Here is a 51,305-nt window from a genome sequence, read left to right as displayed (position 1 = left end):
TAACAAATGAGAACGAATATATGCTTATTCTCTAAATCGGCACAATAGAGAAATTGCGGCAAATTGGAAAAGCATTTTTTTAAAATAGATAACAATTCTCAAAGAAGTTTGAAATTCCAAAAAGAACTTCGATTGTGTATATCTGGCTATCGCGACGTTTACAAACAGCTGACCAAACGACCGTCGTCTCAAAAACTTATCACCGACTACATGTTAACAAAAAATAAATCAACTGTAGTATCTTCAAGTGACGAAAGCGATTACGAACCAGTTCATCGCAAAAATATGCGCGTTTTGAACTACGATGAGTAGTATTGAATTATGTACATTTTGAAAATTTCTCCTTGTTTAAAATTAGAAATTAAAATTTTTTTAAATGTTTCATTGTGTAATTTAATTATTTATTTTGTTTGGAAAGCACTTTCTTGCTATTTTGTGAAGCTTTGGCATATTTTCTAAGTGAGACTTTTTTTATGCGGTCCCTCTCTACCGCATAAAAAAAATTTGCTTGAATATGCTGTGAAAAATTATTTCTTATAGCTATTTATGAAGTTTTTGAATATTTTTTTTTTGTGCGGTTTTTTTTCTGCGGTCCCTATCGACCGCACAAAAACAGGTTTGCCTGTATTTGTTGATGGCTTGATACACTGATGGCCAAACAAAAGGTGAAGATATTAGTTTTTATGTAGCCCGCATCCCAGGAATTGACAAACCATGAAGCAACCTGAAAGTGGGTTTTCCAAAGTTTGGCTAAATTTTGAAATGTTTTGATTATAATTTATGCAAGTGAGTCGTTTCTGGATTGTATTTTGATCATTATTCATGCAAGTGTGGCGTTTGTAAAATATGTTGTATCAAGTGTGAATGAATGCACAAAGCCTTTTTAAGCTAAATTGAATAGCAACCTCGACACTTTTCCGTACGTAGTTGTAGCAGACGATGAAAAAATTGATCTTGCAAAATATGGTGATAATGCATAACGAGAGCCAATTCGTGTTGTTGTTGGCCATATACTTGGTGTGGCCAGAAGACACTTGTTGAGTTTATACGTAATCTTTTACATCTAATTTTTTTCTTTTCTATTGAAACTTTGCCTTCTCCTGCTCCCCTTTAATTGTTCATTATCATTATTTGCGAATTTCTGCTAAAAGTGAAATTATTACCTTCAGCAACCTTATTGTTTGCTTTTTACAATAGAGATTATGGCGTATGTAGATGAAAATTTAACCCTTACAATAAACAAAATATGAAAACGGAACAATATATTTTATAAGAAAAGTTGCAAAGTTATATCGTTTTTTAAATTTTATTAATAAAATAAATAAATATGCATTCATTCACATATTAATCTAAGTTTCTAGTAAAAAATTTCAAACAGCAGGATGAAACACCATAAAAATATAAACAAAATAAAAATGTTGCGGGTAGATTTTTTCTGAGCTGTTGTTTATTTTTATAGAAAGGTATATGGATTTTGCTTATATTGAGAAAAAGACATGTAGATTTTGTTTATTTTCATTCATTTCACATTAACATCATAATTTTCACATTTATTAAACACAACTCTTTGCTGTCTCCATTCTGAACATATGGTAAGCGCTAAAACGAGTATTTCCAATTAAAAAATTACCAAAAAAAGCAATATACTATTAATTAAAAAAATACATATAAAAAAAGAAAAATTAAATTGTATAAATATTCTTTAAGTAGTGTAAGAAAGTCTGCAAAAAAATAAAGCAATAAAAACTTTTGCTGTTTTAAATAAAGAAGTTGTAAGAAATTAGCAGTAAATTCATGCATATATTTTTATATTTTAACATGCAGACTGTGGACTCCAGTGGACCTTCGGTAACTAAAACCACTGGTGAAGAGTTGTTGTGTATGGGAGTGGCGGGACCATTGGGTAAAAAGAGGTATGCGGCCGAAAGCTCCCCTTTAAAACGATTACCGCACCTAAAAAATTGTACTCTTGCGGGTGTACGTAATTCGCTTTCTTCAAGTTGTATGGATTTAATCATTCCCTCACTAGTAAAAGCGACAGTGATACCAGAAGATCTTGATCTTAGAGATATTTCACGATGATCCGAAAACGTAACTTTTTTAGGATATTCAACCAGCTGCGTAACAAAGCGAGTGGATGCATAAAAAAAATTATTTACAAGTATTGCTTTAAAAGTGTCCTTAATGTATAGTTTTGCATTTTTTTTCTTCCTTGCAAACGCTACGAAAACTTTACGATCCATTAGATTTATCAAGATTGCGATAAATGAGAGATATTGACTCAATCGTTCGTACGCTAACATTTTGGACTTGTCCTCTGTCGCAAACCGTTTTAAACGTTTCAAGATGTTACTCTGTTAGGGCGTAATTTGGTTAAAACCTTGGAATCTTCTAAAAGATTTGTTGCCTTCTAACGATAACTCAGGGCATCAAGTCTTAAATGTTTTTTGTCAACGCAGCACATATTTCTACATTCGTCTTCACTTTGTTACATGTTCTTTTTTATTATGCAATGAGCATAACGCCTGTGACTTAAATAAATACATCAAAGCACTGTATTGCGCTCCGGCCAATGGAAATGTAATATATAATCTTTATTATATAAATGTATCAAAAATATAAATTCATCTCCCCTTGTACGTCTCCTGAATAGTTTTGTACAATTTTTATAGGCGTGGCATTCGATTTTACCCTATTTTCAAAAAAAAAATGATAACTCTCTTTCCATATATATTGAAAGAAATGGTTTGGTTGAAATGTAATATATAATCTTTATTATATAAATGTATCAAAAATATAAATTCATCTCCCCTTGTACGTCTCCTGAATAGTTTTGTACAATTTTTATAGGCGTGGCATTCGATTTTACCATTGTAGTAGATTACGAAACACTTTGTATTCTTCTCTCTTCTTATATGTACACCCTGCACAGTCAAAGTTTTCTGAACAAACTAGTAGTCGGTATATATGTATATATGCATATGTATGTATATACAAGCAAACGATGTGAACAATAACTAAAGCTCGGTTTGTTGACTTTGTTGTAAAACTTGAGCAAAAGCCGGTGGCGATTTAAAACTTAGACCTTCTGTGAAGACCAATTCTTTTCATTTTTCAAACGGCAAATCCATGTCTTCGCAACTTTGAAGAGTAGTGAAATCTGTTCATCACTGGAATCATGATATTTTTCTTTGCAAGATTCATGGAGCATTCAATTATTAATATACTAATCCCTATGCACACATGCTGATTATATGTTTGTTTGATTGTGTTATAGCACTCAATTCTGCTCTACCTCTATAGTTACAATAAAAAATACGAATTTGAGAGAAGGAAGGAATATGCTACAATTTGGTGAAAACAATATAAAAGGCCATATGACGTCAAAATATAAGAGAACGTAACGTAATCATAAAAATGAAGACCATACATAAGTGTTTAGCTACGATATATCGGAGGTAGATACTATACTAACGTAAATATACATTTGGAAACTTTTTGAAAACTGTTTGAATGTAGAAATAAATTGTAAAAATCAATTTAAGAAAAACAAGATACCAAACGACGCGTCTCATCAATCAATGACTGCTTAGCACACAATCCTTACTAAGGAAATTTAAGAAAAACCGCGCAGAACCACCCCAACAAGCCGTTTGGCCTTGACTGGCCCGAAAAAATCTCCATAAATGCTTAAACGTACTGATCTCCTCGTACCAGCCGTATCACTTTTATCAAACAGTTTTTTACGAAATCGTACTTACATATATTATCTGCCATTGAGATTGTTACGTTTAATTTGTACGTCCGTAGACTGCTTTTATTATACCGTTCAATTTAGAACCATTTTCTGCATCGATTCTGATGGCTGCGTATGATTCCTACGCTCAACTTAAAGCCCGCGTAAACCAAAACGCAAGCACGTGTTTAATTGAGGTAAAATACTCGCAATTAATTTTATTTTCACAGTTCATGCAGCACGAAAAACGCATAAGTCAATCGTTCTATGCAGGAGGGTAGATCACCTGGTTTTTTTTTTGGAGACAATTGATTACCGCCAAGAGGCTAATCACGATTATTGAAAGCTTCTGCACGCAAGTTGGTATTGTAAAAGGTCCAAATTACTCAAAACATACGTCTATAGTAAAGCGTAAAGTAAATGCCACTGTGTTTCTTTAAGCAAAAATTTGTGGATTTTTGCTCATTGCTCCTAAAACGTGGAAGATGATGGCTGAAATTTTTTACATTTACTTTACGGAAATCTCCACTGTTTAAAATCTTACCATATTTTGCATGACTTTAGTTTATTTTCTTAATTGAAACATCGTCAATAATGATCTTCGTTGCTCGTGCCACATCAACTCGAATAATAATGTTTTCCTTTTCCTGAAATTTTAAAGGCGAAAACCCTAACGGATGCTATGATATATAATAACCAACTTTAATATTTGATAATTTTATTCGACCAAAAAATGCATAAAATAAAAAATTTAATAAAATATCACAAAAAATGTTTGAAATTCTGTGCGAAAAATGAACAATAGTCAAACCGACCCTTTACTTTTCGAAGCAACCGAACGATAAATTAATGAATTTTCACATTAATGTTACCAAATTCACTTGAACTTGCGGAGTTACTGTATTTATAAGCGAGCATTGCCTGCCAGACCTGTCACTCTTACATGAAGAGAGACTACATAAAATTCAACAGGTTCCTCGTGCGCATTGGGCAAAGAGTTTGAAAAACTAAATATATTAAGGGCAACTCTTTGGCCAAAATTATAGTAATGCGAGTATCGTCTGGACCAGGCCAACGTGAATCATCGAAGTAGAAATAATTAAATTTCAGATCGGGATTACATATAAAAACACAAATTCTTGTCAATGTTCATTTTACTAAAATAAACAATGACACTAATCGTTGATTTGGTAAGTAAGCGATATACCGATTGTTGCATAACAAAACGACAATCATTGACTGCTTTTAACATTCGTTTGGCGTAATCTTCTACCACATAATGTTTTGCTGTTCCCGTTACGCCATCATGATGTTGAAACAGTGAATGCTGATGTCGTGCTTTTTGCAACATCTCATCAAATAGGACATTTTCAGACCACGGAGCCCAAGCATGTAATGCATTAAAACTCGATCCATACGTTGATGATAGGGCCGTGAAGTATGGTAACCAATACGTAAAAAATTGAGTGGGCCTAATTATAGTAGCAATCTATTTAACGACCACATCATTTCCTACCCGCTCCAATAGTTATCAGCTCGATCAGCATACGTGAAGAAATCTCCGCTTTCGAACGTTCTCGTTGCTCCTGATGAACGGCATCAAAATATTCCTCTAATGTGCCAAAACGAGCCTCAACAAAATAATTAGATTCACCATTGATGTGTGCAAATAAAGCCTCACAATTAACCCGTTGTGCTTCCCATTCCATATTTTGGCTGTAGCGAAAATCGTCGCCTAAGGGAAATGGCACAACATTGGTATTGTACAGCTCAGCTTTCTTTTTCCACTAGTCAACTAATAACCCTGCTCTAAAATATGAATATAAGCAATGACACTTTGCTTAATTAACATTGCCAAGCTAACCTTTCAGCTACGTTGTTGCCTCGAATTTTTTTAGGCAATATTCGCCAGGCACAACTAAGACCAAAACCTGCAATGCGCTTAAAATCAAATTGGCAACAGACTTTAGGATCGGGGCAAAAGAATGCGACATCATATGTGTGAATATATCTGTGATACCCGTATCATCTACAAGAGGTTAATACTTTCCAAGCGGAGTTTTCGGTATGTGAATCCGTTAAGCAAAAGTGTAGAAAGTGCTTTCCACCCTCATGGTGTATTAGAAACATCTATTTATTCTTGCGACCAAAGCATTATTGAATAGTTTATGGCCCGTAAATACTAGTTTAACCGTCGGCTCATTTCTACTTATGTCAAAACGTTTACCTTGTATTAAAGGGTATGAATATTATGAATTTGATCATCGGCCCGGGGCACAACGCGATCCCAAACAGCATCTTTACTATAAAGATTTAAATTGGTGGGATCGTTTCATCGTATTTTAAAAGAAGGTAAAAAATCACTGGACTTGAATGGTTATACTGTTATTGTTCTGTAACGAGTCTTCTTGGGCAGGGTATACTCAGCCAGTCCTTTCGAAGAAAATTTATAGTATAAAAATAACTTGGACCTTTGTTTTACCGCTACTCGGCATGACTCTGCACAACGCTAATCCTAGTACCGAATCGTATGATTTGGTAACCGTTAGGTGTGTGAATGCTAGTCTCGCTATGACTTTTACAGTTTGTCAGGACCGTTCTGTGCTCACAATATGTTTCCTTAGGCAAAAAAAATTATGTTTATCTATGTTCTACTATATATACATTTATAGGTTTTTACATTTGTGTGCATTTTATACAGTTTATACCTTTGTATACGTTTCGTACATGTGCACATTTTATAAAGCTTATACATTCGTACATGTGTATACATTTTATCGAGTTTATACATTTGTATACATTTTACACATTTGTATACATTTCTTACATTTGTGTACCTTTCCTAGCTGGGTACCTTTCCTTCTCTCTCTCTTTTTTTTTTCTTGCTGATTATCAAAAGGACATGTAAGGGACAAACCAGACTGACAGTTTGCGGTCTACGGGTAGACATTTGTGCGAAATGATTTGTTATCAGTAAGGAAGCAAAACGCTTCCTTACAGTTCCTAGCATATTTGGCAGTGCGGATCAGCTGGCGTGTGATTTTTTGATATCCTCAAAGCAATTAAAAAAAATCTGTAATACACAACATGCAACTTTAATACCTATTTGTGGACCATATCAATGCCCGGAATGCGGAATATTTTGTAGAAATCGGGGAGCTCTAACCAATAATCAGATGTTAAAAGCATACTTTGGTATTTCAGATACAGCTGCAAGGTGTTGATGCAAGCTGTCAAATGGATTGTAAGGCTTAGTCTTTTATTTATAATAAAAATAATGGAATCTTAAATATTCGAAATTATTCGATTTCTTTTTGATACATGCAAAAAAGGCCCTTAGATATTATTGATCTATTGATTATTCTAGAAATAAGGGACAACTTTTTAGGAAATTGTTGGTCGACTTTGTTTAAATTATAAATCATACGCATTGATATCTATATATGAAAAGTCAAGCTAGATTTTTTGAGGTCAAAAAAGCGCTGCCGTCTTAATTTTTAAGTCGATTTTTTCAAATTTCATTCTTTAAATTTTTGCTTTGGTTTGTGGGGGTGTGCTTTCTGAATTTCGCTATTTTTTCAAAGTGTTTAGAGGTGTTTAAGACTGTTTAAGACTGTTTAAGACTGTTTAATAAGATTTTATATGCTTTCGATGTTGAATTTCTGATGTGCACAAGTTTCCCTGGTTGTTAGAGTAAGTTAGGGTAAGAGAGTTAGGGATTATGTAAAGAGAAATCAAGTAAAGAGAAGTTAAGTAGGGAGAAATTAGAATAGTTAACTTTAGCCGATGCTAAGTTAGTTTAGGGAAGTTAGAGAAAAGTAAGTGAGGAGAGTCGGTCGCGAGGTAAGTGAAGGAATGGATGTGCGGTTACAACGACGGTAGTGCTAGGCCTTTGGATTAAGAGATATAGAAAAGAAAAATTGTTAAGGTCAACAAAGAAATGCCTGGAATATATTTTTCAACGGAAACAGTATTTTATAGAAGAATAAAAATCTTAGGGGAATTCAACTTGAGAAAACCCATTTAATCGGTGTAAAAAAGTTATATCAAAAACTAAAGAAATATCTTGTGAGCAAAAAACCTGGAATCGCTGAGTTACCCTAGCACCAGGTTTTGGGCAAGAATAGCCCTTACAATATATATACATGTATCCTTAGTTGGTAGCAGAGCGAATTCTTTTTTCTTTTTAAGGATATTAAATTTACAATAGTTTTGCCGTTCTATGATAATATACACCGGTGTTGCTTTACCATATGTAGTGATATTTTCTTGTCTTAGTTGGTCTAAATCAATATGTTGTTGATGCCAGTATTTCATCAACGTTATACTTGTTGATACTTATGTGTGTACACGTACGCCATAGCACTTAGAGCTGATAACGGCAGTTGAGATTGCTGTGTCTTTGAAAGCAGGTACTCAGATCACACTGAATCAAGCTCTCAGACACCATCACCATTACTATCATCGGCATCATTGCCGTCATTGCCATCATCAGTATCATCATCGTCATCATCATTATCATCATCATTATCGTCGTCATTAACAATGTTGCGTTCTTTGTGAACATATCAGCCATAGAAACTGATGGATACCGAGTAGAATTGTCTCCAAGTGTACATATTGACGTAGGCAACAATGCAATTACGTTCACATAAGCGAATACATATCACGTGTAATGCATTGTGTATAACTGCTTTGATATAACGTTTGCAACACATAGAGGTACAATCTAATCTAATTAGATTTCTAATCTAATGAAACTGCTTTTAATTTATTGACTGATAATTAAGATGAAGAGGCAGACGCAAAGATAATACGATAAAGTTCGATATAAATTAAAAGGTAATAGCGAAATAGGTTAATTAAGAAGAGGAATGTATAAATATAATTACCATTTAATTTTATATAAATGCTATACAAATGCGGCAGAAGAAATTTTTCTTTTAAATAATGGGAGATCTCTACTTGCGATTTTAATTTAAGAAGAGAAAAAGAATTTTGAGCTTCAAAGGAAAAGTAAAAAAATCCCTTTGAGCTGAGCGTGTTTAAAAACGCGGAGCTAATTCGCACATCTAAATATTTAAATTTGATATTATTTTCATGAACGACTTACTTATTACTAAAACTTTTATATTACAAATATTTAAAAGATTCTGGAAATTTTAGTACGGCCAAGAATGGTCCAAGCAACCTATACCAAAAAGGAAGAAAAACAAGCAACCTATACCAAAAAAGAAGGAGAACAAGCAACCTTTTATGGCACTCAAGTTCAAAAATATTTACTGCAGCGCAACTTCCAGTAAGAAATCATCCAGTACTAGTCGTGTCAGCTACTGTTCCTAAAAGTGAAAAAGCTAATATGTTAAAAGGTGTAACTTTTGTAGAAGCTTCAAAAACATCGTCATTTCAGTTTAATGATTCTTGGGGGAAAAGTCTCCCACAATTTTAATGTCAAGTGTTGACGCGAAAAGTGTGGAGATTGACGTCCTTACGACATATTTCAAAATTCGATCTTTAAAAGAGTTTCCTGAAATTCTTGATGACCATTTTTGTGTTCATTACAATATGAAAACACTTTTAAATATGTATACTCACTCCTTTTCTAAGGGCTCTAGTTTTCTACAACCACGGATATCGATTTCCATTAAACGATCCATATTAAATATCGGTTTACTATTCAAATGCGGAAATCGTGGCGAAAAATTGATGTTTGAATTAAAATTAGCAATCATACGCTGACCATCCACCGGTCGTCAAAGAACCCAAATGCATTCTTCGTTTCATCTTTGCACCAAATTTGGTATCCGGAAACAGTAGTCACAATAAAACGGGGCTTTACCAATATTGTTATAAAACAAATTCGTTAAGTAACGAAAACCATGAAATAATAAAATGGTCATGAGTTGTGACGTCTGTGTGATGTTGCTCATAATGCGATTATAAGATGCTAAGCACTTTTCCAAGACTCGAAATCTAAAATATGTTCGTACCATACACTCAATAAATCTAACGTGAATACCGTAGCGCTTATACCGTAGGAGTTGCCGAAGTCATCGAAAACATTGCATACTATTAGTTATCAATGTAGTAATTGGTCGGATATAAGAGAGGAACAAAGCTTTATGAAATGATTTTTATCGATAAAAATGATTTGTAGTGCTCCCGCGCAAATAGAACCTCACTAAAGCATACAATGAAGAAAATAATGCAACAGCGTAAATGATGACGCCGACAATTTTCCTTGCAGCAAAGTGCAAGGATTATATATATACGCGAATCGTTCTGAGTGGCCGAGTAGCCAAAAGTCTCGACCAGCAACTTCAGTGGTTGTGGACTCGAATCTCAAGTGCGGGAGAGTTTTTAATAAAAGCCGATAACTTTAGATTCTAATGTTTTAAGAGTTTAGTCTTAGAATTTATTTCTCTGGCGAAATTAATAATAATAATAATATTATAAATAAAAAAGGAAAATACCAAATAAAACTTTATATACTATACTGGTATAACTGCATATACTAGAAAATTTACAAAATCAATTATATGCAGAACAGTAAACAAACAGTTCGTATTATAGTATAAATACCACATGCATGCACATAAGTGCTACGTTAATTTTCTAAGAAATGAAATTGTAAAGAAAAAGTAAAACCAAATACACATTAATGGCGCGTTACTCCTGCGTTATGCATCTGTCGATTGGCGAAAAGATTAAGAACATTTGTCAGAAATTTGACGGGAATACGGATTAAATATGTCGCAATGACTTTATCTAATGGTAATTTGCCTATAAAAGTGTACATAAGCACAATATTTGCGGAAAGTAGTCACAGGGAAGTTAGTCGAGTCAAGAATTACATTATTCAAATGGACAAAATCAGAGGGACATTCAAAGCACTACAAATACAAGTTCTTGTAAATAATTTGTAAATGGATTCATTTGGTAAACAAGGTCTATACAATCCTAGAAATCACAATTGAACGGCACAAACCTAATTTCAAAGGGCGATGGATAAATGCTTTTTATATTGTATCATGTATATATAATATATTATATAAATAAAAGCACACTCTCTTATTCGCCTCTATAGGGAGGACTCTAGCGAAATGTTGACAGAGTCGCCAAAATAAGATGCGTTGATCTAGAAACTCAAAAGTTTACTTCTGTTCAAAAGCAATTCTTGCTGTTTGCCTTTAGGAATTTGGGTTGGGACCCGATTTCCCCTCTTCCACCCTATGAAAATAGGTTGCTTCTGTTATCCTTACCGTCACTGGAGAAACGTAGATTTGTTCTTGGGGTTTCCTTCGTAATCAAATTAATAAATGGTACGATTGACTCGCCCGCATTACTTCGTGAGATAGGTCCCTAACCGCTTCTCTAGGCACTTTATCTTGATAAAGCTTAGTCAATGTAAATATAATTACGAACTGTTTAATCCGCTCAGAATTGTTTGCAAGAACCTAAATGACGTCTATCACTTATTCTCGTTGACGGACTCTTTAAAGTCCATTAAAGCAACATTGCTTAATACGCGCGAAAATAAATAAGTCACTTTTTGACGAGAACACAAAGAGCTGAGCGCAAAAACCAAAACGATATCAACACAAAAACTTCAATATGTAACAATAAATGTCAACACTTGTAGTATCTGCTGGGCTTTAAATCCGTACAAAGCAATGAAATAAAAAAACAAACAAACTGTTTACAACTAAATAATAAGAATAAGAAGTGCGCTCGCAGAGCTGCCAAACTTTTTTGCTATTAGGTGTTGACCCGGCGCACTTTGTCAATGATAGTGACAGTTGTGAGGGCATAACTAGCCCGTTCTCTGTGGCTGGATAGCTCAGTGGCCCAGGAATTTAGTCACAAAAAATTTATTTTGTTAGTTTGCTTTATTTCTTATACTTTACTTCCAACTTCATAAGACAACCCGTATTTACAGTGAGCGCGACGTCTCCCTCAGAAGCTATGCGCGACTCTCCCAACTCACTTACCAAGTTCAACTTCCCAATTAATCGATCTTAGCCTACTCTTATCCTACTCTTAATTCTACTCTTATCCTGTTTAATCTCTATCTTATTCTCTAACTTACTCTCTATCTTATGCGAGCACTCTCCTCTCCACCAGAGACGGAGAAACTGTGAGACCGAAACGGGCTCCTCACACAGTATATGATGTAAGGAAATGTTGATGATACACAATTGATTACAAGCTTTGGCGAATTAAGGATATTAATTAACCTATTGGAGTAAAAAGCAAAAATATGGAACTTATTTACGTACCTTTCACAATTTAGATTTTTCGTTTTGGTTCAATTGTTTGTAAGTAAACAATTTTGTGCGCAATTATTTTACTCTCAATTTACAAGTGCTTTCTCTTATGAATACAACTCAAAACCACCAGTACTAACGCAAAGCGTCAGCAATTTTGCTTACGCCGGCGTTGACAATCTGAAAGAGCGCTTCTTGAACTTTATGTACATGTATAAAGCTGGAAAGTTCGAAACTGAAAAATGAAGTCTTGTTAACACCACACATAATTAGTGCCTAGATTTTGTCTGCACAAACATTAACGAAGCGATTAATTTGTTAGAACAGTGTTTTTTTGATGCAAAATACAATGAATAAAGGAAAACACTATTTTCCACATATAAAAGTGAGTAGCAACGTGCTCCACTTAATGTAAAAATTTATTTCCTATCTTTCAATATGATTTGCGCAACACGCAAGTTAAGTTTCCCGAACTTCGCTGCTTGGCTGCGTTGTAGATTTATGAATAAGAAATAATGTGAAAGAATTTGTTATTGTAAAATGCTAATTTTATCAAGTGTTTCCTTTATTATTTACGCGTTTTTTTATATAGTAAAATAAAGTATTAAAAAGTGCTTTGACATCAAATGTAACTTGAGCTATATCTGTAAATAAATGCTTATATTAAAGTAAAAATGCTTACGCTAATGTTGTTTGAAAATATAATACAAAATTAATGCGTGAGGGTAGATAGCAAATTAGGATGGAGGGATAACGCCACACTACGTTAATTTCTTTTTATTGCAAGTCACGATGTTAAAGCCATAGCGAAAAGTTAACCATATGATCTTTTTTTGCTTTCATAAACCTTTCACTCTCACTCTCTGATTTGTTTGTAAATTCAAATGCATGAACGAAATTAAAAATCTGACAAAAATTAGCATTGCTGCAATCATGCACTGCAAGCTATACGCCCAACTATAGGTAAACATGTCATGTTTTAACAGTTGGTCCACAATGCGATCGTTGTGTTCTTCTTGTTCGGTTAGTCAGAAAATCGACAATAGATGGTTCTCTGAGTTCAGTAAATCACTGTGTTCAACGCTTTATTTGGAATTTTTCATACTGGAAATCTTTAGTTGAAATATTCATTCATCTTATATTTTCGTTTTTCGGCTGATTTGGGATCGCGTAGGTCCACTTATTGTTCAACATAAGGTAGCGCGGCTGCCCATTGTATTCACTTTTTGGGAGTTTTCACCGCGAAAACGAAAATGGCGCCGCATTGTGTCAGACAAATGAATATATGTGACAAATATTGAATATGAATGGCAAATATTTAAAATCAAAAATCTCTCGTGCGCCATGTTTATTACGAAATAAGATATAAAATCATAGCTAATGCTTCAAATCAGATTAATTTTACTTAAGTTAATTTACCAGTGGATCAATAAATAACAAATTTGTTTCTAAAGTACATTAGTAACAGCCGTTGTAAACATGTCTGTAGTCATCTTATTTGTGCGTAGGTATTTCAAAACAATTTCTCTTACATCGATTTTGCTTTAGTATTGTAGAGAAGATTTCAAAAAACTTTGTAAATTTTTGTTTTTTTTGTTTTAGAAAACGTCGAAAAATGCTGAAAGAAAACTATTAATAATAAAGAAATCGCAATCATTCTGCCTGTTAGAGCACGGGCTTTGTATAAAATCGCTATTCTTCGCAAGTCTACACGATTGTCATGAAATGCAACAAATACTTCTAAAATATGTCAACCTAGGAATTTGGAGGAATGTTCCGATTCTAGAGAAAAGAAGCAGAAATGAAGAAAAATTGGTTGGAAAAGAATCATCCGAATGAGATAGAAATTTTCGTGGACGAATAGAAGTCGATCGGTTGTAACGCGAAAGAGACCAACGAGGCGTTTCCAGTCTATCTATCGAAATAAATACCTCCAAAGCACATTAAATGGAAAAGGAATCTGACAATAATTAAAATAAAATATCTGGATAAAAACTAGGCGATGTTATAGGTATGCTATTTAACATATTTTATTTTTTTTATTTTTGCTGATTTAAAATGGTTATATTATTATACCTAGCGTTCGAGTGTTCGTCGTCGATGGATTCTATTGCCGATATATGTTGTACGATGAATATATTAATTCGTGGAAGAGAGAGTTAGTCGGGCAAGAACATTTGAGCTGCGAGTATGGCCAAAATAAATTGTAAATAATCCAACATGTAAGAAATATAATTGTAAATCAATACTCCTACTGTTGTGAAAGACAAAGTAATAAAATAAAAGAACTTTGAAGTGTATTTCTCTTGAATAAAATATCCGCGATCCAGTGACATGGACTGTGTGTTACAAAAGCGAATTTTATAACAATAATTTAGTCATCTATCTAAACAATTTAGCAGTTTTGTTTAATTAATAAACCTTCCCCTTTTCAATAACTAATTACAATATCTAAAATTTATTACATATTGAAATTAATTTAGTTACTTAAAATTTGCGTAGTCAATTTTTTACTCGTCTGTCAAAGAAATGAATGTTTCCTGATTAGATATTGTATTTTCTTCGGATCCTGACGGATGAAGTAGTTTAGGTATAGCCACACATAAATTTTTTCTTTCTCTTATTATAAAAAATCTATAAACTCATTATATTACCCCACTCCATTTTTTAACGAGCAAGCCAAAAGCCACTTTAAAAGAGTCATTGATATCATACGGTATCCACGTGTTTCTTTCTTGACGAATAATTGTTACAGAAAGTATCTTGTAAACTGCTCTTGATACGTTTATTACTTTTGTGTGTTTATATTCGGCGCCTTATACGCAAGTGGACACGACTCGCTCTCGCCGATTTCAATGCACGGTGGAGACCACTCATCAGAAACATCGTGGTAGTTTTCATTTGATTCGCCTTCATCTTGGCTAGAGTTCAAATTTGATTCAATCGATTCAATTTCAGGTAGTGATTCATTCTCAGAACTGCTCCCCTCCGTCATGGCTTTGTAGCAATTCTGGGTAATAAAATTCATTACTACCATTTAGGTTCATTTTGCTGACATCACGACTTATTATTATATCATTATCTTCATTATATTAAGCAAAGTGTGAGCTTTCACATCACATCAAGACGCAATCAGTAAATTTTATATCCATCTTACGATGTTTTTCTTGAAGTACGTACACATAGTAGGGGTCCAAAAACTTCAGAAATTTTAAATCAGAACCGTGGCTGGAGCGTGCTCCTAACACGTTATATCAAGGCTCGATTTATTCTGTTCGCTATACCGTTTTATTCTTGAAAACATGGACATATTTTGAATCACTCCGCGACAAAGTATTTTTTAAGCGGCCTGTTAAACAAGATTTATTGTAAAATACTATACAAATAAATTTTGATTTGTAGTTGCAATATCCAATAATCGCATTTTGCTAAGTTTGTAAAATATAACAATTTAAAATTATGTCATTTGAAAAAGCAACGTAAACAAACAAAAGAAAATAAACAAAAGATGGCACACTTTGAATGGATTGAACTGGAAGAAGCATTTGTTGACTATGGTCAGTAATCAAAAGAACTGCATAAAAGAACAAACAGACAAACATTACATTTAGTTGGAATAAAACAAAACATATGAAATCACATTCGGCGCATTGATTATGTATGGTCTTAACTAGGTTTCATTTTCGAGTTTCGGTTTTTAGCTCTATGTATGCGAGAAACTTTCTCTCAAGATTATAAATTGGAAACAAAATAAATTCCAAATAAAATTATTTACTTACAAACACAAAAGCCAAATCAAAGGGCGAAAACAAAATAATTAACAAACCACACCAAAATAATACAGAAAGTTATTGAGCAAACAAATTTGTAAGTACAAAATTGTATAAATACCTGTTCCATATGGAAACCAAATTACCTAATAAGGTAAATCGTGGAACTATTGCAGAAGAAGTGGTAACGGAAAGACCATTTCAACTACTATAAGTAGACTTTCTCCGTAACTACCCCAGGTCAAGAAATGTCATGGTATAAAATTTACATTTTAGTAAATTCATATTTCTAAAATCCATGGAAGAAGCCACAAGCTTCAATGTAATTCAATTCTTACATGAATTAATATATCTACATGTTTATTTACAAAACGATTATCGCGGATGGGCTTTGTATTTGGGGGAAATACAAAACTCCATTCTCAGTCTGTGCGTTATTTGAGTATTACATATTTAGTTAGAGTCAGAAGATGTAAGCAGAAACGGCAATATTGCTTATGAACACAATGCTACACTATATAACAATCGGGCTAGAATTATAAAACTGAGAAAGAAATCTATCATCGAAATTTTTCTTTAGTGATTTCAAAATAGATTTAACGGGAAGTTTTGCAATAAAAACCTAAAAGCCAGAATTTCAAAAAATTGTGGAAATAATCTGTATGCTGTACACCATGCTAGCGATAGCAAAAATTTTAAAACATTCGGAAATGAAAAAGGTGCCCGGCAAGACTCGTGCTCACGGTGTGAGAGTTTCCCACATTTGCGAACATAGCAAAAATTAAAAGGTAAAAAAAAAACTAAAGCCTTCAAATAAAAAAAAAGTAAAAACGGTGTGGAATTTTAAAAATTGTGAATGACAAGAAATTTTTTGATTAGAATCAATCGGGGCAAGAAAATTGTAACAGAAAATCGAAATATATTTGAAACGAGAAAAAAGAAAATTTCGCTCAGGAAGAAGTATCGATTATTTTAAATATTACGCTGAATTGTGATAAATAATCCTCTGAAAGTGTGCAAAGGTGGCACCTTAATAACACATTGATAATGGAAATTTAATCTTCAATACGGAATCATTTTAAAAGCCGAAGCAAACACAAAACAAGTAGCTGTTGTTGCAACGCATCTGGGAGAAGAAGTGCATTATATTCAAAAACAGAAAACAACTATTGAAATATCTAAAAAACGGAAAAGGGACCGCGTTACCCCTACTGCGAAGTTTATCTCATTCAAAGTACTTCACTCCACACTCCGACATCATTCCATATCATAATTTTACTGTTTATTACCTCTAAGTCCACAAAACTTAATCCGCGAAATATGGTCTAATCAAAAGGCCGCACCGTTTCTCTCGAAAGTGGGGCTATTAAAATCCTCAGAGCCAAAGCTTACGTACAGCATATGTGAGCATTGTTTGTTTACCCCATCCAGAAACAATTCTTTGCCAATAATCGAACTTAGCTCAAATTTGTATCATGGTTTTCCCAAATTTGGGAAATTTTTGCGTCCCTAAAAAGAAAATAAAATTGATCACCTCCGATGACGCTACGGCAAATTCTTTCAATTGCGGCCAATGTGTAGGTAACGCGCTGCAATACATTAATCAAAGAATATGCAACAGATCACACCAAGATATATATGAGTTGATTTCATAACATAACTACTCTTGCGGGGAGTATATAATGCTTGCTTAGCTTGCTGCTGTCTTTAGTAAGAAAAGGCATACAAAACAATTTATTGTATTTATTTATTAATTTCTTTTCTTTTTCCAGGCTTTGCGCATAACCATCTATTTTTAATTTTTTTGCTGTAAATTTTTTTGGTGCAAGTTTTTTTGGTGAAAATTTTCTTGGTTTTAGTTTTTTGGTGTAAATTTTTTTGGTTTAAGGGTTTTTGGTGTAAGTTTTTGTGGTGTAAATTTTTTGGGTGAAAATTTTCTTGGTTTTAATTTTTTGGTGTACATTTTTTTGGTGTAAGTTTTTTTGGTATAAATTTTTTTGGTGCAAATTTTTCTGGTGTTTTTGGTGTGTAAGTTTTTTTGGTGTAAATTTTTTTGGTGCGACTTTTTTTGGTAGATAGGGATTGGAATAGAATAAGAATAGGGTCAGGGATAGAATAAGAATAGGTTGAGGCTAGGGTAGAGTAAAATAAATGAGGAATTTAAGGGAGTCGACGCTCGATGTAAAGAGTCTTATTTTAGTCATCGTTGAGTTTAGTTGGAAATCGGATAAGAAGAGCGAAATATAAAACCGAACAATAAAGATCTTTGCAACAAATAAATGTTTGTTGTGTTTTCCTGTGCCGCTGAGCTACCCCAGTCCCAAATTATGAAAAGGCCTCACAATATATAATTGTAAAAGGTATATAGTAAAATATACACGAAACAATCTCAACAAAGAAATTCCACTCATTAAAAACAACTAATAATAAAAGTTTTCATTGTATATTGTAATCTCAATGAAGTATCAGTGTATCCTTTTTCTTTTGTGTTTACAGCTTAAACCTACTTAGCTTGAATTATATTACACGCATGCAAACGAGCTTAAAGTGAAATATATTTATATAGCCTAGCGTTTTATATGTATAAATTATTTATTATGTATTATATTTATTTAATTTAGTACGAAATTTGTAATAAGGTGCTTCCATCAACCCTTGTCAGTAGCTACGAAATGTAATTTTCATTTTTTTCTCAACATTTTTTTTTGGTTATAATATAATATAAACGTGTAACCTACAGCTTCAGCTTATTACATTAATGTAAATTGTGACGTTATAATTATAGATCACATATTATCCACTTTAAACTAATTTACACTTTATAATTGTTTAAAACATTTACATATATGTACACAGGAAGGGAATATTTAATGCAAATACCATAAAGAAACGTGATTTTAAAACAATATATTATTCACAATTAAAATTAAATTTCACAATTTACTTTTAACGTTATTGGTAAACAAATTTAAGGGCCTACAGCGAATAAGGCAATAATATATTTTTGCTAGAAATTCAATTCATATTGCTCTTCACATTGCGCTACTGTATGAATCTGGTACCAGCAACGACAAACTGAAATGTATAATACGATCGTTGGCATATTACTTTCTACAAAACTACGTAAGGATTTTAGTTCACATTATTATCAACCGTTCCACGTAAGAATTTTGGTTTATACTATTATCAAACGTTCGATTTTAAATTAAAATTTCGTTCAGGCATTGCGGAGTTTGTTTGCTTATGAATATTTAAACAAAAAACTATTTTCAGACCTTTATCTTGTAATTTCGTTACTTTCTAACTTTTTCGTCTTCAACTTCCCTCAAAAGTTTTTCTGCTACACCTTCTCCTTTTGGAAGTTTGGAATCGTTTAATAGAATATTGAGGTAGATTTTAATAAATACGATTCTTATGGACCTCGAGTACCGACTGATGGTTTGAAAACGATATTTGGAGAAATTGTTGATAATCCGGGTAAGTTTACTTTGTTGTGTTTGTATATAATAAACGAATGGTATTAAACCCTTTTTTTTTAATCTATTATCCGTAAAAGTAATTAATTTTTTTGCTGTTGATGTTTCCGATGCATTCAGATTAATTATTAAAAACTTGGCAACCCTGCACGAAATAAGACGTTGTTTTTTTTCGGTGCAGAACTTCCGTTAAAATTAAAAAATAAAATTATTTTTAATAGACTTTTATAAACTATTGAAACACATACCGAGCGAAGCTTTTAAACTTCTAACCATTTATAACCGTGCTTTCAATCTATAAGTGTGACAATTAAACACGATCAACAAGAATCTCCTCATCTTTGTGTCTCTCCGCAGGGTGCGCAGCACCATCTGCTGTCTTCTAGTCTATACCGGTAGGACTTACTTGGACATGTCTCAATTACATTGGACATCATGTGGCGGCGATTTAAACGGATTTCTTAAAACTTTTAAACATACAAGGTTTTTTCGTCGTCTCTGTTGGTTTCTTCAGAACCTGTTTGTCTTCCATATCCTTATTGATTCTCTTTTTAAGTCAGTTGCTTTACCTTTTTGCCTATAGTCTAGCACGAAACCTAAAAGTCGTCCGCCCCACAAAATGTTGTCTAATGGTGAGGATTTTGAAAACTTTGTAGGAACCACTCATAGTCATAGAGTTGTCTGTGGAGGTTTACACCACCACCCCAATTTCACCGATCCCATCTACTATAAATAAACCGATCATGCTTCCCAACAAGGGCAGTGTGGAGCATAGTAGTTTAAATTACAGTCCCATAAAAGAAAAAACCTAGACCTAACAAGTCAAGTTTTTATGATAATTAGGTGACTGGAGAATGCTATGTTTTTCTTGAAGTCTGTAATAATGAGACAAAGATAAACATATACGTCTCAGTTCTAACTTGTTTTTCTTTGAATACATTAAAGATCTAAAATTGGATGGTGCGATTAGCATCAAAACCATTAGCAATGGCAAAGGTAAACTTTCCTTTGGTAATGCGGTGGATGCTAATAATTTTATTAAAAATATTGACTTTCGTTCGAAGCTTTGTAAAGCCTACATTCCTAAGAATTTTACTGAAAAATTCGGGATTGTAAGAAATATTCCTCCTTCAATTAAGGAGGAAGACTTTTTGAATTGCGCTATTTCTGAAATTGGGATCGTTTCCGGCACGAGAGTTCATAGAAGGGATCCCTCGACTTACAGTACTAACAAATAGGAGCCAAACAAACCTCCCCAACCTTCTGAAAAGCATATCTGCACCACATAACCACAAGTCAACAGAAATGGAAATATTATTGGAAAAGTTTTTAAAAATTCTTTCCACCTTATGAAGAAAAACTAAAAACCATCCAAACAGAAATTGCAAGCCTTGAATCAAAATTTGACCTTTTAGAACAAGGTACATCTAATTCGTCCTAACATGCCCTCGCTTTCAGGCGCAATACCTGCTTATTGGATTACCACCTCAATTTCAGTCGAACTGATTTCGCAATTTTGAGTGAAATTTTTCTGTCTGATGATAGCATTTCAGACCTTAAAATCCATAATTACAACTCCGCTTACAAATGCAGGAGTGATGGCTATGGAGGAGTAGCTATTTTAACTAGGAAAGGCACCTCTTTCAAACAAATTCCCTTCAAATCAGCTGCTGATATTGTAATTGTTAAAACTTCTTCTCTACAACCAAATCTAGTCTGCTGCTTGCTATTTTAAACCCAATGCTCCCATCCAATGTTTCCGGGACGATATGAAACGCCTCTGTGATATGCTTGATGGTTATTACAACACCATTATTGCAGGAGATATTAATGCAAGACACTTGCTTTGGTGACTCTTTGTCAAATAATAAAGGTAAAACTTTGTGTGAAAGTATGGAATTCAATAATTTCTACTGTCTTAACATACATATCTCCAATTCTTAGTCACCAAAATCTTGGGGGAATGAGTTGCTCACAACGTCCTTCCGCAAATTATAAAAAATTAAATAAAATAAAAAATAAAACCTGCTAAATATCCTAACTTACCTAACTTTTATGAATTTAAGCTATCCCAAAAAGAAGGGAAAAACCGAAAAACCAAGAGAAGTCACTATGCTCGAGTAATCGAAGAGCTTTGTACAAATGACAACACAAAACCTTTTTGAAAATTTTTGAATGGACATCGCATTACAAAAAGGAAATATAAACGCCCCATTTGGAATGACGAGAATACCAGACCTTACCTAGAATGGCTTAAAGCCCAGGTTCCCCCAACAAATACTCTCAACATTGTCTCGCTTAGCTTGCAGCTGGAAGACATCTCTTCATTTTCATTGAGAAAACTTGTATATATCCTTAAATCAAAAAAGAAATCTACAGCAGCAGGACATGATGGCATTAAATACGAAAAGGTAAAGGTTCTTTCCGCTCCAAGTCTTTCAGTTCTGCTATCTGCGATAAATTATCGCTGAATGAGTAACTCTTTTCCTATAGGTTGGCGTACAATTAAAATTGTACCCATTCCTAAAGCTGGAAAAGATCTTGAAAATTTTACAAATTTCAGACCTGTATCCCTCCTGTCTGTACTTTTAAAAATTACAAACCAAATGATTAAAGAAAGACTCACTAAATTTCTGCACAATTCACAACTGCTCCCCTCTAGGTCCTATGCTTATCAAAAACACATTTCCACCAGTATTTGCCTTAATGAGGTTATTTTCACCATAGCAAGTGAAAAAGCAAATCGTAACCAGTTAGTTATGTTTAGTTTAGACATCAATAAAGCACAGGACTATGGGGATTTAGAGAAACTAGGTCAAATTCTAATTGATTTTAAAATACCGTCACAATGTAGACTGTGAATTCTAAATTTCCTTCCTTCGCAAACTCTTGTGATGGACTCAAATTCAGGTGAAGTTTGTGGAGGTCTACCTCAAGGTAGCTGTCTGAGTACATTACTTTTCAATCTATATACAGCCAGCTTACATCGATTACAGGACAACACAACCCATCTATTTCAATATGCTGCAATATATGATGATTTCTTAATTATTACTGCTGGAAAATCGTTAGTAGAATCTTAATATCAAATCCAATGGTTTCTACAAAGTTTGCGCGGATTTAAATTTATTTTTAAATCCTGAAAAATCAAAAATTATTCGTCTTGCCAAGGGCTCTAAAAAAATTATCTCCATGACAGTTAACGGCGCGAAAATCAAACAGCCTTCCTCCATCAAATTTCACTACCGAGACATTCTTGAAAATTGCTACACAGGCTCAAATGTTATCAAAGTTTTAACCAATTTAAAAAATGGACTCCCACCAAAGAAGGCTTTAAATGTCTACAAGTCTATTGTACGTTCGAGAATTGAATATTCATACTCCACATACTGCAATTCCCCTGCGTATACAATAATAAGTTTTCCTTCTCTCTGGAAAGTTTACCTAAATTGCGTCCGCCGACTTCTCAATCAAGAGTCAAACGACCAAACGTTGAGACTGCTGTCTCAGTTTCAATTAAAAAGATGATAAAACCTGAAGTCAGCATCTCGCCTTCCAGTATAAAATCTTCATATTCTGAGACTGTGACATCCTCGCAGACAATCTTCACTCCGATCACAAAGTGATCCCACCATTTCCTCTAACATATCTTAAATTTCTGAACGTATTCGAAAACTACATAATGTGGAGACACGCTCTAAAACAAATTCTATTATTAACTCTATCCCGCGATCTACACAAGATACCAATAAGCAATAATGAAAATAGATCAATTTAATTCCACCAGCATCCGTAACAAATCAAAATAGCTTGAACAATACGTTCATTGTAATAACATCTCCGTGGTTTGCCTTTTTGAAACTTTTCTTAAATGCCACGATTCATTTTCTTTTAAAAATTATAACGTGATAAGATTTCATCGTATCTCCACGGTGGTGGTGTGGCAATCTTTATATCTTATAAACTTTCACTCTCTTACGCGTCTAATTTTGCAAATTGTGTACCTCTTGAAGCTTGTAGCTGTACCAACCACAGTTTTTTTGGGGAACTCGTGATCTAAAGTTGTTATACTCCATCTAATTGTAATGTTTCTGATTCTGCAATTAACAGGTTATTCTTTCAGATCCGACATAACAGCATTAATACGTAGTGATTTTAATGCTCATAATGTGTATTGGGGTAGTCGTTTCTCCAATTCAAACGTCAGACAAAGTCAAGATTTTCTTGAGCAGTAAGTTTTACTAAATAATGGTGATCCTGTTCATTTTGGTTCCGTCTTTTCTTGCATAAATCTTTCGATATGTACACCTAATCTAAGTTCACTGAGTACCTGGAAGACCCTTAACTCACTGTGCAATTGAAATTGGTCTTCACATGCATCCTATTACCTATCCTATTATTCGATGCCACTCACATGCCTATGTCTCAAAGTATGTCAAACCTTCTTTACTTAACAATACTAACATTTCAAATACCATCCAAACCAATGGCTCTTCGGATTGTTTCTTTGAGAGATTTTTAAAGTTTTTCACTGATGCTCTGAGCAGAAAAACTTCTAAAAAATCTTATCCGCCTAATCCTTAATGGATGGGTAGATTTCCTGTTTTTGGGCGATGTTAGAAATATGTAGAATATACTTATACCCTCAGGCTGAAAAAACAATTTTGTCAAAATGTCAATAGCGACATGTCAATCTTACATCTTTGGCGTGCTGTGAGAATTTTTAGAATCATTACTTTCTCTCATTGTTCCATACCCACGCAGTTTAACGAGTTCTATGACAAGCTTGCTAGACCTCCTAGTCCTATAATGCCGTCCGTATCACATTGAGGAAGATCGTGATAATTTTTTCTAAGATGGCATATGTCTATACGAACTCGATGAAGCCAATAATCTTTCAAAAGGCTCATCTCCGGGCTTAAATGGTAGTCGTAACAATCAGCTCAAAATTTTTAATATTGAGAACAAATTAATTCTACTAAAAGACAGTAAAAATATTTTACTTGCCGGCTATATATCCTATTCCTGACACGATTTCCAGATCTTCACTTTAAAAAAAAAGAATAACACGCCAATTAATCTTAATTTCTAAAGATGTGTTGCCTTATTTTCCACCTTTAGAAAAATTTTCGAGAAAATGTTATACTCAAGTTTAGAATGGCATCTCGAGTCTCAATGTATCCTGAGCATTTTTCAAGTTGGTTTTAGATGACAACATTATCACTTTCCAGTTAGCAATCAACGCAGCCGTTGCTAAGAACCATATCCTCTTAGCCTGCTTTCTGGACATAAATTCAGCGTTTGATTCTGTCAATGTTAACATTTTAAATTCTATTCTTCTCTCTAAACTTCCTATCAAATTTTGTAATTTGTTATATGACTTCTTTCTTCATAAGAACATATTAATTAACAATGATAATGTTATTGCACAAAGGAAATCTTTTAAAGGTGTTCCTCATAATTCATATATTAACAAAACTTTCAGTTGCCTTCCTTGGAACATCTCAATTGTGGGCTATGCTGACGATCTTATCATTTTTATTTACAATTCTAATTCAGATCTGTGTAGGCGTGCTTTGCAATCTGCCTCTTCACTATTTTCCGTTGTCTTGAGTCACTTCAAAATATACCTTCAGTCAATAAAACCAAACGCTTGGTCTTTACAAAAAAAGGAGAAAGGTTACTCTTCTCCTCATTTATGGTTCTTCTATACCGTTTGCTAAAACATTCGACTTTTTTGGCGTTTGTTCTACGCTCAAAACTTTCTCCTGCATCTCACATCACCAAAATTGCCAAACAATATTTTCAACTCATTAACGTACGGAAATCCATTTGTGATATTTTTTGGGGCTCTAACACCTTTTGGAAAAATAAACCGTAGTGTGGCTTCGTCAGCCAAAATTGGAATACGCTTGTTCGCTCTTATTGGGTATCTCCTTTGCCTTTAAGATCTTCAAACTTATAATAATATCAGCCATGGCAAGCTATAATTTTAATTTTTTCGAACTGATTTGCTAATTTACTACTACTATGAACCATTAACCGACTTTGGAAAAAATGTATTCTAAATACGGTTTGTTCAACGTGATACGTTAGTCGACGTGAATGCAACTTATAATTCATAGAGCATTAATCTTAATATTTTCACATGCTTCTTCTCTGATCAATTCTCATTTCTCCTCACTTTTTAAATTTGTGGAAGAAACGTCTAAACGATCTTGACCACACAACAGCGCATATGATTTACTATTGGATTATCAAAAACCCAATAAGATTAGTTTCACCCCTAAAAGTAACATCGATGGTTACACAACTTGCTGCAGCATTTTTACTACCGTCAGCTGTTTTTAATGATACGTTAAACTTTTTCTAAAGGTATTTACTTTCTTGAAGAAAAATTTTTGCATAATCTGCAGCAGCAAAGGAATCGGATGCGCCAGTGTCAACCATACCTAGTATATTTTGAGAAAATATTTTAAACTTCACAAATGATTGTAAATCATCTGAGGGAAGGTAAGAAAAAACGGCGTAGCAAAATTGTCTTCAGTAGCTTAAGCCAAGTTTCCAAAAGCGACATATATGGACTGCTTAGGTCTTTTGTGAATTGGAGAAGTAGATAAAGATTCATGAAAAATTCTGGCTCTAACTTTATTATAATCTCACAGCCATGTAGGGAAGATTTGGATTAATCGGGTGTTTTTCGGATGCGATTTTCAAGCTCTCGAATGTGCAATTTTTGACGAAAGGAGTGAAAATTTTCTGAAAAAGAAAAAAAAGTTGAAAATTAACAGAAAGGATTGTTCAACGTTCTATACACAAGGAATAAAACATGAAGTACCCAAGAAATCAAGCTTTCTTCAAAAAAATTAAGTATAAAAACAGACTTTGAAATTTGTGTGTAAATTGTATTTACAAAAGCCAATTTGGACGTGGGATCTAAGCAACGGAAAAAGAAAAGTGGAGATGAAGAAGAAAAGATGATTGCTGAATTTTGGCTATATGCAGTTCTGGTGGTTTTGCTTTTTTTTAACCACTGGAGATGTGAAATAAATGAAGTTTAGATCTAATTGATAAAACGAGAAACAAAGAAATTAGTAAAAATAACTTAAAACTTAACAAAGTAAAAAGTCAAAGTGGCCTTTTTGTGTAAATTAATCGGTTGATCTAGAAAACGACAGACATGAATGAAACTAATGTGCAGAAAATTTTATTAAAAAGATATAAACGATGACCATGAAAGAGTGCAGTAAACTTTAAGCCCTTAGGTAACATGTTCATGAGTAATTGAATGTAAAAACACTCTGACCGTCATTTAACTTTGATCTGCGGTGTCGAGTAGAAAAACAAAAGAAGAAAATACACAGAAGAAAAGAAAGAAGAGGAAGAATTGATAGTGTTTCCAAGTTCGTAGACATTCAGAAATCTCTTCAAACAGACACATGGTGAACATTATGAAAACAGCAAAAACAATAGTGTTATCTATATACAGTGGCACTTACAATTTTGCATATTAAAAATAAAGTAAAATTTTGAATAAAAAATACACCTAAAAGTTTTTTAACACTGAAAAAAAAGAAAACGTCATTTGAAAGTGAAGAAGTGTGCAAGCGATAAAAATGCATTCCTATGTAAATTGTAACCGATTTTTATTAGAAAGCAGTTTTATTGTGATCAGCGGTATACAACAAATAAAGCTATCCCGCGACGCAGAAAATTTATATAGGCTAGAAAGAATAAAGACGTACGAGAATTGAAGCGGTATGAGCCGGCGCATTAGGACTATTCCAAGTTTTACTTAAATTCGAAAAAGCCAATTGTGTTCCGTTAGCATTATTGATGAGCGACTATAGTATAGATATACGTACACTGTTTATAGCTGATTTTGATTGTATGGCCGGTAAATTTGTTTTACTTGTTCACTTGACTCAGCTTCATCTCCTGGAATATGACCTAATGTAGCAGTTTCCATCACATCTTTATGCCTGCTAACGCTTCGGCTAAATTTTGGAATATGCTTCTTTCCAAATGTCGACATTCAAGCAGATTGTACGGCTTCAACTTCTTGGACTAACAGAGTTTGCCGCATGTGGGACACTCTTGCCTATCATTCAAGCACATTGCAAGGCATTCATTGCGCAACAAATGATTGCATAATGTCTCAATAGCTTGACACTTCTGAAAACGCATTGTCCCACGCAACAATCAATCAATTTAATCTGACCGATTAGAATTAGCTCCAGAAAATTATGTCATATTTAGTCGTTAATTAACTGCGGTAATAAGATTAAAAATAAATTGGATGATTTATGTAAGGCTGTAAGAAATATAGAAACAAAGGCCAGGAAAAGAAATAAAAATTTAAAAAAAAAAACGAAAACAAACGAATTGTACTTTAGAGTATTATGATAACATAGTGTGCTTGACGGTATAGTATGTCATTAATTTATGTTATAAATTTCACCAGTTATTGATTATGAATATATTATTAATCAGTCACCGAAAATAAGATTATTAAATAAACCAAGAAAAAAAACGAAAATAAAAAACGCCAATTACGCAAAAAGAACAAAATTAAAAGTGAATTAAACTGAGAGGGATTCCTTAATGGTAAGTTAGAGAGCAGCTTTCGTCCAAATTATTGATTCTCTTTTCAGATGATCATAAAGTTCAACCTAACATTAACAAGGGATCATCATAATAGTGGACAGCGTGAGCATGTTGATTGCTTCGTAACCATAGTTCCAAAGCTATTCAGGAGTGAACCCGGCATGTCAGCTTCCCTAAACAATTTTCAATTCATCACTGCACTGAACAACAAAAAATAGGTAAACTGAGAAAAAAGTGGTTTGACTATGACAAGTTGACTAAAATAAACAACTCCAGGTTGTATTTATTCAGTTCTCCAACTTTTGTATCTATTCCACAAGAAAAAGTTGTCCATAGGTAAATTCAAAAATTATTCATATGAAGATCACCACATATTCCCACAAACCAAAAGAACGAACGGCGAAATAGTTATTGGGTAACATCTCAAAAGTCTGATATTATCAGTTAGAAAAGTAAAGTATTTATGGAAAAAATGCAATTTTAATAAAATGGCATCACGTTGAGCTCCATTCTTTTTTTAGCCAGAGTCGGTTAGAGCTTGTAAAGGATAAACGCACAGGTCATTGTAAAGCTAGCTAATTCGGCAGTAAGTGGGAGTTTCACTTTCCATCCAACGAACACCTCACAGACGGTTGCACTCAAGAAACGCACGAGCAGAGCAGAGACGTCACAGACGTATAATCGAAATTTTCTCATTGAAACCGCTCACCTGCCCCACCCTCGGTCTTCTCAGGCCCATAATTGTGGTTGTCTGAACCTTCATCTCGTTAATAAGAAATAACTCATAACTACTTTATTCATAAGCAACAGGTTCAGTTACCGTGATTTATTGTTAACCAAAAAAAAAAAATTAATGTAAAATTCCATGTAATTTTTATAATTATAAGGTAAATTTCAACCTTGAAAAAAAGTAATGTGACGATAATTCATAATAATTTTTACGTAATGTACATTCAAATTTACTTTCAAATCATATGCGGTTTAAAGAAACTTTTAGTCATAATAATTTATTGAAATCTCACGTTTTTAGAAATAATTCTTAATATCTCTTTCTTTTGTTTTTCTTTCTCCTGAGAAACACAACCATATCCGAGCTAACGCGAACCAATGACCAATCACAAAAAAAGCAAAAACTCATGTATCACAAACTTTTTTCTTTGTGAGCACCGAATCTCGGGATTGAAGTTAATACACCACTACAAAATTGCAAAAATACGAAATATTACATTAGATTAAAAAAATTAACGAAATGTCATCACGAATACCTTTGTTACTGACAAACCCATCGGCATAACCATAAACCAAAGTCTTAAATTGAAGTCTTTGAATTATTTTAAGATTAGAGCTACGACTATTTCCCGCGATTGTTGTCATAGGGTGAAACAGCATGTAATAATATAATATAATCGCATAAAATTAAAACTCCATCACTTTTTCTTTTGTAACGTGGTTTTATTTATTTATTTACGTAGGATTATTTAAGCATGATAACATCGTGCATTACTGCTTTTTGTACAGTAATCAAACTTGAACATATAAACGCAATAAGTGCGTTTGCATCATGCATTACTACACTGATACAACACATTAAAATAATTAAGCTACTTAATATACAGAAAGGAATGCTAAGAATTTCTTTGAATACTGATTTTTTTTGAGTAAAAGATAATTTTTATTACTTTTCGTAAGGTCACGAAAAATGGTATCATAATATTTATAATTGACTTCAATAATTAATTTTAATTGAATATTAAGTCTTGCTATGTAAATATGTGATCTTTGAACATTTGTGTAGCAATCTTTTACTCTTATCATTAATTCCAGTAGCCGGGAGGATACTGGCCATATTTTTCCCCTTCTTATGTTGCGCGTTGATTAACACTTCTTCAAAAATTCTTGGGTTAACATCGAATTCAATATCAATAGAAATTTCTTTTTTTCTTCCATATACAGAACGATATTATGCTTCACTAAAAATTCAAATAATGACTTAGTAATATAATGCTTGAAAGATCTATGCCGCTATGGCTTTGCTTTCAAATGTACGCAGTTAAGATGAAAGTTGGCTATCTAGGTGCCATGGTGGAAGATAAATTTCCGCTTTCAGGTAAACATTCGCAGCGATTTCGTATTGTGACTTTTCAGGGCATGATGCGCGATGCATTTGCATGCTCTATGATGTCGACAAATTTCAAAGCCTTATAAGCGAGCAAAGACTTTATGTGGGGATGTCTTCAGTCTTCATAAATTACAAAAAAAAAACTTTTTTTGTATGCATATGAATATTACAGTACAGTTAACGGTAGCGTTCGTTCGTCGAAGTAATTGCTCTTTTAGATTATTACTTAAAGCTGTTAATAAAAAAGCAATAAAAACGAATATGTCGGAAAGTGCTAATGTGCGACAAAATTTGCAAAATCTCCCCTCAATATTTGAGTTAACTGCCGCGGAAACTTTAGACAATCTTATTTATCCAGCTTTAAGTAAAATCTTTGATTACCTTGGTTTGCGTTTGGATGTTCAGATTTATGGCACTACACAGAATGTCTGGCATATACGCGAGCTCACGCCCTTTATTACCTGGAGCTTGCAATATTTATATTTGCGAAAACGTGGAGCTTCCTTCGGAGAAAGCTTTTATGGCCTGCTGCGAAAGGATTCGTCTACAGGAAAGATGCTTGACACAAAGAATCAACTTTTATCAGCCACTTTGCTTACCAGCTGGTCATACGCCGAGAAGAAATTACTAAACAAAGAACAAAATAGAGATATTAGTAAATGGCAAAAAAACTTATTGAATTGCTTGCGTATTTATAAAGTTGTCAAAATAGCTCACATTGTCACGTATTTAATGAAATATACCAATTCTCATTCGCCCGTATTTAAAATGCTAGGTTTTTTTTTAACTTATCCTAATGAAATTGTCTGCGAAAATAAAACTACTTACATTTTTTTGAAACTCTTGGAAGTGACTGCGTTCTTTCTGCAGTTTATACAATGGTGGTATTCCAGTGATCAAAAGCGGAAAGTGGGCGGTAGTTTGATAAATCCTGAGCCGATAAAATTCGAGGAAATGCCAGAAAAAATGGGTGTGGTCAAAGGTCGTTGCCCTATATGTTTAATGGAATTGAGTAATCCCACTGCATGTGCGACATCAGGTTATGTGTATTGCTGGAAGTGCATCATTAATCATTTGAGAGCAAAGGCTTCATGTCCAACTAGCGGCTATGGCATAACCTACAACGACTTGATTCGCATTTACGATGCTTAAGTTAAGTTTATTTCCATTTTTAATAACGAAAAGACGCAGCGTCGGCGGATTATATTTTAAATGGTTTATTTTTTAATGAAATAATGCTGAATAAAAAAGGAAACTAAAAAGCTTCATCTACTTGTAAAGGTACACCTGCTTGCTTCATATCTTCCATAATTTTCTTATTTATAATATTCTTAATATTTGCATTCACATCGGATAATAAACCTCCCGTTCGGGCAGCTCGTTCTATACGTTGAACAACGTCAATTTCTCTTCTTGATGATACCAAATTGCTTACTACACACTTCTCCCAGCATCCCACTCTACCAATGCGTCCGCATCGATGAATATAATCTGAGACATGCAAAGGGAAGTCGTAGTTGATGACGTGCCTCGCTCTTGTGGTATCCAAACCGCGACTGCCTACATCTGTGGTGGAGAGCACATCACATACCCCATTTTGGAATTGCTCGAAACGACCTGCACGTATTTTTCGCAACATATCACCGTTAAGATTAAGGCAGTTTACGCCACTATTGTTAAGAAATATATCTACATAATCACACGTGGGTGTTTTATTACTGAAGATAATCACCGGTCTACGGTGCGCTAATTCTTTCTTTACAATCGCTAGGAGATGACCAAGTCTGTCTGATTTGTTGATACGTAGGAATCTTTGTTCCACATGAGGCATGAGTTTGTGTAAATTGGAGCTAACTACTTTATGTATGGTTTCGATGTCGATAACTTGATGCAGCTGCTCGTGAATATTTGTAGGCATGGTAGCCGACGCAAAAACTAGCTGCGTCCCTACCACCAAGTCGTTATTTGTACGATTTCTGTGAAACTGCAATTTAATTGCAATTAAAACTGGGGACGTACGTTAAATTTACTAAACTTACCGGAAATTTTTTAAGAAGATGCCCCAATTTGTTTGAAAAACTATCGTCCAGCAACGTGTCAGCCTCGTCTAAAACCACGTGTCTGACGTGCTTCGTGCGGTAGATACCGGTAGTTACTAATTTGCTGAGAGCTCCTACAGATGCCACTAATACATCTACTTCTCCAAATTCTGGGTTTATCAACAACTGCTTAGTATTGCCACCTAGAAGCGTCTTCACATTTATATTCAGAGTTTTACATAAACGATGCGTCACTGAGCCTATTTGTTCTGTCAACTCCCTGCCTGGAGATATTATCAACGCTAACGGAGAATTTAATTTCCGTTCACCGGCTTCACATTGCTTTCTTTCCACTATTTTCTGCAATATAGGCAACAAATACGTCAAGGTCTTCCCGCATCCTGTCTCAGCTGCTATTAAAACATGGTTGTTATCGTAAAGTTTATGCCACGCTTGACGTTGAATTTCCGTTAACTGCTTAATTTCCAGCTCTACTTGCAAGTTATCTATTAATGGTTTATGAATTGCGACCTCCGTATTTCTAAAGAACTCTTCCACGTTCTGCATTTCATGATGTTCGCTTTTTTCATCTACCGTAGCCTTAATATGAAACCAGTCATCTTTAGATTTCTTATGAAGCCAGCCACTAGATGCCAGTGGCACAGTACCAAATTTGAAATGAGCGTCTCCTGGCGAATTGTCATAAAGGTTAAACTCGGATCGTTTACATTCGATTAGAAGCTGCCGTGTTCCTTGCCGAGCTTTCGTTTTGATTGCTGCTCGTACCCCATAATTACGCAAATTATTGCCGTCGAATGCACCTTTTGCTAGCTTTAGTAACATTAATGCCTTCTTGTGTTTATTTATTTATTAGCTTTTTTGAATGACGATGAGCAGAATGGGCTCAACACAATGGTGCGTTATTTTCTCTTTAAGTCTGAAGTGTTAAGCTGCGTTACCATATTTTTTGATAAGAAAAAATAAGGAAGTCGATGTAAATATAAACAAAAACACATCGTTTGAGGAGTAAAAATAAGGGAAGCAACATAAGTGTGAACAACAACTTTGTTTTTACCTTATAAAAAATATCGAATATAAACCAAAAATTGAAATCTGCGTTATTCCTATTTTAGGTTAGAACTTCAACATTGCCGACTTTTTGCAAATATTTATGAAAATTGATAAGCCTTATAGTTATGCATCTATGCATACAAATACGACAAGAAGACAAAAAAGGATAGAATTGTGTTACCACTTGGAAGCTTTTAACCCGAATGCGAAAATGACATCTCATTGTATTGTCTCCCTTACGCCTCATCGTGACTTCACATTGATTAAATGACGATATAATTTGCAATTGATTGCAATTGTATGGCGTAGAAAGATAAAGTGGGTGCGATCAAAACAAAGTTTTGAAAGAGCACTGTGGAATACAATTGTGCATAGTTCAGGAGCATATTTATATTTAGTTGCGCTTAGCTAATCTAATCGGAAAGTCATGCAATTTTTAAGAAACGTAATACAATGGAATCTTTTTTTAGGCGCTTTCGCCTTCATCGTTTCTTACAAACCAGTGATCATCATGCATGGGATACTTTCTGGAGCAGATTCAATGAAATCTTTGCAGAGGGAAATTGAATTGGTAAGTTAAAGAAATTTGATTTATTCTTCCGTTTTCTAGTCATTGCTTACAATTGCAGTTACATTTTGGTACCAAGGTTTACAATTGTGATTTATTTAGCAACTGGTTCAGTTTGGAAAACGCTTGGAAGCAGGTAAACGAATTAAGAGATTATTTCCAAACCATTGGAAAATTGCACCCGGGAGGTATAATTGTGATAGGTAATATAAACAACTATGTTAAATTTTGCCTTATTAGTAATACGTCATTGGGTCGGTCAGGACATTCCCAGGGGGGTTTATTAGCGCGCGCAACCATACAGACTATGCCAAATCATAATGTGAAAGTTTTTATATCTTTATCTTCACCACAGGCTGGACAATATGGCAGTAAGTAGTCAATCGCATAAAAACTCCAAGAAAAGGTACTTAAAAATAGTTTTCAGCGAATTTTCTCCACTTAATATTCCCCGATTTGGCAGCAAGAACCGTTTATGAATTGTTTTATTCCAAAGTGGGGCAGCTTACTTCGGTTGCTAACTACTGGAACGACCCTCGTAAGCAAGATTTGTATCGTAGATATAGCGTTTTCTTGCCGTACATCAATAACGAAATTCAAACTTCAAATTCATCGATTTTTAGGACTGCTTTAACACGTCTGGATAAAATGGTTTTGATTGGTGGTCCCGACGATGGTGTGATAACACCATGGCAATCAAGGTTAGGAATCTTCAAAAGTAGGGGCTTTCATCGTTTTTAATCAATTCTAGCTTTTTCAGTCATTTTGGTTTTTTCAATGGATCTCTTGATGTGATCCCTTTTAATGAGCGAGAGATCTTTACTTCGGATACTATTGGTTTGAAAACACTAGCCGACCATGGTAAATTAGTTATTGTGGTGAAACCATTTGTACATCATCTTTCTTGGCATCGAAACAGAAACGTAATACGTGAAGTTATACTACCACATTTGATATGAAAAAATGCAACTAAAGGCTAAATAACGAAGTTGCCAGTTGTGACTACAGATGTTGAGTACCTTTGATTTGAAATAAAACGAGTTAAGACTAATTAAACGCGCTTTATTTATTATTCGTGAACTAACTAACACGGTTCACAGTTATTTTCTGAATTGTTATACGCTTGTCTGTCCGCTTGACAATACTTGAATTGTTGTGTTCAAGCCGCATTTCGCAATTTTTGTTTTGATGAAATTATGTTATCCCACATGTAGCTCCTTATTGTAAAAAGTCATATGAATAACTGCGTTTAGAGAACGCATGTAGGCTATTGAATGGTTAGCCGTGACCCAGTGAAGAGTTTTTACTTGTTTTAAAACAGAAAGGAAGTCATGCTCTTATTGATATTGATATCCCTGCTAACATAACGAAATCGCACTATCACATTACCAGTCATTTGACTGCTTAGTATCTTGGTTTAGTTACTTATATGGGCAAATATTGAGTGAAAAGGTGGTTGATTTAACATTGACGCCGTCTTTTTATTTATTTATTTATTTTAATCCTACTTATACATGAAACTACACAAATAACAGTCGAGTTCAATTGGCCCTTAAAGCAAAACTTATATTAAATTAATAATAGTATAAGTACAATAAAATAAGAAGGAAAAAAAAAAGAAAAAACCATGTACACAAGCAGCATAGAGCCACACTTACAACCGGTACAGGACCAAATTGCCAATGAACCCCTATGCCATCGCAAACATGCATAAGCCTGGCAACCGGTAATACTAACAACAATTCATTTTCGAATCGTAACGACTTTTAAGGATAGAACCTAGGCTAAGTAAGACATAGGTAAATCGCGCGTATTAAGCAATGTCGCTTTAATGGACTTTAAAGAGCCCGATAACGAGAATAAGTGATAGACGTCATTTAGGTTCTTGCAAACGACACGGAGCGGATTAAACAACTCATAATTATATTTATACTGACTAAGCTTAATCAAGATAAAGTGCCTAGAGAAACGGTTAGGGACATTAAAGCTTATTTCACCAAGTAATGCAGGCAATAGCACCATTTATTACTTTGATTACGAAGGAAACGCCAAGAACAAATCTACGTTTCTCGAGAGAGGGTAAGGACAGCAGAAGCAACCTATTTTCATAGGGAGGAAGAGAGGCAATCGGACCCCAACTCAAGTTTCTGAGGGCAAACAGCAAGATTTGCTTTTGAACAGACTCAATTGAATCTACATAGCACCTAAATGAAGGAGACCACACAACAGAGGCATACTCGAGTATGGAACTAACCAAACACATATACAGTCTTTTCGTAATGTAGGGATCATCAAGCTCTTTGGACCACCTGTTTATAAAACCAAGCGCGAACCTAGCGTTGCTTATCGAGAGCTAGCGTTGTTGCCGATAACGAGAATAAGTGATAGACGTCATTTAGGTTCTTGCAAACGACACGGAGCGGATTAAACAACTCATAATTATATTTATACTGACTAAGCTTAACCAAGATAAAGTGCCTAGAGAAACGGTTGGGGACATTAAAGCTTATTTCACCAAGTAATAAAGGCGAGTTAATAGCACCATTTTATTACTTTGATTAAGAAGGAAACGCCAAGAACAAATCTACGTTTCTCGAGAGAGGGTAAGGACAGCAGAAGCAACCTATTTTCATAGTTTAAAAGCACTTATTATCCTTTTGCGGACGATAAATTAGGTGTAATGTATTTTTAAGATAATTTAAATAACAATCACATTAATATGTAATATATTTATTGTATCTGTATCTCTGCTGTATTCGTTAGATTATACTTGCTGTTGATTACGTGGTGTATTCTCGATCTCTCGTTCGGCAGCTTTGGCTATTCTTGGTTCCTTCATCGATACTTAATTGGTCACTGCATCTTTATCACTTGCACCTCTACTTCGTTTCAGGATTTTTTTTTTTTATGGTCCAACGCATATTTTTCACAATATATATATATATTTTTTTACTCAGTTCATTGTTTTTTTTTTTTTTTATATTAACTGGACTAAACCCATACAAATGGGTTATATATAAGTTCGTTAAATTCTGCTAGTTTACTGGAAAACACAAACATATCCCTTTTTTGTTAAATGTTTGTTTCGCCTTTACCTTTATTTTATATTTTTATTTGCGCGAGTTCATAGAGCATCTTTTGTTAATTTTATATATGTGTTTAGTTTTTTTTTCCTTCTTTTTTTTCAATTTCTTTTCCTTTTACAAGGCATCCGCAAATATGTAAATTGATTATTTAAATGCAAAATTGTGAAAAAAAAATTTTCCACCGGCTTCCTGTCACGGTCGCCAGGTAGTGAAAACACAATCAAAGGTTCGTTTGAATTGTTATTTATTATAATTCTCTTGATTTTAAACTCGTATTAATTCTTACTTATTAACTCTTGCTTATTAAATCTTACGTCACTTTTTACTTTACTTCTTACTTTACTTCCGAATTTATATCTGACTTTGCTGAACTGTGGTCAGTAATTTATACAATAAATTATTATGCTAACAAAATAGTGGAATTAAACTAGGCTATTACGAAAGTTACATGTAAAGCTAGATTGCGTTATATTAACTAGGTCATAGCTTGACTTGACTGGCAGTATGTGGACATATCTTAACGAGGTTATACCTACGTTTACATTATGTGGAAATATATAAAAGTGAAATCTAAGCATAAATGATTATTGAACAGGTAGATGACGATAAATCGATAATTCTACAGTATACTGTCAAAATGCTGCATGTGATGTCTGGAGATTGCTTCTGCCTTTATTACTGATTGTTTACAAGCTATTGGTGTTACTTGCAATATCCGAAGCCAGAGCTATCCTTTACGCTGCGAACCTTGCCCATAAAAACAAACTCAAAATTGTCATTGTTACCGACAGTTTGTCTGTAAGACAAGCTATTCGGAATCCTTCGACTTCGAGATGGAGCACCATCAACAAATTAAGGAATATAATTATAACACCCGACGGAAAATTAAAATGCTATGGGTACCAATGCACATCGGTTTATTGGAAAATGAGCAGGCTGAACGAGCGGCAAAGGATGCCGCTTCTGCTCCTCTAATTATGATACATTGGAAGAAAAGTTAAAGAGAAAATTGCAGAAGAAAATTTAAAGTACCATCATTAAAACTACTCTTCCATTAAACCTCAATTAACTCCACCTTTATATCCAACTAATGTTGAGAAAATGAAGATCCAAACATTTTCGAAAATTCGACTTGGTCATACAATTGCAACCCACCAATGGATCTTGAAGAAGTCTTCCTCCCCAATCTGCAGTTGTGGACAAACTCTCACCATAAAGCACATTCTCTGCGACTGCCTTAACTTTTTCTTGGCTAGAAGTATTGCACTTGGAACGATTAACCCTTTGGACATTCTACAATCAGCTTCAGAACAGAATATCAATTCAATATATTACTTTTTTAATACTACTAAGCTCATTATCCAATATCCACTTATTTAAATTAGAGCCGATAGCCTGTGTTGCTAGTGCTCAATGTCTTTTTTTTAGTCTAAGAATTTATTTCATTAGTCTAAAATTATAATAATAATAATAATACGTGGAATATAATTGCCAACTTGTTAGAGTTTACTTGTCATGTTTTCAAGGATGTTTCTAGTGGCTCTCGCACAGATATAATATACAATGCTTTAAGTAAAGTGTTTGATTTGTTTAACCATAACTTACTTATCTTTAAACTCCAAGCCTCTGGCTTCCCTTTCTATTTAATGAAATGGATAAGCTCATATCTGCACAATAGATCCTTCAGGGTTTTGTTTAGCTTCATCACCTCGGATGAATTCCCAGTGAACATTAATGATCTCCCATCGGTGATTAATTCCAGTAAGATCTTAATGTATGCTGATGATGTGAAACTGCTTTCTTCCTTCTCTGTAGAATCGCAATCACATTAGCTTCAAAGTGACTTGAATAATTTAGTTGCATGGTGCTCTTTGATTCTTCTAAAGCTAAATCTAAATAAATGTACGAAGCTTTCATTCTCAAGAAGAGAGTCATTCGTTACTCAGCATTTCATTGATTCGCATAAGTTGGAGGACGTCGATACGTCCACAAATTTAGGCGTTCTATTTGACCATAGATTACGTTCTGACCTGCATATTGAGCTCTCGTTAAGCAAAGCTAGGTCCGCGCTTGGTTTTATAAGAGGTGGTCCAACGAGCTTGGTGATCCTTACATTAAGGAAAGGCTGCACATGTGCTTGGTCAGACCTATACTCGAGTATGCCTCTGTCGTGTGATCTCCTTCATATAGGTGCTATGTAGATTCAAATGAATCTGCTCAAAAGCACTTCTTGCTGTTTGCCCTTGGGAATTTGGATTGGGAGCCAATTGCCTCTCTTCCCACCTATGCAAATAGGTTGCTTCTGTTGTCCTTACCGCCTCTCGAGAAACATAATTTTGTTCTTGGCTATTCCTTCTTAATCAAAGTAATAAAATGGTGCTATTAACTCGCCTTTATTACTTGGTGAAATAAGCTTTAATGTCCCCAACCGTTTCTCTAGGCACTTTATCTTGGTTACGCTTAGTCAGTATAAATATAATTATGAGTTGTTTAATCCGCTCCGTGTCGTTTGCAAGAACCTAAATGACGTCTATCACTTATTCTCGTTATCGGACTCTTTAAAGTCCATTAAAGCAACATTGCTTAATACGCGCGATTTACCTATGTTTTACTTAACCTAGCTTCTATCCTTAAAAATGCATGTTTGCGATGGCTTAGGGGTTCATTGGCAATTTGGCTCTGTACCGGTTGTAAGTGTGGCTCTATGCTGCTTGTGTACATGCTTTTTTTTCATTTTATTTTATTGTACTTATGCTAAGTTTTATTATTAATTTAATATAAGTTTTGCTTTAAGTGCCAATTGAACTCGACTGTTATTTGTTTAGTTTCATGTATAAGTAGGATTAAAATAAATAAATAAAATGTAAAAAAATAAAATGTGCCGCCCACCGCCGGAGAACCGGGAATGCGATATCACTGCCCAACGCATGAATCACGATTCATCGACATTCTTGTGGCGCTCAGGTGCGTTCAATATAATATGATGATACAAGTATATTTCAACAAATTAGCGTATTTTCACAGGGCCAGGCTACTGATATACAAATTCAAGCCAGAGAAATTATTAAACTTAAGGAACAAACAACTAATATCTATGTGAAACACACAATGCTCTCATACGAAAGACTCTACGAACTTATGGAGATAGACAGTTACATGAGCCCTAAGAAGGCTAAAAGTATGGGTCTTGTTGATCACGTTCTGGCGCATCCACCAGCATATACTAACAGCATTGCAGCTCCTACGTCTGATGAAGAGGATGAAAAGGATATATAACTAAATTGGTTCCTCTGCATATTGAAGCAGAAGCAATTTGGCGAACAACATTGATAGATTCCACGCTGTTTATTTCATAATAATGATTTTTGTACAGTTAAACCTTAAACATATAGTAAGACAAAAGAGCTTGTGATGGTAAGATCTTATTGATGGTTGACATTACTGGCCATGTTATTGTTCATAGGGAATACCTTTAGGTTTATTATGTCTTATGGAGAACAATAGTGAACAATAGCAAACTCACACCTATGTGATACTTATGAAAAAGAAGGCATTGTCAGCATTTCTTTGGGCAAACATCATCGTTTCAACAAGCCTGGATGCTAGTTATTAATTCAGTACACGATCAGCCAAAGATAGCCTTTAAAATTCAGGAAGAGAGCATACCTTTCAACTTCCACTTTACTGATTTTTTGTTTTCTCCCCAACATCGTCAGTATTTATTTATTTAACTTACGATGGATACGGTGCGGGAAATTTATTTCAGCGTCAAAAACATTATCAGGAAATAAAGGCTATGAAAGCACAGGCACTTGTTTTAAAACATCGTATGGATAATTCACAAGCTGACGAAAAAGCTTTCTTAAAAAAAGGCGGCTTTTTTGCTAGGAACTATCTTTATAAAACTAAATACAACTTTGATCGTGTAATAGAAGATTACACACAAGAAGCTACGTCTAAAGGGGATTTTAATAATTTTAGAGGTGCTGGAAAACCTTTGTAATGCACAAACGCAAAGTCCCTGCTTGGATTTCACTACCCATAAACTGAATAAGATTTTATTGGACAATGGTTTTACATCCTGATTCCTTGTCATCTGCATCGTGACACCGTCATTACCTGCCAATGGAGATTATACGGCTTATATAGATTGGCTGAAAGATCACAAGACAGCCCATGAAATTACGACAGTCGAGTAAATGATTTTCGTATAGTGGGGACTCTTACTTACACTACCCAGCTGAGTCATCTAATAAATCATTACCGATGGGCGAAAATGTCAAGTTATTGTTTACCGTTGTTATACAAAACGACTCAATGAAAAAACTTTTAAATAATTCAGCAATTCAATGACGAGGACGACGGTGATGATGACGATCAAAGAGGAGAAAAACGCAGATAAATCTGTTAACAGTTCGAAACAAATTAACAAAACGGATAATAATGAAACCGTAAAAAGCGAAAAAGAAAAATTGAAAAACTAAAATTAACTAAACAAAATTGAAAAACTGACAATAATTTTTACCTGAAAAGTAATCTGAACAATTAATGCTTGATTTATTATACGTAAGACGTACTTTGTAAATTGAGTGTATGATAAGTATTTTTATATATACTTTTTCTAAATATAAAAAGCAATGGTTTTTATTGCAGCTTTTGGAAAGACTTATAATAGCTTAGAGAATAAACGAACAACACTATCGTTAACATGAAATTTATTAAACATGATGTACACAATAAGGTACATTTAAAAAACTTGGAAGAACCGTTAAATCAAAGTAATTTTTATGGCCTTTTATTTAAACAATAGGAAATGCTGTCGGCAGTAAAGGAATCGTGATTAAAATGTTTCAGTGAGGGAAAGGTAAAGATTATATCGTTTTGTTGCGCCGAAGACATTCGCCTAATAAAAATATGTATTGAGGGAAGGAACGTGTACGCCAACAAGGCTCATGATGCTGAACCAACCAAAACTGACCATAAGATATTTGTTCGCTAGAATTTGAACAAAATACTACATCCATTAAAATTATGTACCATAAATTTTCCGTTGCTCGAGGTAGCTTGAAATCTCGTGGAAAAGAATTTCGCAAAATCACTATAATAATAGTGCGTGTAAATATCGAAAAATGTAATCAGGCTTCGTCTATGATTTGACACTTGGAGTTTAAATAATTTCCAAAAGCATTTGGATTGAGAAACTGAGAACACGCAGGTTCTCTTCTCGACACGCAATTAAGAAATTAATCTTAAGGTTTAACCATGTATGTATTTAATTTATTATGACTGCTAGACCTGGGCTCATGATTGAGCCTTATTTAAACCGAAAATCAAAAATTGGCACTTTTGAAATAGATAAAAAACACAATTAAAATTCATTGTGTCTTTGAGAAACAAGTAAGTAGATCATAGTCAAGCAAGGCCGACTTTAGATGTCCTGCATGACTTCGTCTAGTGCACTTATTCGCCAAAAATTGCACATTATTTTCATGCAAAGGCATGCTTTTCATGAAAGCCCAAGAAAGTATTTTGGGAAATGGCCAAAACATCACATTGGCGTCTGATTCAAATCAAGCAACAATTTTATTATTTTTCCATTTCCAAAATTAAAAATTGGACTTTCTTGAGGGCTTGCTTTTCGTAATAATCCCCACATATGTTAGAGTCTAAAAAATAAACCCACCTGATCCAAATTCCATGCCTTTAATTTTTTGGCTAAATTGCCACCATTTCGTCATAAACTTCGTTAAAAACTTATTGTGGGACTCACTATTCGTGAGAACTCTTACATAGAGTGGAGAAAAAGTTGAAAGGAATAGGCCCATGTGATTGAAATTCAGTCCTCTCAATTTCAATGTCAAATTACTGCCACGAACAACTTTTCATTATAAAATATTGACAATTAGGCCTTTTTAGCGTATAAGGCCCTTTTTGCATATCCTGAGAGTTCTTGTAAGCGATGGTATCAAAAACTAGATCTACGTGGTTCAAATTCGGTCAATTCAAATTCTTTGTCAATTTATTATTATGAACAAATTTCCACCATGAAATATTGAAAATTGTATAGAACCCCAAAGCGGTTATTGAGAGGAGGTTCAAAAAGTTGGCACAACCGAACTGAATGTTTCATACTAACAGTTTTGTCGAAATACGTTTAACCAATTTTCAAGATGGGGCGTTGTATGGGAAATGACCGAAAATGCTTATCGATCCGAACCACTTTTAAAGGCACTCGCCTTAGATGGGATATAACAAAGTAGAATAGAAGATGCCGGGGAAATGGGTACGATTGGAGGTGGAAAACGCACCAACTCAAAATTATTAGAGAGCAGACGTTGTCACTTTGGTTAGGAATAATCAAGAAATCCATAAGAATCGTCGAACGCTTCTTTCGATTTCGATGGAATTGAGAAAAGCTCAGTACCCAAAAATGAAAACCCCTCCTTCGCTAAGTTCTTAGAATTAACTATTAGTTTGGGGAAAAAGAAATCCATTATTTTTATATGAACTTCAGGACTTTATTTAACATGCTTCGGATTGTCCGATTTGGGTCAAATATGCACCGTTTTGTTGTATGATTTGTTGCCATTTTAAAGGTAACTTCAAAATGCCTTCCTCATAGAAGTCCTGGTCTCTATTTGCAAAAAACTCTAGTAGTCGATTTTCACAATCCTCCCTAGATTCCAATTTTTTATCATTAAAGAAATTTTGCAAGGCAAGAAAAAGATATAATCGCTTGGTGCCAAGTTCGGACTGTATGGCGGATGCATTAAAACTTCCCAACCAAGCTCCCGAAGTTTCTGGCGAGTCACTGTAGATGTGTGTGCCCTAGCGTTGTCCTGGTGGAACACGACACCTCTCCTGTTGGCCAATTCTGGCCGTTTCTGGTCAATCGCTATCTTCAAACGGTCCAGTTGTTGACAGTAGAGATCAGAATTTAGCGTTTAGCCATATGGAAGCAACTCATAATAAATAATCCCCTTCCAGTCCCACCAAATGCATAGCAAAACCTTCCTGGCCGTTTGAGGTGCTTCACCGCTCTTTGACCACGATCGTTTTCGCACAGGGTTATCGTATGTGACCCATTTCTCATCTCCAGTCACCATCCGTTTAAGAAATGGGTCTATCTCATTCCGTTTGGCCAAGCCTTCGCAGATGGAAATTCGATCCATCATGTTTTTTTCTGTTAATTGGTGTGGCACCCAAACATCGAGCTTCTTTTTGAATCCAGCTTTGTGTAAATGGTTTAAAACTGTTTTATGGTCGATTTTTAGCTCCTGGGCGATGTTACGACTGCTAACATGCCGGTCAACTTCGATCATTTCTCCGATTTTATCGACATTTTCGACGACCGGCCTACCTGTGCGAGGTGCATCTTTAACATCAAAAATTCCTGAACGGAATCTACGAAACCAAAATTGCACATAATTGGCTGTTACAGTATCGGAACCATAAACACCATTCACAATTTTAGCCACCTGGCTTGCATTTTCGCCTTTGTCAAAGAAAAACTGTAAAATGTATCGAATTTTCTCTTTGTTCACTTCCATTTTTAACACGCTGTAACTCACAACTGAATGCACCAAACAAAAAACAGCAAAAGAATTTTTTTTACTGCGAAATGTACAGTATGTAAATGTACAGTATCGGAAATTGTTTGATCGATACTTTACGAGAAATCTATCAGTGCAGCCATCTACCGAAAAAATAATGGATTTCTTTTTCCCTAAACTAATATTTACAAATTTTTTTTTTTAATCTTGGATTTAGTATAAATTTCATTAACAAATTATGCGAATTATTTAATAAGAATGAAAAATTAATAGATCATTATTAACACACGAATTTGGATCAATTCAGAAGGCATTTCTAAATCGATCGGTGTAATGAAATGCGATTTTCGGAAGTCTTTTTGGGTGTTGTGTATATCCGGACGTATCCTCAATATATCCTCATACCACATGCGCTTTAAAAAGGTTTTGAGACCCTTTCCTTTTTTTTCAATTTCTTAAAATCCCTTGAAATCATTTCTACTGCATATAAATCCATTCTTATGAGCGTCATGCTTGACTAAATTTGCTTTTCAACCATAATTGAGTCAAAGGGAAAAACGTTCTGTGGCATCGTTGGCTTCAAATTACCAAGGATACGAAAATCCGTTGCCACGACTAGTAACTAAATATTCCTTTAAGCATGTTTCACTTTTAGTATATCATTTTTAATAGAAGGAATTTTTAAAAAACTATGACTGATAACATCTTAAATCCTTCAGTTATAATAACTTTGGGTAAATATGTTAAAAAACCGGCATTAAGTGAAAAGATGCTGAAGAAGTCACCGTTTCGTTTTCTGCATGACGTCTTTAATGCGGTAAAAAACTATGAAATATTGATCCGATATTAAAGAAAATGAGATTTTTACAATTATTTTTAGGTTATAAGGGACGCAGGCTTTTTCGCGGGTTTGTACACGGCGGAAGAATTAAATTTTGAAAAATCGTAGATCGTGAGGGGCAAATGCGATTTTTACAAAAAATGATTGATGTTGTTAGTAAGTTGCCTGGTGCTAATAGGTCTTTGAATCAAGAACATGGATTTATATTTGAAGTGGAACAAAGAAATCTCATCCTCAGAAAGAAAATTATAATAAACAAACGAAAATACCAAAAGTTACTATGAATAAATAGAAAATATAAGACAAAGTTTAAAAATGAATTTATACTATTAAAAAACTCGTTTATAAATTACTTCCAACGATATTTAATACAAAGGACGAAACAAAGAAATGCCTTGTGAGATACAACCTGGAGTCGCTGAGCGCCAGGTTTTGGGCAAAATAGTCCTTCACAAGTGGCGTCCGACCAAGGACATATCTCAATGAAAAAAAAGACGATTGTGAAATAGGTGAAAATCGAACTAGAGAGAGAAGAAAATTGCACAAATGCACAAAAAAAAAAATAATGTTTGGAAAAATCATAAAAGTTGAATTGAACTTTGAAATGGCAAGAAAGTGTTTTGCGAGCAATACTATGCTTAAAATACAAAAAAAAAAAAAAAAAATTTCTGATAAAATTTCCAAGAGGGAAAATTCATGGAACATCTGCAATTAAATCAGTGAATACTATTCAGAGACAAAACAAAAAAAATAAACAAGCCAGGTAAATCAAATCGTCAAAGGAAAATCTTAACAGCAATAATTTGTGCCCGATCGCCTTTGTAAGATTATTCAAAAACGAGCGCGTATTCACCATAAAATGAACATATACGCAAAAATTTTAGTAGACGACCAAACGCATACAAGCGAAGGCAACGAAACCAGCCAAGAAGTTCTAGAAAAAAGCAAATAATTTTTTTTAGATATAATCAGAGGAACATTTTAATAATTTACTCTTTTCTTACAGATCCTAGTGAAAAAAAAAGGATACTGAAACCTAATTACGTGGGAAATCATAAAAACGTTCATATACATAAGATACTCGTAAGATAATAATAAAGCAAAAAAAAACAAAAGAAAAGGGAAGGAAAAGAAAGCATAATAAACAAAAAATATATATATATTTTACCCCTAATAGTAATAACTTTATATACAAACAAAAAAGACAATTTACTGTAAGAGCTATTTTACCCGAACCTGGTGCTGAGGTAGCTCAGCGGCCCCAGGTTATACTTCACAAGAAAATTTATTAAACGTAATCTTTCTAGTTGTAAGAATTCAGCACTTCATTCGATATTTTTCCTAAAACTAACCTAATCCAAAAATCTTACTTCTGCGAGCGAGCCCTTTCCCTGACTTGACTCACTAAAAACTCTCTACTATTCTACCCTACCCTATTCTTAATCTAATCTTATTCTCTAACCTATTCTCTCCCTTGTGCTCTACCTTATTCTCTCGTCTGTTCTCTAGCTTACTCTCTCACTTAGTCCCTAAATTATTCTCTATCTTATACTAGCACTTTCCCACACCAGAGACGGAGAAAGTGTGAGGCCAAAACGAGGGACGACTTTGGCTCCTCACAATACATAGACATAGGCTATTAACTCCCCTTAGAAACTTGTACGGACCAAAGGAAATTTAAAAAAAAAGAAAAAGAAACAAAAATAAACAATAAAAAAGTATAATAACAAAAAAAAAAATAAAGGAAAAAGTGATAAAGAAAAGAGTACTCAAAGCGCCCAGGGAAGTTAGTAACTTTGTTTATTTCCCCTTATTACTAAAATTTACACCCATCGACGAACGCCGAAATCCTGCACGTTCCGGTGACGACAACGAACAGCAAAATGGCACCGGCATTATACCCCAATATCTCGGCACCAGCCAACAGCATCAGCGAAACCATCCAGCTCGGCGCCCCAATTGGCGGAGCACTCCCGATAGCGGCCGACACAAGACCTGCCGCCGAAGTAGTCAGCAGATTGGGACTCAACATTACCAGCAATAAAAAGCCACTTGCCTTCATTGAGCGGGCCGAAGAGCTAGCAGAAGCATATAGTGTCGACAAAGACCCTTTACACGCCACCATGGTGGTGATGCTACGCGACTGGGCCTTAACGTGGTACCTCAGCAACAATCAACGCTGGACGGTTTGAGAGAAGTTCAAGGCCGATTTTCGGAGGTTCTTCTTTTCATCGCGACACCTCGCCCGACTCGAAGATGATATCTGCCGACGCATCCAGGGACCGAGAGAAAAATTTCAAGATTATGTACTGGCCTTGCAAGATCTGGTGCGCCATACCACCATGACGAAAGAGCAGAAATTAGAATGCATTTGTACACACCCCGATTACCTGTGGTACATACAGCGCCGAGATTTCCCCCATTTGGCCGAACTCACGGAGATCGCCTACGATTTGGAGGCGATTCCGACGGGCAACATGCCATGTGAAGCTCCCAGAGAAACACACAGAGAATTCCAACCAGGCGACCGACGGCGCGATCTGCCGAACAACATGGCGTGGGCACCGGACCCAATGCGGCAAGCTAGGCGAATAAATACGGCGACGGCGTGCCGATGATGTGCCCAGGGCGGACACCACCAGTATAATTGCCCGAACCCACGAGGACTGCTTGATCTGCGGCCGACTACCGTGCAGTCAATCACCAGCGAGGGGATCCAAATGGACCTCGAGACGAACCTGCCTTGCGAGCAATAGTATTCCACAGCCTAGCGAATACACCATGACCACAACGCGCAACACTACCAGACAGGTTCACTGTTAAACAAGGGCGAAGTCCTGCCCAGCCAAGGCAACGAAATCACCCTAAGTCGACTCTCTGCAGCGAGACCTACGACATACGAAAGCAACGCCCTTCTTTTGCGCCGAAACTTGATAGCGGCAATCCACTTCCCTGCGAAACCATCTTAGAGCCCACAGCGGCTTACGAGACCAGCAACAGTGACCAAGTTCAACGAGTCAACCTGGTTGAGTCGGGGTCTGTAGCGGCCTATGACACCAACTACGCGCGCCCAAAGGACAACCTAGCGATCGATTTCTAAGAGGCAACGTCCATTACAAGTCGTCACCCAGGGTCAGGCAAACAAATTACAAGCCCTACAGTGGCCAATGTTGACACACGACCCGTACCTACCTGCCAACGATCTGACATTTCTATGTCGGAAAGCCTGGACCCAGGTTTTGGGCGAAATAGCCCCTCACAGTATGTAAAAAAAAAAGTTTATCTTGCCTAATATAATATGTGATTTCTAAAAATGGAAAATGCCGGCTGTTTTTAATATTCTCATGTTAACTTACCATTCACTGTACAAGATGCTCTAAAAGTATTTGAGAAACATTTAAGACGAGATCCTGAATAGTTTAATGAATTCTTAAAGACAGCAAAGAAAATAACATATTACACGTCATTTATTTTTTTATATTTTTGTTTTTTGTAGTACGGTTTTGTAAATTCTTTTGCAACAAATATATTAAATAAACGTTCATTTTTATAACACTTTATGCATTTATATTCCGCTCGCAAGCATACAGGCCCGTTGGAACCTAACAATCATTCCCTAAAATTTTGAAACTACTTTTCGCTTAGATGGCTTTAAAAATGGGTTTGATAAATGAGATTTGAGCCAATGTATTAATGAAATGATGAAATGGCTAGAAATTGTTGGGTCGACATTGATGAGCAAATTTTACCTTCCATAATTTTCATAATTTCCGATATAGCATCCAAAGACGTACTCTGTGCTAGGTTTACATAGTAGTCATCGTCGGATAGCCATTAATAACCTCCACAACGCAACAGCTCCAACGTCATTGTTAAAATATCAAAAATCTTTAACCTGCGAAGGGAGGTCTCCTGCTGATTCACCAATTATTAGTTCTTCCTGCTGCATAAGCTGCGTTCAATCGAAATTATAACGTAACAGATGTCATTGTTCCGCCGACCTTAGACTCCTGACTAAAGCAAGTCCTGGCTGAGAAGCTTTCTGTTTCCACAGCTGGTAATATTATTTCATTAATTTCAATCATCCTTGATGTGGCAAATCTTCAATTTTTTCTTCTTTCCCGTTTTCTAGAATCAAGGTTTTCCTTCTCAAGAATGATGGAAATTATTTTGTGAACATGTCAGTAGTAACATGTCAATCTCAGATCTTTGACGTACTGTGAGAATTTTCAGTGTATCGCTTCTTCTCGTTGTTCCCTTCTCTCACAACTCTTTATCGACTCCTGTGACAAGCTTGCTGGACCTTCTGGTCTTATTATCCTCTGTATTTCACTCGATGAATAACGTGATATACGTTTCTCTTATCTCGGTAAAGCCATTAATTTTTAAAAAAAACCCAGCTGAGGGCTTATATGATATTTGTAACAATCACCTCAACATCTTGAATATTAAGATTTCATAAACCTGAGGTGGTATGCTGTGCCGCATGACAATAAAATAAAAATTAAAAAAAAGAAATTAAATTTAAATTTCAAGAGCATTCAAACCAAAGGACATTTGGTCCATACAACGGTCTACGACCGTTTATAAAGTCTATTGTCCGTCGTTCGCTGGTCCGGTTCTAGTCTGTCAGTAACTGCCCATGGTCCCCCTTACTTCCCATCGCGCGCGCGCACCTCCCTTCCGCCGGCGATAGCGTGTTTCGCCTAGCCCCACATTCAGATTTAAAATTTTTTGCCAAGAGGTTACAAATGACAAATTTTGTTTGTTACAAATTTCTTTCATGATGTACATAAGTAATTTATTTAATGCCTGAATAATGGTAGAAAGGTCAGCTAATATTTGCAATTATATCCGCACATAAACACTTATCATTTTCTTTCATATTTCTTATAAAGCATTCTAAACGAAAATGGTGTCTTCAACCGAAATGGTATGCATTACAACCGTTTATAAATTGCGAAACCAAACACAGAATGTTAAATTCACAATTCTAACATTTATTAGATTTTCATTTATTTACTTCTTCATTTAAACAATAAAAAGCAATAGAAAAACTTTAAATTTCTTCTTTCTTTTAAAAACGCTTAACACTTAACGCGTTTGTTTCTGAGCGATAAAAACTGTAATGTCCTCACCGTTCGAAGAGAAAAGGGCGACTCTCTTGCGATCAAGCTTTTCGTACACTTTCATCTCTTAAACTTTCCACACCCATGCAACTAACTGAGAGTTTACCGAATTCTCTTTTTTTTCTCTTCCTTTTCTCTCTTGTTTTTTCAATGCATCTGACAAAACATGCATATGAACAAACAGATGTCAAAGAATGTCACACGGAATTTAAAGGTTTTTTTTTTTGTTTTTTTTTTTACTCTCCATGAATTTTAATAACAGGAGTTTACATATTCTAAAACTTTTTAGTTAAATCTTTCTTATCAATATTTTGGTATTTAACGCTGTAAGGAAGCGATTTTGCTTCCTTACGAAGAACAAGTCCGTCCGCCTAAGACAACCGTCTACGATAAGCAACTAGCCAGTCCGCTCTGTCCGCGCACGTCCGAATAAGAGATGAGCAACCCTCCCCATTGTAAATAAGCATGTAAATATATAAAAAAAACCACTCAATGTGAGTAAGCATTCAACTGGAAAGAACTACTCCAAATGCGAATAGGTATTTCAAATGTAATTGTAAATAAGTATGTAAACATTAAAGAAAATAACTACCCAAATGTGAGTAAGCATTCAACTGGAGAGAACTACTCCAAATGCGACTAGGTATGCCAAATGTAATAATTGCTCAGTTGTAAATAAGTACGTAAATATAGATAACTACTCAAATGTGTGAAAGACGTAGTAAAAAAAAACCCAAGGTCTAATTACCAGTAAAATCCCAAAATGTTTAGCAAGCAGAATTGAACGTAGGTAGAAAATCGATGCATGCAAAACAAACTTCAGCAAGAATCTCTATGCACCGTTAGGGTAAACAAAACAAGCAGAATTGAACGTAGGTAGGAAAAGAAATAGTAAAAACATACGATAATGCATAAACTACATACACACATTGTACAAAGACACGATCACACATGTAAAAACACACAAAACACATGCAAACACAGTGCACTAGCACCCACATACCTAACGGTGATCGAATCACGCGATTTGGTACCTGAGTGCT

The 51,305-nt window shown here is 34.7% G+C and overlaps 4 protein-coding genes, 2 long non-coding RNA genes and 1 pseudogene across 11 annotated transcripts; 5 read left to right on the top strand and 2 right to left on the bottom strand.

The window, feature by feature from the left end:
- Positions 1-1,757: 1,757 nt before the first annotated feature.
- LOC119642457 lies at positions 1,758-6,473 on the bottom strand (annotated as a pseudogene).
- A 19,187-nt stretch (positions 6,474-25,660) lies between these two features.
- LOC119642413 lies at positions 25,661-28,528 on the top strand. Of its 5 annotated transcripts, none has more exons than XR_005248044.1 (3): positions 25,661-25,762; positions 25,915-28,308; positions 28,378-28,528. It is a non-coding gene; the product is annotated as an uncharacterized LOC119642413 (long non-coding RNA). The 5 variants fall into 5 exon arrangements; XR_005248046.1 differs by having other exon boundaries at positions 25,664-27,679; positions 27,904-28,308; XR_005248043.1 differs by having other exon boundaries at positions 25,665-27,856; positions 27,904-28,308.
- Positions 28,529-29,612: 1,084 nt separating this feature from the next.
- LOC119642334 (peroxisome assembly protein 12) lies at positions 29,613-31,153 on the top strand. Its single transcript, XM_038041463.1, has one exon. It carries the CDS (start codon positions 30,129-30,131, stop codon positions 31,125-31,127), a length of 999 nt encoding a protein of 332 aa, XP_037897391.1. The 5' UTR covers positions 29,613-30,128; the 3' UTR covers positions 31,128-31,153.
- A 15-nt stretch (positions 31,154-31,168) lies between these two features.
- Positions 31,169-32,964, bottom strand: LOC119642333 (probable ATP-dependent RNA helicase DDX28). The gene is made up of 2 exons (XM_038041462.1): positions 32,015-32,964; positions 31,169-31,959 (listed from the first exon to the last, which is right to left on the bottom strand). The coding sequence occupies exons 1-2, from the start codon at positions 32,855-32,857 to the stop codon at positions 31,231-31,233; spliced, it is 1,572 nt and encodes a 523-aa protein (XP_037897390.1). The 5' UTR covers positions 32,858-32,964; the 3' UTR covers positions 31,169-31,230.
- Positions 32,965-33,029: 65 nt separating this feature from the next.
- Positions 33,030-35,196, top strand: LOC119642335 (lysosomal thioesterase PPT2 homolog). Of its 2 annotated transcripts, none has more exons than XM_038041466.1 (5): positions 33,030-33,656; positions 33,715-33,789; positions 34,009-34,024; positions 34,081-34,354; positions 34,414-35,196. In XM_038041466.1, the coding sequence occupies exons 1-5, from the start codon at positions 33,513-33,515 to the stop codon at positions 34,610-34,612; spliced, it is 708 nt and encodes a 235-aa protein (XP_037897394.1). In that variant the 5' UTR covers positions 33,030-33,512; the 3' UTR covers positions 34,613-35,196. The 2 variants fall into 2 exon arrangements, with proteins under 2 accessions (XP_037897394.1, XP_037897392.1); XM_038041464.1 differs by having other exon boundaries at positions 33,067-33,656; positions 33,715-33,856; positions 33,917-34,024; positions 34,414-35,188.
- A 4,352-nt stretch (positions 35,197-39,548) lies between these two features.
- LOC119642371 lies at positions 39,549-41,319 on the top strand. The gene is made up of 3 exons (XR_005248021.1): positions 39,549-39,703; positions 39,764-40,153; positions 40,216-41,319. It is a non-coding gene; the product is annotated as an uncharacterized LOC119642371 (long non-coding RNA).
- A 3,282-nt stretch (positions 41,320-44,601) lies between these two features.
- On the top strand, positions 44,602-46,292 carry LOC119642390 (TRAF3-interacting protein 1-like). Its single transcript, XM_038041540.1, has 2 exons — positions 44,602-45,109; positions 45,173-46,292. The coding sequence occupies exons 1-2, from the start codon at positions 44,984-44,986 to the stop codon at positions 45,239-45,241; spliced, it is 195 nt and encodes a 64-aa protein (XP_037897468.1). The 5' UTR covers positions 44,602-44,983; the 3' UTR covers positions 45,242-46,292.
- Positions 46,293-51,305: the final 5,013 nt, after the last annotated feature.

This window comes from Glossina fuscipes, unplaced genomic scaffold, assembly GCF_014805625.2.
Source record: "Glossina fuscipes isolate IAEA_lab_2018 unplaced genomic scaffold, Yale_Gfus_2 222, whole genome shotgun sequence".
Classification (NCBI taxonomy): domain Eukaryota; kingdom Metazoa; phylum Arthropoda; class Insecta; order Diptera; family Glossinidae; genus Glossina; species Glossina fuscipes.
This window is presented reverse-complemented; position numbering and strand designations above follow the sequence as displayed.

Bases quoted from the DNA above. Each gene is read 5' to 3' on its own strand.
- LOC119642390 (XM_038041540.1), top strand. From the start codon at position 44,984: ATGACTGATAACATCTTAAATCCTTCAGTTATAATAACTTTGGGTAAA. The intron at 45,110-45,172 runs GTAAAAAACTAT...AATTATTTTTAG, and splicing joins TGCATGACGTCTTTAATGCG to GTTATAAGGGACGCAGGCTT.
- LOC119642333 (XM_038041462.1), bottom strand. From the start codon at position 32,857: ATGTTACTAAAGCTAGCAAAAGGTGCATTCGACGGCAATAATTTGCGT. The intron at 31,960-32,014 runs GTAAGTTTAGTA...ATTAAATTGCAG, and splicing joins ATCTTCTTAAAAAATTTCCG to TTTCACAGAAATCGTACAAA.
- LOC119642334 (XM_038041463.1), top strand. From the start codon at position 30,129: ATGCATATGAATATTACAGTACAGTTAACGGTAGCGTTCGTTCGTCGA.
- LOC119642335 (XM_038041464.1), top strand. From the start codon at position 33,513: ATGCAATTTTTAAGAAACGTAATACAATGGAATCTTTTTTTAGGCGCT. The intron at 33,857-33,916 runs GTAATATAAACA...TGGGTCGGTCAG, and splicing joins GGGAGGTATAATTGTGATAG to GACATTCCCAGGGGGGTTTA. The intron at 34,025-34,080 runs GTAAGTAGTCAA...AATAGTTTTCAG, and splicing joins ACAGGCTGGACAATATGGCA to CGAATTTTCTCCACTTAATA.